The sequence below is a fragment of the Lolium perenne genome, chromosome 6 (genome assembly GCF_019359855.2).
Source record: "Lolium perenne isolate Kyuss_39 chromosome 6, Kyuss_2.0, whole genome shotgun sequence".
Classification (NCBI taxonomy): Eukaryota; Viridiplantae; Streptophyta; class Magnoliopsida; order Poales; family Poaceae; genus Lolium; species Lolium perenne.
The window spans coordinates 128,633,819-128,705,907 of NC_067249.2; the positions used below are offsets into that span (position 1 = coordinate 128,633,819).

Consider the following 72,089-nt stretch of genomic DNA (forward strand, 5'->3'; position numbering starts at 1 on the left):
CCTGCACTTGACATCATCGTGCCACCTGAAGTAGGTGGTGTATTGGGATTAGACTGATAAGCATAGCACCTTGCAAAGAACAAGATGCTGCTAGTGTTGGTTAACGTGATTTTACGCCAAAATTCATGTATGCTCAACAGGTGCCGTACCTAGTTTGGATATTGTGTTGTTACCCTTTTGTGGTTTGGTGTTTGTCCAACAGAGAAAGCTACTCTTTTCCCGTGTAAGTGTTATTATGTGAACAAAAGTTGTGTGTACATATATATCGGTCAGAGAACCAAGATTGCATATTCTTGCCTGGTTATAACACATAAGTCATAATAACAATTAAAGAGAAAAGGAACATTTGCCTTTGCAATGTGATTGTGCCAAGTAGATTAGACAACCAACCACAAACATTACAGGTCAACAGCCAAACGCATGCGAAAGTCCTAAGGTAAGCTCCATAATACATGTTGAAACCAAAAGCCTAGAAACCATAAGAAAGGTAGCTCCACATCACAGTTCCACGACAGCAAAGATACCGATCATAAAACATATATCAAGTCGGGACAGCTGCACCACCGGGTAAGCATCCATGGGGTGCAGCTCAAGAGCGAAGACTGTGTGAATGCTGCAAAATGTGGCTCTTGCCTCACCCCACCCATACATCTTATCATGGAACCTTACCAAATCAGCATGAATCATCTTGACATAAACATAGCTCCTCTCTCCATGCTGATGGGATTGAACAATGCGCCGATTGCGGTGCTTCAGCTTGTCAAACGATATGCAGGAGATGACGAAGCATGCTGGCTGGTCTTTGTAGTGACAATGGCTTGGAGTAGCTGGTCTGTGAACCACCCAAGCTGGATCTTTAGAGCTTGAAGGACAGTTCGTGCTATATAAGCTACCGTTGCTGACTTCAGCTCGAGTTCGAGGTGAATGACGGTGACATCTTGTCCTAGAGATGCAGATCCTTCTTGATCAGATTCAGCGGAATCATCACCACTACTTACAGGTGCGTCAGGTTCTACAGAAGGCACATCAGGTACATGCTCCAGTTCATAGGAGTCGGGTGGGACAGCACCGTTTGCTGAAATCTCTACAATACCAGCTCCAGGTAGACCACCAGTCTCTACAGAGGGTAAACCACCAATATCCACTTCAAAGGATTCTCGTGGCACGACACCTTTCGCTAGAGGCTCTACCCTACCAGCTCCAGGTCCACCACCAGTCAGTACTGTGGGCATAGTCATGACGGGTTCTACCAATACAAAACCTCCTTCAGGTGCAGGATCATCAGTAGCAACTCCAGCATCAGCACCAGTTATATCGGTCTTGACAATAGGTAAACCGTTTTGCTCCAGTTTAGAGAATTCCCGTGGCACGACACCGTTCACTAGAGGCTCTACACTAGCAGCTCCAGCTGCACCACCAGTTTCTACAGCAGGGGGTAAACCCAATCCACAACCTTCTTCATGTGGCACGATGATGCCAGGTATAGGCTCATCAGTACCAGGTCCAGCTGCATCAGTCTCCATAGACAGTAAACAAGGTGGCGTTGGAGGTTTAAAAGACTAGCATGCCATTTCACCTTTGTCATCAGACAATATAGAGTTTTCTTCAACTCTATGTTTCTGCAATAATAAGCACATGAACAGAAATTAGACCAGAGCATCTATCCATCTAACAGGGGCAGCGGCAAAACAAGCGTCGGTCCATATGTTTACCTTGTCATCTGGGATATCAGAACACACAGATTTAGAAGTCATTACACAGCATCCCCATATTCGTTCCTTCCCCTACGTCCATCTGGAATAAGTAATACTATTGATCACATAAAACTAATTAATCAAATATATGCATATGTTGAGAAGTTTGCACGGCAAATTGTGGATTCTGCTTTTATCACCCACGAATCTTCGTTCTATATATTTACCTTATCATCTGGGATATGAGAAGTCACAGAATGAGAAGTCATCTCACTAAGTATCGGTTTTTTCACTCTTTCCCCTCCATCCATCTGCAATAAGAAGTACTATTGATCACATAAAGCCAATTCATTGAATATATGCATATGTTGAGAAGTTTGCACAACAAATTGTGGATTCTACTTCCAATCACCAAGTAATCTCGTGAGAAATGCATGATCAAGATATGTTTCTCCCTCTTGATCGACATCTGCATCTCCATTAAGACTAATCATCGTGCGATGGTGCTCTTCAGAAGAGCGCATACACTTCCAATCACCAGACAAGCAAAAAATTGTTGATTCTAGTAATGCTTAATCAGCAGTGGCCATGGAACGACCACAGATCGACCAAGCAAAAAAAAATCATCAGCCTACTGACCACCAGGCAAAACAAACTAGGCCCATACATGGCCTCACAAATCATCATCAAACGTCGATCAAACTAGCAAGTTTGAACATGGATTAATAATTTATTTTCTGATAAAGTGAGTATATTAATATCGAAAGATATTGATTACACTGAGCCTCTGCAACAACGCAATACCTTACTGGTAGTACGAATGCACATGGATTCCTAATACTCCCTCTGTTCGGTTTTAATTAGTCAACGCGAGGGAGAAAAGAAAATGAATTGTCGATGCTTTCAACTAGAATCAATTAAATACGAACGGAAGAAGTACGTAGTAGTATTGACAAATATCCGGATCTAGTCTAAAAACAAATTGGCATGTAAATCCTAGTAGTCTACTAAACTAGGATCAGTACCCTAGATTAGGGTTGCAAGCGGCGTTCGCGAATCGTCCCGCAAAGCAAAAAATTAGAGCAAATAGTGGTTGAGATTAGAGCAGATTTAAAGCACTCGCACCGAAACTAGCTAGCCCGCTACCCACCGTGCTTGACACCCTGCCCTAGATGTGAATCTACACCAAATATTCAAACAAGGATGAGCAACCGCCAATAAAATTTTATCCGCACATCATCATCTCTACCATACACAAGGGTATGGTGATTTCACATACAGCCATTGTTGCCGCGGGACGAGGATGAGTGATGCGCCGCGGAGAAGGTGCCTCACGCCTCTGTCGCCGCCGCCGTCGAAGAGGAAGTCGAAGCCGCGCGATTGTGGTCCGTCGCCGATATGGAGGTGGAGCTACTAGGGAAGAGGTGGAGGTGGAGGTGGAGAGGGAGTGATGGTTTGTACTAGTGGCGGCCGGTGAGGTAGTTATAAATACAGCCTCTCTCTCTTTTTTGGCAAGGAATTCAGCTTCTCTTGGAAGGCAACGAGGCAACGCACTCCAGATTTCGTATATTACTATAATAATATGGGCGGAGAAATTTGGACGCATCTGTGTTGTCTGGTCAAATGAATCACCAGGATTTGCTTTTAGTACTCCAGATTTGGGCGACCCAAGGAAGTAGAGATAGTTATGTACGCCATCTAGCTGCACGCTATCAAATCAAATAAATGGTCATGCCATTTACTTTTAAGATGGTGCAACAGTTATTCTGACCAAAGAAACATGCACGTCTGCTGATTATTTTGATAGTACTACTAGTAGTACTAATATTTCTGATGGGTATACATTTACCGTCTGCTAGCAAAGATTGTTTGTCACATTGTTCTTATGGATTTCAACATCATACCCCTTAATAATATTATTAATCAATGTTTGGGCAATTAATTGAGTGTGTTAATAAAAAATTAAAACCCACAAATCCAACTGTACTATTTTTAGGGCCATATGAAAGACAAGGAATGATTTTAAATGCCATATGGAGTACCTCCAACCATGTGAAATATGGTTCTGTCATGCAGGTGATACCCATGGCTTCGCATTGGATCCGTATGTTGTCCTACATACAGTCAACTATGAAGTACCACGATTTGGTTTTTGGGTGCAACCGGCTAGAGAATGATGCACGGGTTTGTACAGCCAGTACAATTCACATTAAGATTTTCTGATAGGATGTTGATGTGTATATGTAAGAATCATACACTAGAATGTTTTCTATGTTTAGATGGCTGATCTACGTTTATACTTTCTGTGAACCATGAGGTTAAGAACTTTGTACTGTAATAAAGATTGCTAAATAACAGTATATATGTATGCCTCTAGGGACAGTGAAAAAGCCAAACAACCATGCATGTGTATAGACCGTATTTGATCAAATTACAAGAAGCACCTGGGTTCATGCAAATAGCATCAATTTATCACCTAAGTACATTAGCTATAAATAGTTAAATAGGAGTCAAGACCAGCTGAGCTAGCTAGTAGTATGATCCTACTATTACATAAATATCCCTAACTCTGATTGTCTTTGTTCCAGTCCAGCGCGTTGGTGTAGCTTGGGATGAACCAAAACCCGTCTGCCAGTTGGCCCCTGGACCGCTACTTGAGAAAGAGATGCTTTGGTGGTCTTCGCCATTTAGACTGAAGCGGAAAATTTCTTGATGTGATGTGTCAAACTGAGAGCCAATGGCCTGAGGCGTGGTGTAGATGCAGTTTCTTCTTGTCAAATATCTTGGGGGAAATGTTGCACCACCCACTGGCATGAAAATCGGATAGTTCAACCCAAGGAACATAGAATAGTCTCCAAGATTAGTAACCCTTTCCCACGGGTTGGCTGGAAGTAACCGACTAGTGTCATTCGAGAATACAATGCAGGTACACCTCGAATAGCTGTGAATAGCGCGACCGCAATGGACAGAAGGGGTACTATCATAATAAGTTGGAGCACCGTCAGCGTCAAAATCCATTACGCCACGTGCATAGACCAGGAGAAGTCTAGAACGATCTTGAGATCTTGCCAGCCACCACGTACGACTATTAGAGTCAAAATCATCATCGCCATCAAATCCAGCCGTCCACGGAATGAATGGAGCAGGGAGCACTATAGGACCTTGAAAAAGGAAAGAACACGTCACATGAAAATATATTTCATGATTTATCTACTAGTGATATTGATTTGATATTGTAGATGCCAATACTAGTACTTTATAAAATCATGGTCGAACATAAGATGGTTTGAAATATATTTCGAACATCTTGGTAAAACTTCATATGGATTTAAAACATGTTCCCCAAAATATTGGTCCAAATTTTAGATGGTTTGAATATAGTACTCCTTATTCTCTAGAACCGGGGGAATATAAACAAATGAAAGTCTTTATCAATATTGCGTGGCACCTTTATTGATTCTATTTCTATTCTACCTTAAATTTTCCAGGGAGTAATAATAAAGAAACTTAATTACTAGGGGGCCTTTTTCCTACGGAACAACATGCACATTAGACCATACTAAAATTCCTATAGATGTTAAATTCTATATATGTCCATACCACAAGAGGGTTATGGTGTGCGCCTATAGAATTCCTTTAAGCCAAAAGATGCCAAGACAATTCTACAAATAAGAGGTGAAATACTATATAAGTTACGTATATAAAAAAGATAGGGAGGAAATGTTACCAAATTGATTAGGATCCCATGCATAAACATTTCCAAGCTCAGTAACGGCGAACACAAGTCGGTTATGTATAATTGCATCGCAGTATATGGCGCCGTACTGAAACTGGTTTTCAAGAAATATCCATGTACGAGGATATTCGCCATGGAGGTAGGCAATTGCAAAGTCGAAGATTGCGACAAGGGAGAAATCTTTATACCCCCTAGCAGCTGTAGGAACTTGGAAAATAGCTATCTTCTGCAGTTGAATAGCAGAACCCTGATACTCGAATATAAGTGGATTGCGTGTGGTTTCAAACTTCTTCCTCAAAGATGGAAGCTTAATCTTGCGATGAGTGTAGACATTGAGGAGGTTCCACTTGCCATCGGGGCCAACCATGGCGATCCAATCTCCATTGGCGCCTGCCCGCTCCTCATCCTTACCGTGTGGCATTAGGCCATCATAGGAGAACCTGTCCAGCGGCACTAGTTTGCACTTGCTGTGCACCGGCAAATCCTCCTTGAACACCCATGGTTTATCCACCGGGTCACAACAGAGAACACACGGAAGGCCAAACGGCTGAGAAGCAAGCAGCGTGGCACTGTATTTGGCTGACTGAAGAATACTTTTGGAGGAACCGACTAGGGACGCGGCGGTGATGGCGTCGGACTGGCTGATGAGCACTTCAAGGGGGCGTTCCGTAAACACCTTGTGAAACAGCCCAGATCCACAGACCCTGCTCGATTTCGCCATCGCAATGAGGCAGGTGGTACAATGGGGTTGGTATTTTCTGGGGAGATTTACTGATTCGAACTTTGGGAGAGAGATGGTGATCAATGGCGGTAGGTGGGGGTTTGAGTTGGAGAACAGAGGCTCTCAAACTGGGCACTGCTGGATAGGATGCGAAAGCGCCATGGCGGAGACGCAGGCGCGTGCTATGGAAGCTGGGCGGAGTGGGGATAGACGACGGAGGTGAACCGAGACGCTCCTCCTCTTATGCATATACTGCCTACTGCAGTTTCGAGGAGAGTGTGAATGTGTTCAAAAAAGAGGAGAGTGTGAATATGTTCAAAAAAAGAGGAGAGTTTGACTGTGACCCGACACCCGAGTAGGAGCAGACGGACTATAGGAGTAGCCCCATCATTACAATCCATTAATCGTGCTTCCTACAATAAATAATTGAAACGTCCCAGGCTTGTGTTGTCTAATCAAATCGATGGCCATGTCAGTATTATGGTGAACAAATAAAACAAATACACACCAACCTTGTTCTTTTTGCAACGTACACCAACCTAGCAGGGCATCAACCTTCTCGCCATCAACTAGGACTCCGTGGCTCCGTCCCACCAAAGTTGTCTCAACTTTGTAAAAAAAAATACATCTATCCATCTAAATTTTAACAAAGGTGAGACACTTTTGGTGGGACCGAGGGAGTACAAAAAAACTTTACTACTCCATGCTAGTATCGGCCACTTTTCGAAAAGTAATTCAAATTTCAACTGAAGGCGTGCTATTTTATGGTCCTGAAAATTGCCAAAAAAAATACAACCAAAAAATGCAACAGATCCATGTTAAGGGGGTACACCCTACGCAATATACATTAAGAAACTTCGAAACTTCAGCGACCTTGTAAGAATGCCCATGACAGTGCAGTTTTGCCAAATTAGGAAGAGACGAAATATGAATTCAACCAAAGAAATCTAAACGAATCCTTAGACAATAGCATAGTTAACACGTTCAGAAAAAAATGATGACTCCAAGAGAACAACATTAGCAAGAAATACTCCATTTTAGTTTGAACTTGCAGTCACATATATATAGTACTACCAAAATACTAATACTCCGAGCTGCATTCTAGCACTCCAACTAGCTAGCTAATAGTTCTGGAGTAGTAGTACTACTATACAAGTCCAAAATACATCCGAACGAACCCTATTTCGAACTAAACTAGTCCCTCCGATCTTCGAGTAACTAAACGAAGATTATTGTATAACCTTCTTGTTGATGCAAACGCAGATAGGCAACACACGCTGCCCTCCAATCTGCTTCGCGTAACGGGGCAGCACCGCCAGGAAAGAAGTGAGCTGCTGCAACATGATCGAGCTAGGCGTCGGGGAGCTCGTTGGCTCGATTACCGCCATCAAGGTGTCCGTCGAGAGGTCACTGGTCCCAGCCGGCTCCGGCGCCGGCGGACCAATCACCAGCAGCTGCGCCTTGTACATCGGAAACAAGCACGCGGCCGACCTGATGCACACACAGGACACAATGGTGGTCGGGCCGAGCGCGCCAACGGTGATGGCGAACACGCTACCGTCTTCTTCCCCACTGCCGATGAACAGGTGTCCCTGCGGTTGTACCGGAACACGAACTATGCACCAGGCGGGTATGCCATACTGGAACGTAGACACTGGGATGGAGTGGGATGCTTGGAGATGTACCAGGAGCTCCCGCGGCGGGCCGATGAAGCTGCAGCTGGTATTGATGGCCTCTGTGCAGCCGCACGGACCATGCGGGCACGCGATATAGTGCTTGTAGGACTCCGTGGAGGCGACCAAGCTCTGGCAGCCGACGCACTTGACCATTGCCACAGATCGATTCGACGGTGGCAATCTTGCCCCAGATCGATTTGATGGTGGCAACCTTGCCGGCTGCTCGCACTTCTTGCACGGGTTCGGCGCAAGCTCGCCGACGCAGCGCCGATAGCCCATATGACCGCCCTTGCACTGCACGGAACAACGTACGTGGCATCAGTTGTCATTGACATTTTTCACAGGTGAACCTAAGAATGAAATCGGAAGGGAGCGACCTTGGATATGGGGGGTTTGAAGGGCAGCAGGCAGAGGGGGCACAAGAAGATGGCCTCCTCCATCTTCGGAGAAGAGTGATCTGGAACACGAGAAAAGGATGGGTTCTTTTTTTTATACATGCCTTGGAGTGGAGTATGGATACTACTACTTATAGGAAGAACTTCCTTGCTAAGAATCGGTGTCGGCCGTACGCAACCATAGATGCACCAGCGGCTCTGCAGTTTGTCAAAATAAAAGGACAGAGCTGCAGTGACTTGAAGCCTCCAAATCTCATTGTGACTTGGTGCCACCATCTACCATCCATTTGAGATCCAACGTTCCAAACTATCTCTTATTTCGAACCTAAAAACAAAAATTATTCAGAAAATTATGAAAAAAATCCAGTAAAATGTAGATGCATTGTTCTAAAATCTGTGAATATTTCATCCCACTCGGATGACTAGCTTGTGATTAAAGAACTTTTTACGTATAGGAGCACTAGTTTAAACTAAATACTCCATATATTTTCTCACAAACCTTTGATTCAAATCGAATGAAACTTCACCAAAATATAAATCGAAATATGCACGATTAACTGGAAGTTCTTGAAATATTTCTGAGCAATTATAATAATTATTTACTTTAAATTCTAAGTTGATCGCATACATTGGATCTGAGATGGATGCTGGATGGTGGCACCAAGTCACTGTGAGACTTGGAAGTATCAAGTCAGTGAAGCTCTATCCCAAAATAAAAGCTTCGTGAAGGGGGCAGTTTGGTTCAAAAAAGAAGACAGTGCCAAGCAGTTATCAAACAGTACCCATATAGTCAAATGTACTCCCTCTGATTCAAAAGAATTGACTCAACTTTGTCTAGATATATGGATGTATCAAGTCACTGAAGCTCTATCCCAAAATAAAACCTTCATGAAGGGGGAAGTTTTGGTTTGAAAAAAAATACAGTGCCAAGCAGCTGTCAAATAGTACCATAACGTCAAATGTACTCCCTCCGATTCAAACAAAATGACTCAACTTTGTATTTTGCATGTTAAAGGTTTTTCGTAAAACTTGGCCAATCTTAACATAGTTTGCCTTTCTAAAAATAAATATAAGCCCTAAGGCTCCTTTGATTCATAGGATGGGAAAACCATAGAAATATGAAAAACATAGGATTGAGATTTAATGGCTAGTTGAATCATATAGGAATATGAGTTGTGTTTGATTGTGCCAAAGGAAAATTTCCATGAGGTATGACCTAATGTTTTATTCTTATAGGATTTGCACTGCAAGATTCCTATAGGATATGTTCCTATGAATCAAACAACTAGTGTGGGGAAAATTCACATGTGATATAAATCCTACATAATTCCTATACAAATCATATATATGAATTTTAGTTGTTAGGTCACTTAAAATGACTTCACTTGAAGGGTTATATTTTTTATTTTTTCTGAATTATTAGTGATGCCTAACCATATATATACCTAAACCAAGAGAATCAGCATAAACTTATGTATATTAATAGTAAGCGGCATATAGGAATGTTTTTTATCTACAAACCCAGGGTCATATATATGTACATAGAAACATGCATATATGCTAGTTTTTGTACCTTGGTGTGTTCCTCTTTTGGGCTATCATTTTTGTTCACCGGTTCACAACCAACGCCCTAGATTAATTTGGCACTTAGAAAATAACATTTTGTTTTTGGCGCACTAACACAAATAGTAGTAGCACGGTCAACACTGTAGAAAAGTACAAAATAAATGTGTGTGGGAAAATTTGACTTAAAGTGACCATTACAATGAGAAAAAGGGTAGAACCAAGCATTGCACAGGGAAAAAGCAGTGTAGTGCCCAGAAGAAAAAAATCAAGTTGGGCTATACTCCCTCCATCCTGAAATAATGGGTGTTTAGAGTTAAAATTTGTCCATAAAACAATGTACTTCTCGTTTTGCAATGCACTTCAAAATTTGTCCACAAAAGAGTGGTAGTAAAAAATATTTCTTTCTCGTCACGAGGGATATAGTTTCTTCACTACTAGTACTACCTCCATCACAAAGCTTAAGTCTTTTTTTAAGAGTCAAACCAAGTAAAGGTTGACAAAAATTTAGAACAATCTATCAACTAATATAATATTTTGTAGATACCATACCAAAAAAATTCATTGTCTATGTATTGATATTAATTTTGTATTTTGCATGATAATGATTTTTGGTAAAATCTTAGTTTACCTTGACATAGTTTGAGTTTCTAAACATAATATAAGCCTTACGCTTTGGGATGGAGGTAGTAGTATTTAGCATAATATGGTTTTCTTATTTACTACATGCATTTAGCTCATTGGAGGTGGAAAAGTTGAAGAGGAAAGTGATGGTCGATGACAGTTTCCCAATGTAATAATAAAATCCTTAATATGCCTTGAAAACCCACACGTACGCTCTTTCTATGACAAAGGCAGTATGAGGTAATGCACCCACGCGTTGTCATCTGCCCGTTCGTGCTATGTCTCCCAAATCTTGAAATATCGTCAGTTATCCATTTCACGTCCACACTTCTCCCTCTCTCCACGGACTAGGAAAAAACCCTCTCTTCACTTCCCCTTCCCATTCCACCGATGGAGAGCCCAACCGACGCCGTCAACGCAGCGAAAGCGAAAGCCGCGCGGCTGGCCTTAGCCGAAGAGGAGGCGTCCAGAGCCGCGACCGCAGCACGCATGGCCGCAACGGCGGCGATCATCGCCGCAGCGGAGGCCATTGACGAAGGTCGGGCCATTGGTCGCTCATCGGCATCTGATGCTATTGGTAGATGGGTCCACTCTCTTGGGAAGCATCCCCTAGATGACGAGGACGAGGTTGAACTCATCTTTGAACCGCCGCTGCCGACCTTCGACGAGAATATCGTCGACGAGGGGGAGGAAGTATGTTCCGATTCACCTCTCTCCCTTATTCAACATAGCCATGTATTGATTTGCGCTACGGTCTCTCCCTCTTTTTTTTGCGCTATAGCATTTTGAATTAGTGGCAGAATATTTTTAGATTCATATTCAGTATTAGTTGCAACTGCTACATATTTGCTTCACATCTGATTCACCTCTCTCCCTTATTCAACATAGCCCTGTATCGATTTGCTCTATGGTCTCTCCCTCTTTTTTTGCGCTATAGGGTTTTGAATCAGCGTCAGAATCTTTTTAGATTCATATTCATTATTAGTTGCAACTGCTACATATTTGCTTCACCTGTTTATTTGGCATGTATCAGGTTGCTACTGATGAGGTTGACAGCGATGTCGAGTCGCGTCATAGGAAGGCCAGGGCCACTCTCAACAAGCTTAAGGCGGGGAAGTTCGACAAGTATTGGAGTGAATCCTGGACTGGTGCCAGGAACAGCTGCCCCTTCTGCACAAAGAGCATAAAGGTTGACTTTCAAAGCGTCCTACAGCATGCCGAAGCCGGTGGGTCCGGCTGTGTCAAAGTTGGGGAAATTGTTAACCGATCCGGCTTCATAGCCAACCACATGGCCTATGGGCTATTCCTAAGGAAGAAATTGAACCAAGCTATCGAGACCGGTCGTGTGCCTCCTCCCAAGCCCAAGCCACCAAAGATTAAAGGTATGGGCAGCAAGAAGCAGAAGAAGTGGGACCGGGAGGAGGCGACAGGAAGAAGATGGTAAATATACTCCGTAACTGTTGTGCATGTTTGTCTCTCCTACTGCTTCAAAAGCAGCATCTTTTGTTGAACTCTGTTTATGTTTGCTGCTCAGCAGCGTTTGTAGTGAACCTATTAGCTTAATTAGGGGTTGTTGAACTATGTATGTGTTGAACCTTTCTTAATTAGGTTGTGTTGAACTCTGTTTGTGTTGGCGTGGGAAGGGGGCATGATGCTACCCTGAATTTGCGGGACCCCCAAAAAACTTGCAAATACGAGTGATGCATCCAAAAGGAACAAACTTTTACATGGTAGACCCTAGTCTGAAAGCAAGAAATGCAATCGGGTCCTTATCAGCCACCGCCCGGATTGATCGGGGATTTTGCCTGCCTACCGCATGTGATTTGTGCTCACTGAAGTTTGGGACCTCACGCATGGGCACCACACGTAAGTGACAGACCTGTTGGTGTAAAAACTCGGGTGATTATTATACTGCATTAGTACAAAGTTTCCTATGGATTCAAGGGTTGGAAAGCCAAGTTAACTGATACGTCCATTTTGCATCACTATTTTATATCATAATTTACTGTTTTTCATTGATATATTTCATATTTAGAGGTGATACTTATGTTATTTCATCTATTTTGCATGTTTCATGATTATTGGAGGATCGCGCACCGGAGTCAGGATTCTGCTGGAAAAAGCGTCGTCAGAATGCAATATTTCGGAAGGTCAACAATTGACGGAAATTATATGAAAAATCCTATTTTTCCAGAAGACGACGAGAGCCAAAAGGAGGAGCCGAGGAGGGCCGCCATGGGCCCCCCTCATAGGCTAGCGCGGGCCCTGCCTTGGCCGCGCCGCCATGTGGGGAGGGGGCCCACAGCCCCCTCTGGCCTCCTCTCCTTCGCGTACTTCTTCGTCCCGAAAACCTAAGCTCCGGAGGATAGCCGCGAAGAGTCACAGCCGCCTCTGCGGGGCGGAAAACACTAGAGAGAAAAGAGCTCTCCGGCAGGCTGAAATATGCCGGGGAAATTCCCTCCCGGAGGGGGAAATCGACGCCATCGTCACCGTCATCGAGCTGGACATCATCTCCATCATCATCACCATCATCTCCATCATCATCACCGCCTTCTCCACCGCTGCACCTCGTCACCGCTGTAACAATTTGGGTTGGATCTTGATTGTTTGATAGGGGAAACTCTCCCGGTATTGATTTCTACTTGTTATTGATGCTATTGAGTGAAACCATTGAACCAAGGTTTATGTTCAGATTGTTATTCATCATCATATCACCTCTGATCATGTTCCATATGATGTCTCGTGAGTAGTTTGTTTAGTTCCTGAGGACATGGGTGAAGTCTAAATGTTAGTAGTGAATTATGGTTGAGTAATTCAATGTTATGATATTTAAGTTGTGGTGTTATTCTTCTAGTGGTGTCATGTGAACGTCGACTACATGATTCTTCACCTTTATGGGCCTAGGGGAATACATCTTGTACTCGTTTGCCAATTGCGGGGTTGCCGGAGTGACAGAAACCTGAACCCCCATTGGTATATCGATGCAGGAGGGATAGCAGGATCTCAGAGTTTAAGGCTGTGGTTAGATTTATCTTAATTACTTTCTTGTAGTTGCGGATGCTTGCAAGTGGTGTAATCACAAGTATGTATTAGTCCTAGGAAGGGCGGTGCATTAGCATAGGTTCACCCACACAACACTTATCAAAACAATGAAGATTAATCAACTATATGAAGCGAAAGCACTAGACTAAATTCCCGTGTGTCCTCAAGAACGTTTGGTCATTATAAGTAAACAAACCGGCTTGTCCTTTGTGCTAAAAAGGATTGGGCCACTCGCTGCAATTATTTCTCTCGCACTTTACTTACTCGTACTTTATTCATCTGCTACATCAAAACCCCCTGAATACTTGTCTGTGAGCATTTACAGTGAATCCTTCATCGAAACTGCTTGTCAACACCTTCTGCTCCTCGTTGGGATCGACATTCTTACTTATCGAAAATACTACGATACACCCCCTATACTTGTGGGTCATCAAGACTATTTTCTGGCGCCGTTGCCGGGGAGTGAAGCGCTATTGGTAAGTGGAATTGGTAAGGGAACTTTTATTGTTAGTGCTGATTTTATTCCTGCCTGCTGCTATAATTCATTATGGAGAGATCTTCTCCTAAATTTTTATTTGGAAAATCTACTACTACTGCAAAGGTAGTGGATGAGGCTCCAGGTGAGGAAGATGTTCCATACAAAATACCTATGAAAATTATTGAACGTGTTGTGGATAACCATTATGCAGGGGATGGAACTGTCCATCCTGGAGATCATTTACTGTTCTTACATGAATTATACGGTTTATTCAAGTGTGCAGGTATTGCTATGGATGAAGTGAGGAAGAAGCTATTCTCTATCGCTGTCTGGTAAAGCGGCGCATTGTTTCAAATTACTGAATAATGGGGATTCTCTTGAATGGAATGATATTGTGCCTCTATTTTATTCTAAATTCTATCCTCCAAGTGAGATTCACAAGGACCGGAACCGCATATACAACTTTTGGCCTCATGATGGAGAGAGTATTGCCCAAGCGTGGGGGAGATTGAAGTCTTTAATGCTCAAATGCCCCATTCATGAGCTTCCTGGTAATGTTATCATTGATAATTTCTATGCAAGACTTTCTTTTCAAGATAAGACCTTGCTGGATACTTCTTGTTCTGGATCATTTACACGCAACAAAGAAGAGTTTAAGAGGGACCTTCTTGATCGGATCCAGGAGAATACTGAAGGATGGGAGAACGACAAAGATAGAGAGTCACGTATAAACTATGATTATAAATGCATTGAAGCTTTTATGGATACTGATAAATTTCGTAATATGAGTGCTACTTATGGTCTTGATTCTCAAGTCGTTGCAAATCTTTATAAAGCTTTTGCCTCTCATTATGAATTTCCTAAGAAGAATTTTGATAAGTATCATGAACCGTATAAAGATAAAATTGATTCATCTATAAATAAATGTGTTGTAATTGAAACTGCTGATCATGTTATTCCTGAAGCTTATATTGAAAAAACTCCTTTCCCTGCTAAAATGAAGGAGTATTCTGTTATAAATAGTGCGGTTAATAAAAGTGAAAAGAAACCTATAGAACCTGAAGAGCAAATAAAAGTTGAACCTGCTATTGCAATAGTTAAAGATCTTGTGACTGAAAATGTGGAAGATGGTCATATTATTTTCTGTGAAGATGCTTCTAATATTGTTTCACATCCTAATAAGTCTAGGAAAACTAGTGTTCCTATGCTATCTGTTAGAATTGGTGATCATTGCTATTATGGTTTATGCGATATTGGTGCAAGTATTAGTGCTATTCCTTATGAGCTTTACACAGAGATTATGCATGAAATTGGTTCTTGTGAACTTGAAGATATTGATGTGGTTAGCTAATAGAGAAACTATCTCTCCAATTGGTATTGTTCGAGATGTGGAAGTTCTATGTGGTAAGATTAAATATCCTGCTGACTTTTTAGTACTTGGTTTTGCTGCTAGTAAACATTGTCCTATCATTTTTGGTAGACCTTTTCTAAATACTTGTGGAGCTGTTATAGATTGCAAGAAAGAGAAAATTTTGACTAAATTTGCTGGTGAATCTTATGAGTTTAATTTCTCTAAATTTGCCAAAACTCCTTATAAAGCTGATTTGCCTAATAATGATTTTAGAATTGAACAGTGTGCATCTATTGCTCTTGCTCCTAATAATCCTTTGCAACAACATTTGGAGAATAGTGAGAGTGAAGTCTTTAGGGAAGAAATAAATGAGCTTGATGAAATTTTCCTTCGTCAACCTATTCTTAAGCATGATTTACCGGTAGAGGATCTAGGTACAACACTGCCACCAAAAGAAGATCATGTTTTTGATTTAAAACCATTACCTGATAATCTTAAATATGCTCATATTGATGATAAGAAAATATATCCTGTTATTATTAGTTCTAAGCTTTCAGAGATTGAGGAAGAAAGGTTATTGGAAATATTGAAGAAACACCGAGGAGCTATTGGCTACACTCTTGATGACTTGAAGTGGATTTCTCCCTCTATTTGCCAACATGCCATTAATATGGTAGATGATGCAAAGCCTCACTACAAGAAAAACCTTCCATAGAGACATTTTACTAGAGGCATTTAGTACTTTGCCTCTTTAAAAATCACATTGAGACACTTTGCATGTTGTAGTGGCACCTTTTGAGACACTTCAGAAATAGTCTCATATGTAGGGACGTTAGTTGAGACATTTTTGTAAGGGTTGCAATTTTGATTCTATAGACAACTTATGAGACACTCCAAATTGTCACAAATAAGTTACCAAGAGGCAATCTGTGAGACACTTTGTTGTATGACTTTAATTTTCATCTAGAGGCAATGTTTGAGGCATTTTGCTTGTTCTCTAGAGACATTTGTTCTTTATTTGGGTCATGGTGGACAATACTAGTTAGAAATTTGTTCAAAGTATCAACATGTACTTGTGAAAGGGTGAGATGGTTAATGGAATAAGTCTTAATCGCTAAGGTCATGAGTTCGAGTATTGCTTTTCACATGGTTTCTTTACATTTATTTACTCCAGAGACACAATATAATGCCTCTTTTTTGTCTTCCAAAATGTAAAGACATCATTACTATTGTCTTTACCACATAGAGACACCGCCCATAGTGACAGTTTCGAGACAATATGGAAAGTGCCTCTATAACTACATAGGAGCAATTTAAGTGTCTCTACTGGACCAAAATAGTGTCTCCACATGCCAATTCTCTTGCAGTGCCTGTTGTTGAACATCAGCGTCGTCTAATTCCTAAGATGAAGGATGTGGTAAGGAATGAGGTATTAAAACTTCTTGAAGCTGGTATTATATATCCTATTGCTGATAGTAGATGGGTTAGTCCTGTGCATTGTGTTCCTAAGAAAGGAGGAATGACTGTTGTACCTAATGATAATGATGAGCTCATCCCTCAAAGAGTAGTTGTAGGGTATAGAATGTGCATTGATTATCGAAAAGTTAATAAAGTTACTAAGAAAGATCATTACCCTTTGCCTTTTATTGACCAAATGTTAGAAAGGTTGTCTAAAAATACTCATTTTTGCTTTCTTGATGGTTATTCTGGTTTTCACAAATTGTTGTTAAAACTAAGGATCAAGAGAAAACCACTTTCACTTGTCCCTATGGAACTTATGCTTATAGACGTATGCCTTTTGGTTTATGTAATGCTCCTGCTACTTTTCAAAGATGCATGTCTGCTATTTTCATGGCTTTTGTGAGAATATTGTAGAGGTATTCATGGATGATTTTTCTGTCTATGGGAATTCTTTTGATAATTGCTTGCGGAACCTTGATAAAGTTTTGCAGAGATGTGAAGAAACTAACCTTGTTCTTAATTGGGAGAAATGCCACTTTATGGTTAATGAAGGAATTGTATTGGGACATAAAATTTCTGAGAGAGGTATTGAAGTTGATCGAGCTAAAGTTGAAGCAATTGAGAAGATGCCCTATCCTAGGGATGTTAAAGGTATTCGTAGTGTTCTTGGTCATGCTGGGTTTTATAGGAGATTCATTAAAGATTTCTCCAAGATATCAAAACCTCTTACTAATCTTCTTCAAAAAGATGTACCTTTTGTTTTTGATGATGATTGTAAGGAAGCTTTCGAAACTCTAAAGAAACCCTTAACAACTGCTCCTATAGTTGAACCTCCTGATTGGAACTTGCCTTTTGAAATTATGTGTGATGCTAGTGATTTTGCTGTAGGCGCTGTTCTTGGACAGCGAGTAGATAAAAAATTGATGTTATTCATTATGCTAGTAAAACTCTTGATGCTACTCAAAGAAATTATGCTACTACTGAAAAAGAATTGTTAGCTGTAGTCTTTGCTTGTGACTAGTTTAGATCTTATATTGTTGATTCAAAAGTTACAATTCATACTGATCATGCTGCAATTAGATACCTAATGCAAAAGAAAGATGCTAAGCCAAGGCTTATTAGATGGGTGCTTCTGTTGCAAGAATTTGATTTGCATATTGTAGATAGGAAAGGTGCTGATAACCCTGTTGCTGATAATTTGTCTAGATTGGAAAATATTGCTTATGATCATGTTCCTGTTAATGATAGTTTTCCAAATGAACAATTGGCTGTAATAAAGGTGAGCTCGCGAGATAGCCCTTGGTATGCTGATTATGCTAACTTTATTGTTTCCAAGTACTTGCCTCCAACCTTTTCAGCTCAGCAAAGAAGGAAATTCTTTTATGATTTGAGGCATTATTTTTGGGATGACTGATACGTCTCCGACGTATCGAAAATTTCTTATGTTCCATGCCACATTATTGATGATATCTACATGTTTTATGCATACTTTATGTCATATTTCTGTGTTTTCCGGAACTAACCTATTGACGAGATGCCGAAGGGCCAGTTGCTGTTTTCTGCTGTTTTTGGTTTCAAAAATCCTAGTAAGGAAATATTCTCGGAATCGAACGAAATCAACGCCCAGCATCTTAGGATTGCACGAAGCTTCCAAAACACCCGAGAGAGGCCAGAGGGGGGCCACAGGCCCACCAGACACTACCCTGGCGCGGCCAAGGGGGGGTCGCGCCCCCCTGTTGTGTCGTCGCCTCGTTGACCTTCTGACGCCGCCTCTTCGCCTATATAAAGGTCCCTGACCTAAGTCTTCGATACGGAAAAGCCATGGTACGAGAAACCATCCAGAGCCGCCGCCATCGCGAAGCCAAGATCTGGGGGACAGGAGTCTCTGTTCCGGCACGCCGCCGGGACGGGGAAGTGCCCCCGGAAGGCTTCTCCATCGACACCACCGCCATCTTCATCACCGCTGCTATCTCCCATGAGGAGGGAGTAGTTCTCCATCGAGGCTCGGGGTTGTACCGGTAGCTATGTGGTTCATCTCTCTCCTATGTACTTCAATACAATAATCTCATGAGCTGCCTTACATGATTGAGATTCATATGATGATGCTTGTAATCTAGATGTCATTATGCTAGTCAACTAGGATTTGAATATGTACTTATGCATTTTATCTCTTATAAGTTGTTTGTTGTGCGATAACCATGTTCCTGGGGACGCCATCAACTACCCTTTGTTGAATATCATGTGAGTTGCTATGCATGTTCGTCTTGTCTGAAGTAAGGGCGATTTACCATGAGTTGAATGGTTTGAGCATGCATAATGTTAGAGAAGAACATTGGGCCGCTAACTAAAGCCATGATCCATGGTGGAAGTTTCAGTTTTGGACAAATATCCTCAATCTCATATGAGAAAATTAATAGTTGTTGAATGCTTATGCATAAAAGAGGAGTCCATTATCTGTTGTCTATGTTGTCCCGGTATGGATGTCTAAGTTGAAAATAATCAATAGCGAGAAATCCGATGCGAGCTTTTTCCTTAGACCTTTGTACAGGCGGCATAGAGGTACCCCTTTGTGACACTTGGTTAAAACATATGCATTGCGATGATAATCCAGGTAATCCGAACTAATTAGGACAAGGTGCGGGCACTATTAGTATACTATGCATGAGGCTTGCAACTTGTAGGATATAATTTACATGATGCATATGCTTTATTACTACCGTTGACAAAATTGTTTCTTGTTTTCAAAATCAAAGCTCTAGCACAAATATAGCAATCAATGCTTCCCTCTGCGAAGGGCCATTATTTTACTTTTATGTTGAGTCAGTTCACCTATTTCTCTCCATCTCAAAAAGCAAACACTTGTGTGAACTGTGCATTGATTCCTACATACTTGCATATTGCACTTGTTATATTACTTTACATTGACAACTATCCATGAGATATACATGTTATAAGTTGAAAGCAACCACTGAAACTTAATCTTCCTTTGTGTTGCTTCATTACCTTTACTTTGAATTATTGCTTTATGAGTTAACTTTTATGCAAGACTTATTGATGCTTGTCTTGAAGTACTATTCATGAAAAGTCTTTGCTTTATGATTCATTTGTTTACTCATGTCATTTACATTGTTTGGATCGCTGCATTCATTACATATGCTTACAATAGTATGATCAAGATTATGATGGCATGTCACTCCAGAAATTATCTTTGTTATCGTTTACCAGCTCGGGACGAGCAGAAACTAAGCTTGGGGATGCTGATACGTCTCCGACGTATCGATAATTTCTTATGTTCCATGCCACATTATTGATGATATCTACATGTTTTATGCATACTTTATGTCATATTTCTGCGTTTTCCGGAACTAACCTATTGACGAGATGCCGAAGGGCGAGTTGTTGTTTTCTGCTGTTTTTGGTTTCAGAAATCCTAGTAAGGAAATATTCTCGGAATCGGACGAAATCAACGCCCAGCATCTTAGGATTGCACGAAGCTTCCAGAACTCCCGAGAGAGGCCAGAGGGGGCCCACAGGCCCACCAGACACTACCCTGGCGCGGCCAAGGGGGGGCCCGTGCCCCCCTATTGTGTCGTCGCCTCGTTGACCTTCTGACGCCGCCTCTTCGCCTATATAAAGGTCCCTGACCTAAGTCTTCGATACGGAAAAGCCACGGTACGAGAAACCATCCAGAGCCGCCGCCATCGCGAAGCCAAGATCTGGGGGACATGAGTCTCTGTTCCGGCACGCCGCCAGGACGGGGAAGTGCCCCCGGAAGGCTTCTCCATCGACACCACCACCATCTTCATCACCGCTGCTGTCTCCCATGAGGAGGGAGTAGTTCTCCATCGAGGCTCGGGGCTGTACCGGTAGCTATGTGGTTCATCTCTCTCCTATGTACTTCAATACAGTAATCTCATGAGCTGCCTTACATGATTGAGATTCATATGATGATGCTTGTAATCTAGATGTCATTATGCTAGTCAAGTGGATTTTACTTATGTGATCTCCGGAGACTCCTTGTCCCACGTGTGTAAAGGTGACAGTGTGTGCACCGTGTGGGTCTCTTAGGCTATATTTCACAGAATACTTATTCACTGTTATGAATAGCATAGTGAAGTGCTTATTTATATCCCTTTATGATTGAAATGTGTTTTGTATCACAATTCATCTATGTGCTACTCTAGTGATGTTATTAAAGTAGTCTATTCCTCCTGCACGATGTAATGGTGACAGTGTGTGCATCGTGTAGTACTTGGCGTAGATTATGATTGTGATCTCTTGTAGATTATGAAGTTAACTATTGCTATGATAGTATTGATGTGATCTATTCCTCCTTTCGTAGCGTGAAGGTGACAGTGTGCATGCTATGTTAGTACTTGGTTTAGTTGTGTTGATCTATCATGCACTCAAAGGTTATTTAAACATGAATATCGAATATTGTGGAGCTTGTTAACTCCGGCATTGAGGGTTCGTGTAATCCTACGCAATTAGTGGTGTTCATCATCCAACAACAGAGTGTAGAGTCTAGCATCTATTTATTTATTCTGTTATGTGATCAATGTTGAGAGTGTCCACTAGTGAAAGTATGATCCCTAGGCCTTGTTCCTAAATACTGCAATCATCGCTGCTTGTTTACTGTTCTACTGCATCTGTACTGTCTGCAATATTACCACCATCAACCGCACGCCAGTCCTGGGCAGCAAAGCACTTTTCTGGCGCCGTTACTACTGCTCATACTTATTCATACCACCTGTATTTCACTATCTCTTCGCCGAACTAGTGCACCTATTAGGTGTGTTACTGGGACACAAGAGACTTCTTGCTTTGTGGTTGCAGGGTTGCATGAGAGGGATATCTTTGACCTCTTCCTCCCTGAGTTCGATAAACCTTGGGTGATCCACTTAAGGGAAACTTGCTGCTGTTCTACAAACCTCTGCTCTTGGAGGCCCAACACTGTCTACAAGAATAGAAGCTCCCGTAGACATCAATGACCCACACCTATATAAAGAAGGAGTGGATGGTATTCTGCGAAGATGTCTTCCCGAATATGAACAACAAGAGATATTGAGTAAATGTCATGGTAGTGCTTATGGAGGACATCACGCCGGAGATAGAACCGCGCAAAAGGTTCTGCAATCAGGTTTTTATTGGCCAACTCTCTTCAAAGATGCAAGGAAGTTTATTTTATCTTGTGATGAATGTCAAAGGGTTGGTAATATCTCCAGACGCAATGAAATGCCTATGAATTATACTCTTGTTATTGAACCGTTCGATTGTTGGGGATTTGACTTCATGGGACCTTTCCCTTCTTCAGAAGGTAACACTCATATACTTGTTGCTGTTGATTATGTTACTAAATGGGTGGAAGCCATACCCACAAAAAGTGATGATGGTGAGACCTCTTTAAGAATGCTTTTAGATATTATTTTTCCTAGATTTGGAGTTCCTAGATATATTATGACTGATGGAGGTTCTCATTTTATTCATGGTGGTTTTAGAAAAACTCTTGCTAAATATGGTATTAATCATAGAATTGCTTCTGCTTATCATCCTCAAACTAGTGGGCAAGTAGAACTATCAAATAGAGAGATTAAATCTATCTTGCAAAAGACTGTTAATAAATCTAGAAAGAATTGGGCTAGTAAATTGAAGGAAGCACTATGGGCTTATAGAACTTCTTATAAAAATCCCATGGGTATGTCACCGTATAAAATGATTTATGGAAAAGCTTGTCATTTACCTTTAGAACTAGAGCACAAAGCTTATTGGGCTGTAAGAGAACTAAATAAAGATCCTAAACTTACCGGTAAGAAGAGATTGCTACAATTGAGTTCTCTAGATGAATGGAGAAGTGAAGCTTATGAAAATGCTAAACTCTTTAAAGAGAAAGTTAAGAAATGGCATGATAGAAGAATAATCAAAAGAGAATTTAATGTTGGGGATAAAGTCCTATTGTATCGGTCTCGTCTCAGATTCTTTGCAGGGAAATTACTCTCAAATGGGAAGGACCATATGTCGTTGAGGAGGTGTATCGTTCAGGAGCAATTAAAATTAATTCTCTCCAAGGCGATGCCACACAAGTGGTGAATGGACAAAGACTCAAGCATTATATCTCAGGTGATTCTTATAATGAAGATGTTGATGTTATTCGAGTGGAAACTCCGGAAGCTTTCATCAAAGGCCAAATTGACAGTCCGGCAGAATTCGACTTTGAATAGGTAACAGTACTGGTAATAAAAATTTCGCGTTTTACTTTCCGAACAATGTTTTTGTTGTTTTTGGAAAATATGTAAAATTACGAGATCGAAACGGAGTGGAGGAGACGCACGAGGGCGTGCCCTCATAGGCCGGCGCGGGCCCCAGCCTGGCCGCGCCGCCCTATGAGGTGGCTCCCTCGTTGCCCCTCTCCGACTCTGGTTCGACCTGGTACTTTCCTTTTGTCACAAAAATTTATTCTATATAATCCCCCGGACCCCTGGAGGTTCGTATATCGTTTTCTCGATGTGTTTTGTTTCGAGCTATTTCTGCCAGGATCTGTCTTTGATCTAGAAGCACCATGGTCTCCAACAACAAGGGCAAGGGGCTTTCGGATGAAGATAGTCAAGATCCCGAGTGGAAAGAGGTGGACGAGAGCGTCAAGGAAGAAGATGGAGAAGAAGTGGAGGAAGACTCGCGTGCATACCCGCGTGCTGCCATCGCAAGCATCGAGGTGGTGGAAAACCCTTTCAATACCAAGAAGAACGCAAGAATTCGCACCGGAGGAAGGGTTCCACATCACTACCTAGCTCCAAAGACATCTTCTCCAGGCACTTATAACCCCTTCCGCAATCTAATTTACAATAGTCAAATGTATCTCTCTTTAGTTGGTAGTCTATGTATCCCTTGGTGTGAGTTATCGTTATGGAATATTAATGAGAAGTCTTATCATTTACATATTGCACATCTTATTTTAGTTTGCAATCTCTATTATATGATTGATCTTGTTATTAGTATTGGTGTCACTTTGGGAGCATTGAGTAAATCTATTTGGTTTTGGCAAACTTAGCATTGGTCAATAGCAACAACACTTTGAGGTTTAAGTAGAAAAGAGAAATACATGTAGTTGTTTCATTGTCTTTCTTTCTTGTTAGCTCTTAAGCTTATTATTCTGAAGTTAAAATTGTTTGTGCTTACAAGGAAGATGCATGATTGTTTCTATAACATGTATATTTGTTTGTTTCCCTCAACTCTTATGCTTGCTAATTAACCTTGCTAGCCAAAAACCTGTACTGAGAGGGAATGCTTCTCGTGCATCCAAACTTTAACCCAAACTTATGCCATTTGTGTCCACCATACCTACCTACTACATGGTATTTCCTGCCATTCCAAGTAAATACTTCGTGCGCTACCTTTAAACAATTCAAAATTTATCATCCCTTATTTGTGTCAATGTTTTATAGCTCATGAGGAAGTATGTGGTGTTTTATCTTTCAATCTTGTTGGGCAACTTTCACCAATGGACTAGTGGCTTCATCCACTTATCCAATAATTTTGCAAAAAGAGCTGGCAATGGGGTTCCCAGCCCCAAATTAATTAATTTTCATAATTTTACAAATAGACACTCCTCCATGGTATGTGATTGTTGGAAGGCACCCGAGGATTCGGTTAGCCATGGCTTGAGAAAGCAAAGGTGGGGAGGAGTGTCATCTAAATAAAACTAAAATAAAAAGACACTCCTTCATGGTATGAGAATGATTGGAAGGCACCCGAGGATTCGGTTAGCCATGGTTTGTGAAAGCAAAGGTTGGAAGGAGTGTCAACCAAAAATAAAACTTTATGGGAGCTGCTCTTCGAGAGTTTGTTTGGCAAGGGGGTTAGAGAACCCGCTACCATTCGTTGACAACAACAAACACCTCTCAAAATATTACTTTTATGCTCTTTATATGATTTCAAAACTGAAAAAGCTCTAGCACATGATTTAATCCCTGCTTCCCTCTGCGAAGGGCCTATCTTTTACTTTATGTTGAGTCAGTAAACCTATTTCCCTCCATCTTAAGCAAGTATTTGAGTTGTTGTGATCAAACCATTTATATTGTGATCTATTTCATCATGCCTTTTACTCTTCCTTGTTTAGTACAAGTTTTATCTGAATGAATATAGCTTTGAAAGTTATCAATGATTATGAGGAGACTATTATGATTGAGTATTCAAGTTGTGCCATATAAGCTTTAACATAATATGTTAATTTTTCTCTGACCAAGAACGAAGTTTGCCATCACCAATCATGATTTCTTATGCACCTTTATTTGTGATTACCTTCTACTTGTTTTAAGTTGAATTATATGAGGAAGTTGTTCACTAGAATGTCTTGTGTGAATTAATATGATGCTTCTTGTCCGTATTTTATTTATCGACTCTTCACTCCATAAACATGTGGTCCTGTTTACCGAGTTCAGTTTCGCTTGGGGACAAGCGAAGTCTAAGCTTGGGGGGAGTTGATACGTCCATTTTGCATCACTCTTTTGCCATGTGGGGAGGGGGCCCACAGCCCCCTCTGGCCTCCTCTCCTTCGCGTACTTCTTCGTCCCGAAAACCTAAGCTCCGGAGGATAGTCGCGAAGAGTCACAGCCGCCTCTACGGGGCGGAAAACACCAGAGAGAAAAGAGCTCTCTGGCAGGCTGAAATCTGCCGCGGAAATTCCCTCCCGGAGGGGGAAATCGACGCCATCGTCACCGTCATCGAGCTGGACATCATCTCCATCATCATCACCATCATCTCCATCATCATCACCGCCGTCTCCACCGCTGCACCTCGTCACCGCTGTAACAATTTGGGTTGGATCTTGATTGTTTGATTGGGGAAACTCTCCCGGTATTGATTTCTACTTGTTATTGATGCTATTGAGTGAAACCATTGAACCAAGGTTTATGTTCAGATTGTTATTCATCATCATATCACCTCTGATCATGTTCCATATGATATCTCGTGAGTAGTCAAGCATTAAGAGAAGTGGTTTTGGGTTTCAAACATGGAAATTTTAAAAACCTCCCAAAAGTTTCATTTTGGAGTGACTAAGAAGAATCCAGGCTTACTTTTCATTTTCATGTTTTAAACTGGTTTAAATCTTGGTCAAACCTAGGATTTGACCAAGATTCAAATGGGCATAACAAATTCAAAAAAAAAAACCAAACACATAGTGTCTTCTGATGTCATATAGTAAGCATTCAAGTTGATAAACAAGGTCTAGACATATTCAAACCAGAAAATTCATGTATCTACCCCTACCCCTAAACTTTGTCTTATGAAGTCAAGCACGAAGAGATGTCATTTTGGGTTTCGAACATGGAAATTTAAAAAACCCTCCCAAAAGCTTCATTTTGGAGTGAATAAGAAGGATCCATACTTACTTTTCATTTTCATGTTTTAAACTTGTTTAAATATTGGTCAAACCTGCTAGGATTTGACCAAGATTCAAATGGGCCTAAAAATTCAAAAAAAAGAAATAAAAAATTAAACCAAAAACCACTTCTCTTCGTGCTTGACTTCATTAGATAGAGTTTAGGGTTTGGGGTATATACATGATTTTTATTGTTTAAATATGTCTAGACTCCGTTGATCAACATGAATGCTTACTATAACTTAAGAAGCTTATGTGCTTTGGTTTTTCATTTTTTGAATTCTTTATTGAATTTTTATGCCCATTTGAATCTTGGTCAAATCCTAGGTTTGACCAATAATTAAACAAGTTAGTAACATGAAAATGAAAATGTAAGCCTGGATCCTTCTTATTCACTCCAAAAATGAAGCTTTTGGTAGGGTTTTTGAATTTTCCATGTTTGAAACCCAAAACCATTCCTCTTATATGCTTGACTTCATATGACAGAGTTTAGCGTTAGGGGGTAGATACATGATTTTTCTGGTTTGAATATGTCTAGACCTTGTTTATCAACTTGAATGCTTACTATAAACCAAAAATTCATGTATCAACCTCTAACCCTAAACTATGCACGAAGAGAAGTGGTTTTGGGTTTCAAACCTGGATATTTCAAAAACCCTCCCAAAATCTTCATTTTGGAGTGAATAAGAAGGATCAAGGCTTAATTTTTCATTTTCATGTTTTAATCTTGTTTAAATCTTGGTCAAGCCTAGGATTTGACCAAGATTCAAATGGGCATAAAAATTCAAAATAAATCAAAATAAATGAAAAACCAAGGCACATAGTCTTCTTATGTCATATAGTAAGCATTCAATTAAGTTGATAAACAAGGTGTAGACATATTCAAACCAGAAAAATCATGTATCTACCCCCTAACCCTAAACTCTATCTTATGAAGTCAAGCATGAAGAGAAGTGATTTTTGGTTTCAAACATGGAAATTTCAAAAACCCTCCCAAGAGCTTCATTTTGAAGTGACTAAGAAGCATACATGCTTACTTTTTCATATTCATGTTTTTATCTTTTTCAAATCTTGGTGGAACCAAGGATTTGACCAAGATTTAAATGGGTATAAAAATTCAAAAAAAAAACAAGGTCTTCTTATGTTATATAGTAAGCATTCAATTAAGTTGATAAACAAGGTCTAGACATATTCAAACCAGGAAAATCATGTATCTACCCCCTAACCCTAAACTCTGTCTTATGAAGTCAAGCATGCATGAAGAGAAGTGGTTTTTGGTTTCAAACATGGAAATTTCAAAAACCATACCAAGATCTTTCATATTCATGTTTTAAACTTGTTTAAATCATGGTCAAACCTAGGATTTGACCAAGATTCAAATGGGCATAAAAATTCAGAAAAAACAAAAAATCAAAAATCAAGGCACATAGTCTTCTTATGTCATGTAGTAAGCATTCAATTAAGTTGATAAATAAGGTCTAGACATATTCAAACCGGAAAAATCATGTATCTACCCCCTATATATCCCTAAACCCTGACTTAATTATGAAGTCAAGCATAAAGAGAAGTGGTTTTTAGTTTTAAACTTGTTCAAATCTTGGTCAACAAACCTAGGATTTGACGAAGATTCAAATGGGTATAAAAAATTAAAACCAAGGTCTGCTCATGTCATATAGTAAGTGTAACATCCTAATTTTTTTACGGACATGATTTTTTTCTTCTACAAAGGATGTTGCAACGCGGTCAAATAAAAATGAATTTTTCATTTGGAGTTGTTAAAATTAATTCTAAATATTTTAGAATTAATTTTACATGTAAAGAAGGAGAATAATTTCTCAGATTACTTCTTGTATTTTTATTTGAATCTATTTTCAAATTGCTGATCTCTTCTTTTGTTTTGGATGCACGTACATGCACATACACTGCCTTGTTTAGAACATTTTATTTGTCTATTCTCTACCTTTCCTTGCACGTCGCACTCGACTCTCTAATCTCATTCCTTTCTTTCTATTTTTGTGCTTGGACATTCATCGAGTAACTCTGCTGATAATTCTTTATTTCTTTTTACGAGGCTGCAACTGCACCAGCACGTTGTGTTTCTTTTGCTTCCCTTGACATGTACTATGTGGCCTGCACGTACCGATCCTTTTCTTTTCGTTCCAGCGAGAGATTGCAGAGTATGTATCTAGGTGTGATGTATGCCGAAGGGTCAAGGCTGAGCATCAGAAACCTGCTGGATTGCTTCAACCACTCAAGATCCCTGAGTGGAAATGGGAGGAAATTAGGATGGACTTCATTACAGGCCTTCCAAGGATATCTTCCGGATATGATTCTATTTGGGTCATCGTGGATAGATTGACCAAGTCGGCTCATTTTATTCCAGTGAAGACTACTTTTAAGGGTGAGAAATTGGCCGAATTATACATGGCTAGAATTGTTTGCCTACATGGAGTTCCTAAAAAGATTGTATCTGATCGAGGTACTCAGTTCACCTCGAGGTTTTGGAAGAAGATACATGAAGTTCTAGGCACACAGTTAAATTTTAGTACCGCTTACCATCCGCAGACTGATGGACAAACCGAGCGAGTGAACCAAATCTTTGAAGACATGCTTCGGGCATGTGCTTTAACTTGCCAGCGCACTTGGGACAAGAGTTTGCCATATGCAGAATTCTCTTACAACAATAGCTTTCAAGCAAGCTTGCAGATGTCTCCATTTGAAGCCTTATATGGACGGAAGTGTCGTACCCCACTCAATTGGCATGAAGTGGGGAGAGAACCAAGTGTTTGGACCCAATACTCTAGAGGAGGCGGACAAGCAAGTGAAGATGATCCAGGAAAGGCTACGGGCTGCCCAGTCTAGACAAAAGGTCTATGCTGATAGACGTCGACATGAGTTATCTTTTGAGAAAGGTGATGAGGTGTACTTGAAGGTATCCCCACTTCGCGGGATGCGACGTTTTGGACTCAAGGGAAAGTTGGCACCTCGATACATTGGACCGTTTACGATCACCGCCCGACGTGGCGAGGAAGCTTATGAGTTAGCACTACCCGAGAAGCTATCGAAAGTGCATAATGTGTTTCACATGTCTCAGCTGAAGAAATGTTTTAATAAGCCGGAGGAAGAGGCTCGGAAAACATCTTTGGATGACATAGAAGTACAAGAGGATTTGACTTACGAAGAGTACCCCGTTAAAATTCTCGATGAACAGTTGAGGACAACTAGAAGAAATGTGATCAAAGTCTGTAAAGTTCAATGGAGCAACCATAGTGAAGAAGAAGCGACATGGGAGCGGGAGGATGCCCTCCGGGAGGAGTTTCCAAATCTTTTCTCTTAGGCCGAATCTCGGGGTCGAGATTCCTTTTAAGGGGGTAGAATTGTAACATCCTAATTTTTTTAGGACATGATTTTTTTTCTTCTACAAAGGATGTTGCAACGCGGTCGAATAAAAATAAATTTTTCATTTGGAGTTGTTAAAATTAATTCTAAATATTTTAGAATTAATTTTACATGTAAAGAAGGAGAATAATTTCTCAGATTACTTCTTGTATTTTTATTTGAATCTATTTTCAAATTGCTGATCTCTTCTTTTGTTTTGGATGCACGTACATGCACATACACTGCCTTGTTTAGAACATTTTATTTGTCTATTCTCTACCTTTCCTTGCACGTCGCACTCGACTCTCTAATCTCATTCCTTTCTTTCTATTTTTGTGCTTGGACATTCATCGAGTAACTCTGCTGATAATTCTTTATTTCTTTTTACGAGGCTGCAACTGCACCAGCACGTTGTGTTTCTTTTGCTTCCCTTGACATGTACTATGTGGCCTGCACGTACCGATCCTTTTCTTTTCGTTCCAGCGAGACATCAGTTAGCAGCGCGTACCACGCACGCACAGGACACAGTCCCACGAGTTCCACCAAACGAGGCGCCCAGCAATTCAGCACACGAAGAGACGATGTCTCCTCATCTTCTCGCAGTCAAGCATGAAGGAAAACATCAGCGAAAACGCTTCCACCAGAAACTGCCGCATTTACCCCAGCCTTTAACCTCTCCTTTAATCGCATCCATTAGAGCGCCCTTTCTCCTCCTACAGAGCCTCAGACCGACGCCCCCACTCTCCTCTTTCATCCCACACAATCGCTGGAGCCATAGGCTCACATAGTAAGCCAAACTTGCGAGAACGCCGCCGAACGCCGCTGTCGTTCCCGACGACCCAGGCCGCGAGAGGGGGAGCTGCTGCGCCAGGGAGGTCACCAGGAGCAAGGAAGCCAACCCACGGAAGGAGAAGGGAAATCGTTGATCATCCACGACACCTCTGGCAACGGAATCGACTCCGGCCGCCGACGTCTACCTCAAACTGCGACGAACTCGGTGAGAACCAGTCGTTTCTTTTGCTCGGAACGCGATCCCCATCCATAGAGCTACCTCCTAGACATGATCCTCAGCCTTAGTTCGGTAGTTCGTCGCTCTACCGGTGAACCGAATGCCACCGATGGCATCAGCGAGATAGATGACCTTCCCCACCGCGGTTTCAGTTGAGCCCAACATACAAAACGGTTCAATTAACCATTGCAAGGTAGCAGTGATGTTAGTTTGTGAAATAGCTAGATGTTTATCAAACTATTTCTTTTATGTTTGTGTTGAACTCGTCGCGTCACTAGAAGCATATACCTTACTGCTAGCTCGCTGCTTTTACGTATCCATGATGTTCAGTTGGATTCAGAGCATCACCATGAACATGTAGTGTAATTGCTTGTGCCTAGTGTACTGCTTCTAGTTGTCTTTGTATGATTGCTGGCTAATTTAATCTTAGCGTTTCGACTGAGTACATGTGCTTACCGATAGATGCAATTACTGAACTTACTTAGTTTCCTACTTGTATTGGTTTCTACCGTGTTAATTGCTTTGATTGTCTGTAGAGCATGTCAGCCACGAGGCAAGCCTTAAGTAGTGTGTCACGACTTCACTCTCGTTTGATTCACTCAACAGAGATAGTTTGATACAGGAGTTTGTGGATCTAGATCAGCATGAAGGAGAGAGAGGAATCGGAGCCAGATGGGAAGAGACAGACAACAACTCAGGGAAGGAAGCCAACACACTTCTCTGTTCTTCGATACCATCCTCTCGTCCATCCGTTTTCTTTATCGTCAGCGGACCCAGTCGTCTGAGACGAACCGCGGGTTGGGCTTGGGTGCTCGGCGAGGACGATGGGTTGCCTCCTGTCTTGGTCCAGCTGGGCCTATCTTGGGCCCTGGTGTTGTCGAGGAAGATGGGCCCATGACATTTCCCCCTCCTTTGCCAGCGGCTTGCCCCCAAGCCGGTGCTCGAGGGAACCTCGTCTTCAGCTCCTCGACATTCTCCCAGGTCGCCAGCGATGCTGGCAGAGTAGTCCACTTGATCAAGACCTGCTCCAGAGTCTTGCGGCGACGCTGCACTTGGCGAGTCTGAAGAACTTGTTCCGGCACCTGGAGATGAGGCGAAGCGTCGTCGATCGCTGGTAGTTCTTGATGCACTGGCCCTGGTGGTGCCCCTTTTCGCAGCAGGGACACATGGAAGACGGGATGCAGCCTTGACTTCGGGGGCAGTTGAAGACGATAGGAACGATCCCCAATCTTCTGGTCCACTTGGAAAGGCCCGAAGTAGCGAAATGCCAGCTTGGAATTGGCTCGCATTGCCAATGAAGTTTGAATATAAGGCTGTAGGCGAAGATACACCCAATCTCCAACCTGAAAAGCACGGTCAGTACGCTTACCATCGGCGAAGTGCTTCATGCGATTATTTGCACGATGAAGATGCTGCTTCAGGACTGCTGTCATCAGTTGACGTTCTTGCAACCATTCTTGGAGATCGTGAACTGGAACAGAATCTGGTGTGATGCCTAGGTAACGAGGAGCATGCCCATACAGCGCCTGGAATGGAGAAGTGCGAATAGCTGAATGGTAAGCCGTGTTGTACCAGAATTCGGCTAAGGGCAGCCATTTGATCCATTTGGTTGGACTCGAGCTGATGAAGCATCGAAGATATGTCTCCATACACTGATTCACCCGTTCTGTTTGCCCATCTGTCTGTGGGTGATACGCAGTACTCATGCGCAATTCCGTCTTTGTCAAACGGAACAATTGTTGCCAAAACTTGCTGGTGAACACCTTGTCCCGATCTGACACCAAGGCAACAGGCATACTGTGCAGTTTGAAGATATTGTCAAAGTATGTCTGAGCCACTTGGGCTGCAGTATATGGGTGGGATAATGGCAAAAAGTGGGCATACTTAGTCAATTTATCTACCACTACTAGCACAGAATTGTAACCATCAGACTTGGGTAACCCTTCCACGAAATCTAGGGTCACCACTTGCCACGCAGCGTCTGGTACATCTAAGGGTTTCAACAAACCTGGATATTTGACATGCTCCGGCTTTGCTTGAGTACAGACAGCACACCCTTCAATGAATTGTTGTACAGTAAGCTTCATCCGAGGCCAGGCGAACAACTGTCGTACACGCTGCAAGGTAGCATGAATACCGGAGTGCCCTCCAATAGCACCAGAATGCAATGTTTGGAGAATTTTCTGTTGCATAATCTGATTACCACCTACCCAGATTTTCCGCTTGTATCGCAGCAAGCCATCATCCCACACCAAGTGTTTGATGTTGTGAGCAGGTTCTTTCATTTTGGAGATTAGCTGTTGAGTGAGTGGATCTACCAAGTACCCTTCAGTGATCTCTTGAAGCCAATCTGGTGTGCCAACTGTCACAGCTAACAACTCTCCCATTGAAAGAGAAGGATGGCGAGACAGAGCATCAGCCACTTGATTATTACACCCCTTCTTATACTCAATACTGTATTGCAGTCCAAGCAGTTTGGTGAGAGCCTTTTGTTGCCAAGGCGTTGTCAGCCGTTGCTCATCAAGATGGGACAAGGCTCGCTGGTCAGTGCGAATCACAAAAGGGGATTGTCGCAGATAGGGTCTCCAGCGATCCACTGCCAGTAAAATAGCTAGGCTTTCCTTCTCATAGGTGGACAGTCCTCGTAAACGGGGGCCTAAGGCACGACTCAAATATGCAATGGGGTGTTGTTCTTGCATAAGAACAGCTCCGAGACCTCTGTCACTAGCATCAGTCTCCACCACGAATGTCTTCTCGAAGTTAGGAAGCGCCAGGACAGGTGTTGTCAATAAGGCATGCTTCAAGGATTCAAACGCCATCTGATGCGCTTGAGTCCAAACAAAGATCTCATTCTTCTTCAACAGGTCATTGAGGACACGACTGATGAGCCCAAAATTCTGCACAAATTTTCGATAGTATCCGGCTAACCCCAGAAACTTGCGGACATCTTGGGCATTTGCTGGAGTTGGCCAGTTACGCACCGCTTCAATGCTCTTGGGATCTGTGGCAACTCCATCGACAGAGATGATGTGACCTAGATACTTGAGCTTCTGTTGGGCAAACGCACACTTCGATTGCTTCACCTTTAACTGATGCTTGGCCAACAACTGGAATACCTCCTCCAGGTGCTTCTGGTGCTCTTCCAGTGTGTTACTGTAGATCAAGATATCATCTATAAAGACCAGAACACAACGACGCAACAGATGCTGGAAAATAGTGTTCATGGCATTCTGAAATGTGGCTGGGGCTCCCGTCAGTCCATACGGCATCACGCGAAACTCATAGTGTCCCTGGTGAGTCTGGAAAGCTGTTTTAAACTCTTCACCCACAGCCATACGGATTTGATGGTATCCTGACCGTAAATCCAGACTTGTAAACCAAGCAGCACCGGACAGTTCATCAAGAAGCTCATCTATAATCGGAAGTGGGTAACGATTCTTCAAGGTCATGGCATTAAGATAGCGGTAGTCGATGCAGAATCGCCACGTACCATCCTTTTTCTGCACCAAGAGGACGGGAGAGGCAAACGGACTGGAACTGAATTGGATGAGTCATTGCTTTAACATCTCTGCAATCTGCTTCTCAATCTCATTCTTCTGCTCCGGATTGTATCGATAGGGTCGTAAATTCACCGGACGAGAGCCGGGCAGCAATGTGATTTTATGGTCAAAGTCTCGTTGAGGAGGTAAACCCTGAGGTTCTGCAAACAAGTCTTTGAATTCTGACAAGAGAGCCTGAATAGCAGGTGGGCACTGTTCTGGTTGGTCCACTTCTTTCACCTCCCTTAACTGAACTAGATGGCAAATGGCATGCTTATGATCCAGTACCTCTAACTGACTGATGGATATCTCCTGACATACACTGGTGTTGGCTGTAATGCCCTGTAACAGCACTTGTCGACCACGATGCTGGAACGACAACCGCTTCAATCCCCAATGTACATTCATCAACCCAATACCTTCCAGCCAGTCCATACCCAAGATAATGTCATAGCAGCCTAGTGGAAACAACCGGAGAGTGGTTGCAAACTCTGCTCCTTGAGCCTTCCATACACAGTCTGGTACCTCTAGGTCACATTGCAATATTCCTCCATCAGCCACCTTGACATGCATTGGTCGACAACGACGCACTGTTGCCCATTTTGCTGCCGTAGCTTCACTAATAAAGCTGTGGGAGCTACCCGAGTCTATCAGCATCAAGACCTCCTGAGAATTCACCACACCCTTAATTCTGATAGTGAGTGGTGGTTCCACACCTTGTTGTGCTGCCGCTGACACCACACAGAGGTCAGCTTGAATGCCCTTATCTTCATGCGAGGAATTCGAGTCCATCTCGCAACCAAACAGTCCCCAAAGCTCCTCCACCACGTGAAGCTGCACTGTCGGGGCACACACATGGCCACGAGAATACCGCTCGCCGCATGTGTAGCATTCGCCTCGTGCGCGCCGGTAGGCACGCAACGCCTGCACCTTGTCGTCAGTGGACGGTGCCTGCGCGCTCGCAGCACCTCGGCGATCTTCAGTGCGCGAGCCCGGTGTCATTCCCGGAGGGCGCCCAGTTGGGGGAGGTGGCAAGGGCAGCGCCGATCGCGGCGGCGTCCTGGAGAAGGAGTTGTGGCCACCATACGCCGAGCGCATAGGTTCCCGCGTCAGTTCCATCGCCTCTTCCTGCAAGGCAGCGAGAGCCACAGCAGAATCGAGATCTCTAGGTTGTTGAACCATGACTACAACTCGAATATCCGATCGTAAACCATCTACAAATTTAGTAACAAAATAGAGCGGATCCCACGACTGGTGATGAGCTAAAAGACCATTCATCGCCACTGTGAACTGGGCTGCATATTCAGCCACTGTTCCGGTCTGACGGAGGCGAGAGAACTGGCGAAGCAGTTGCTCGAACTCACGCCTCCCAAATTTCTCACAGACCTTAACAACAAACTTTTCCCATGAAGCAACAGTGAGGTGCGTATTAGTCCATTGGAGCCACAACGCGGCCTCACCTGTGAAGTAGACTACTGCAGTGTCCACCCAAATCTCCCTATCAACTCGACACACACGAAAGTATGACTCACACTTTAATTTCCACTCTAAAGGACCTTCACCATCGAAACCAGGACAATCCATCCGTGGAGTTTTGCTCCAATTTTCCCTAGGGAAAGGCTGTGATGACTCGGGATGGGGGAAACCGTACGTACCCTTGGCCGGGGTCGAGTGAGGGAGAGGCCCCATCACTGAGCCCCGGTTCGTGAATTCGACGCGGTGGCCAACTGGCCCGTGACGCCCGCCGTCACCAGATGGAGCACGTCCCACATCCCCCCGCAACTCCGGACGCCGCTCGGGGGCGGGCAGCAGAGGAGGCGCGCTTGGAGGGGCCGATGGTGTTGAGCTTGGGGCAGCCGACGTCGTCGTGGTGGCGAAGTGGTCGAAGGCGAGGCGCAGATCTCCGAGCTCAGCTTGCAGCGCACCCATGACCTGATCGATTTTGGGCTTCCACAACGCCAAATCGACCAGGGCCGGCTTGATCTCCTCCAAGGATGTCACTGTGGTCTTCACGGACGACATCTCGCCCGAGATCCCATCGAGCTTGGTGTTCTGCTCGCGCACCGAGGCGACCAGGGCAGCGATTTGGTCCTTGAGTTCCAATTCCGCCATGATTTGCTTAACGGAACGCGTACGAGGTGCCAGATCGAGCGCTCTGATACCAGAATGTCACGACTTCACTCTCGTTTGATTCACTCAACAGAGATAGTTTGATACAGGAGTTTGTGGATCTAGATCAGCATGAAGGAGAGAGAGGAATCGGAGCCAGATGGGAAGAGACAGACAACAACTCAGGGAAGGAAGCCAACACACTTCTCTGTTCTTCGATACCATCCTCTCGTCCATCCGTTTTCTTTATCGTCAGCGGACCCAGTCGTCTGAGACGAACCGCGGGTTGGGCTTGGGTGCTCGGCGAGGACGATGGGCTGCCTCCTGTCTTGGTCCAGCTGGGCCTATCTTGGGCCCTGGTGTTGTCGAGGAAGATGGGCCCATGACATAGTGCTGCTGCTCATCATCATGTTATAGAACTGAGTAGTTCATAGGATCTATTTTATTGCATGCTGGCCACCTTGCCAGAATTTAACGTGTATTCTCTTTGTTAGCATGATCTGATTGGATGTTGCATTATTGCCAGGCTAGTCTTAACTTACTATGTTACTTACCATTGCATGTGCATATTGCTATAATCCTGGATTATTTACCTATGCTTGTGTATGACTAGTAGCATGTATAGTCTGGTTGCATATTACATTTTAATTCTGTGCCATCTATACATGTCCTCTCAATATGTTTTCTAAATTATTTTGTTATCCGATATCGAACGGCCGCCATATCTTATGCCTTAGATAACCCAAATCCCATGCGTGCCATTCCAGTCTTTTTCGTATACTCTATGTAAGCCGAACGACCGGCGCATACCTCTTATTTGGATCTTTTCTTTTCGATCTTATTCACTTTTTATTCGCATCTTATTCGTTGTATTGCTTGTATTCATTTGTATTGATATTGCTTCGATACGACGATTAGGAGGGAACGGAGAGTGGTACAATCACAACCAAGGAAGTGGAGAGCAGGAGTTTGACAACGAAGGCATGCCCTCTCATCATATTTATCCCAGTTTTACAAATTGCATGATATTTTATATTTTACAAATATATATGCTATTTTATTCCAGTAGCTAGCGTGTCGATTGACACACCAACCTTGATCTGCTTGTCGCCTTTTACTTGATACCCTGAGTAGAGATTATATAATTATCCTGATAGAGTAGAGATGCTTAGCGTGCTAAATAATCATTAGGACTATTGCCTCTTTGGAGGAATTGATCGACCTTCGGGTCAAACATACCCTTTTGAAAGTTGTTGAGCTCATTGAGCTAGGCTGATTACCCGTTGTTGCTTCCTCTACTCTCTCTTCTACTCTGGGTGAAACTTACCATCTAAACATGGCGCGGGCGACAGCTGAATCAAATGTTGAAGGAGCGATTGGCTGCCCTTCACAAGTTGGAGGGAGCAATCCGTCGTTCGTGCCGCATAAGGGTCCTAATAAGTCTTGGATTTGAAGATTGTGACAACCGTACAACCACATGCTATATGGGCACTGGCCTGGTTAAGTAAGTTAGTCAGCCTTAGGTGTTGATGTCGCCGTACCGCAGATGAGGTGGCTGCCTACGGGAGAACCTTCGGCACAGATGGGGGGACCGGTTTGAGGACGTACTCTCAGTACCGTGCGCCAGACCCGGTGGGCATGTCACATCTTTGGGGGATCTAGCTAAAAGACCTTGTCACAATCCCTCTGCCGGTACACCAAATGGTGTGTACTAAACCAGAGGCCACTGGTGGCAACAAGACGGGGTTGTGTCGTGTGGGCAAAGTGTACAACCTCTGCAGAGTTAAAACTATTCGAATAGCCGTGTCCACGGTCATGGACGACACATGAATCCTTCTTGACATATAGGAACCTGTTTTGCTATTTCCCTCTTCCCCTCTCTTTCCTTTCCTTCTCCTTCCCTTAGAATCTGAATCCTATGAGATACGTGAGTTGTCGAGGACAACCACATTGATGAGAAATATTACACTCATTATAAAACATGTTTTCGTCTAAAACTACTTTTATCAAATATATTGCAAATAAAATTGGCTTTTATGCAAAAGAACCTACAGCCTTCCTTTGAAGCCTCATGTAGATATATTAGGTCTTGCATCGAGGGGGCATGTTGAGTACGAAATGTACTCATGGCAAAACTTTTGTTGATATTCAGAGTACTATGAAGATGGTGAAGACTATGGCGACTATGACGACGCTGAGGAGTGAGGCCTCGTGGACTACATCGACTGCCTGTGGCTGAGATGGAGTTACTTCGCATTTTTATTATCCGCTGTGCTTTCTGGTTGTAATAAATGTCACAAGACATTTCACTATGTGGCTCAAACTTTGTAATAATTATTACTCTTTGCACGTTCTGCAATGATATTCATTTCGCTGTGTCGTCAACTTGATCTTGGGATTGACGAGTAACACAGGGGGGTCGGAATGTTAAGTTCCGGTTCTCACAGTAAGCATTCATTTAAATTGATAAACAAGGTCTAGACATATTCAAACTAGCAGGAAAATCATGTATCTACCCCCTAACCCTAAATTCTGTCTTATGAAGTCAAGCATGCATGAAGAGAAGTGGTTTTTGGTTTCAAGCATGGAAATTTCAAAAACCCTCCCAAGAGCTACATATTGGAGTGACTAAGAAGGATAGATGCTTAATTTTTCATATTCATGTTTTCAACTTGATTAAATCATGGTCAAATTATCCTGGGATTTGACCAAGATTCAAATGGGCATAAAAATTCAAAAAAAATGAAAAACCAATGCACATAGTCATCTTATGTCATCTAGTAAGCATTCAATTAAGTTGATAAACAATGTCTAGAGATATTCAAACCAGAAAATTCATGTATCAAGCTACCCCTATCCCCAAACTCTGTCTTATGAAGTCAAGCATTAAGAGAAGTACACGGTTTTTTGGTTTCAAACATGGAAATTTCAAAAACCCTCTCAAGAGCTTCAATTTGGAGTGACTACGAAGGATACATGCTTAATATTTCATATTCATGTTTTAAACTTGTTTAAATCATGGTCAAACCTAGGATTTGACCAAGATTCAAATGGGCAAAATTTAAAAAAAATGAAAAATCAAGGCACATAGTCTTCTTATGTCATATAGTAAGCATTCAATTAAGTTGATAAACAAGGTCTAGACATATTCAAACCAGAGAAATCATGTATCTACCCCCTAACCCTAAACTCTGTCTCATGAAGTCAAGCGCATGAAGATATGTGGTTTTTGGTTTCAAACATGGAAATTTCAAAAACCCTCCCAAAGAGCTTCATTTTGGAGTGATTAAGAAGGATACATGCTTAATTTTCATATTCATGTTTTAAAATTGTTTAAATCATGGTCAAACCTAGGATTTGACCAAGATTCAAATGGGCATAATTTAAAAAAAATGAAAAATCAAGGCACATAGTCTTCTTATGTCATATAGTAAGCATTCAATTAAGTTGATAAACAAGGTCTAGACATATTCAAACCAGAAAAATCATGTATCTACCCCCTATATATATCCCTAAACCCTGACTTATGAAGTCAAGCATGAAGAGAAGTGGTTTTTAGTTTCAAACATGGAAATTTCAAAAACCCACCCAAGAGCTTCATTTTGGAGTGACTTAAGAAGCATACATGCTTGCTTTTTCATATTCATGTTTTAAACTTGTTCAAATCTTGGTCAAACATAGGATTTGACCAAGATTCAAATGGGCCTATAAATTTAAAAAAATGAAAAATTGAAAAACCAAGGTCTTCTTATGTCATATAGTAAGCATTCAATTAAGATGATAAACAAGGTCTAGACATATTCAAACAAGAAAATTCATGTATCTACCCCCTAACCCTAAACTCTGTTTCATGAAGTCAAGCATGAAGATATGTGGTTTTTGGTTTCGAACATGGAAATTCAAAAACCCTCCCAAGAGCTTCATTTTGAAGTGACTAAGAAGCATACATGCTTACTTTTTCATATTCATGTTTTTAACTTATTCAAATCTTGGTGGAACCAAGGATTTGACAAAGATTCAAATGGGTATATAAAAATTCAAAAAAAACAAGGTCTTCTTATGTTATATAGTAAGCATTCAATTAAGTTGATAAACAAGGTCTAGACATATTCAAACCAGGAAAATCATGTATCTACCCCCTAACCCTAAATTCTGTCTTATGAAGTCAAGCATGCATGAAGAGAAGTGGTTTTTGGTTTCAAGCATGGAAATTTCAAAAACCCTCCCAAGAGCTACATTTTGGAGTGACTAAGAAGGATAGATGCTTAATTTTTCATATTCATGTTTTAAACTTGTTTAAATCATGGTCAAACCTAGGATTTGACCAAGATTCAAATGGGCATAAAAATTCAAAAAAAAACAATAAAATGAAAAACCAATGCACATAGTCATCTTATGTCACATAGTAAGCATTCAATTAAGTTGATAAACAAGGTCTAGATATATTCAAACCAGAGAAATCATGTATCTACCCCCTAACCATAAACTCTGTCTCATGAAGTCAAGCATGAAGATATGTGGTTTTTGGTTTCGAACATGGAAATTCAAAGAGAAGGTGGTCATAAAAAATCAAAATTGGCAAAGCAATGCATTAAATCAAAAAATTGTGATGCACTCTAGCTATGAAAAGTATCAAACAATGCAAACCAAGACGATTTTTTAGAGGAATTCTAGTTCAACTTATTTAGTTTTTTATTTGTAGGCCAAAATCGAACCCGTAGTTGGATATTTTTTTTCAACTAGATCTGCAGTACTGGGCAAAACCCTAGTTTAACCTATTTAATAATAGATTTGTAGTCGATTCTTTTACTTTTTTATTATTACTATGCAGCACATGTGTGTTTGCCCGTCGAGTGAAACTCGGAGGAAGAGGAATCACACGGAAGGAGAAGAAGGGACAGCAGTCATGGGGCCCCTCTTATTTATGGTGTATATTCTTTTTCTGGTGATGTTGACAGTAGTGCAGGGTTTGTTAGTGCGCAGGAGGTGCGAGCGAGCGAGTCGAGCGAGGCCGAGAATGAGAGAGATTTTTTTTGTGTGAGAGGGACAACCGAAGGATCCTGAAGGACCGAGAGACTTTCCGATACGCATGCTGATGCGTCTTCTCTTGACAAAGAAGATGGCTGGGATTTTGCCTGCCTACCGCAGGTGACTTGTGCTCACTGAAGTGTGGGACCTCACGCATGGGCACCACACGTAAGTGACAGACCTGTTGGTGTAAAAACTCGGGTGATTATTATACTGCATTAGTACAAAGTTTCCTATGGATTCAAGGGTTGGAAAGCCAAGTTAACTCATTTTCATGACTAAGAAGGAGCCAGGCTTACTTTTTCATTTTCATGTTTTAAACTTGTTTAAATCTTGGTCAAACAAAAGAATTAACCAGGATTCAAATGGGCATAAAAATTCAAAAAAGAAATCAAAAAATCAAAAACCAAAGCACATAAGCTTCTTATGTCATATAGTAAGCATTAAAGTTGATCAACGAAGTATAGACATATTCAAACCAGAAAAATCATGTATATACCCCCTAACCCTAAACTCTGTCTTATGAAGTCAAGCATGAAGAAAAGTGGTTATGGGTTTCAAACATGGAAATTAAAAAAACTCCCAAAAGCTCATTTTGGAGTGACTAAGAAGAATCCGGGCTTACCTTTTCATTTTCATGTTTTAAACTGGTTTAAATCTTGGTCAAACCTAGGATTTGACCAAGATTCAAATGGACATAACAAATTTAAAAAAATCAAAACCAAACACATAGTCTTTTGATGTCATATAGTAAGCATTCAAGTTGATAAACAAAGTCTAGACATATTAAAACAAGAAAAATCATGTATATACTTGGCCCCTAACCCTAAACTCTGTCTTATGAAGTCAAGCATTAAGAGAAGTGATTTTGGGTTTCAAACATGGAAATTTAAAAAACCTCCCAAAAGCTTCATTTTGGAGTGACTAAGAAGAATCTAGGCTTACTTTTCATTTTCATGTTTTAAACTGGTTTAAATCTTGGTCAAACCTAGGATTTGACCAAGATTCAAATGGGCATAACAAATTCAAAAAAACAAACACATAGTGTCTTCTGATGTCATATAGTAAGCATTCAAGTTGATAAACAAGGTCTAGACATATTCAAACCAGAAAAATCATGTATCTACCCCTACCCCTAAACTTTGTCTTATGAAGTCAAGCACGAAGAGATGTCATTTTGGGTTTCGAACATGGAAATTTAAAAAACCCTCCCAAAAGCTTCATTTTGGAGTGAATAAGAAGGATCCATACTTACTTTTCATTTTCATGTTTTAAACTTGTTTAAATATTGGTCAAACCTGCTAGGATTTGACCAAGATTCAAATGGGCATAAAAATTCAAAAAAAAGAAATAAAAATTAAACCGAAAACCACTTCTCTTCGTGCTTGACTTTATTAGACAGAGTTTAGGGTTTGGGGTGTATACATGATTTTTATTGTTTAAATATGTCTAGACTCCGTTGATCAACATGAATGCTTACTATAACTTAAGAAGCTTATGTGCTTTGGTTTTTCATTTTTTGAATTCTTTATTGAATTTTTATGTCCATTTGAATCTTGGTCAAATCCTAGGTTTGACCAATAATTAAACAAGTTAGTAACATGAAAATGAAAAAGTAAGCCTGGATCCTTCCTATTCACTCCAAAAATGAAGCTTTTGGTAGGGTTTTTGAATTTTCCATGTTTGAAACCCAAAACCATTCCTCTTATATGCTTGACTTCATATGACAGAGTTTAGCGTTAGGGGGTAGATACATGATTTTTCTGGTTTGAATATGTCTAGACCTTGTTTATCAACTTGAATGCTTACTATAAACCAAAAATTCATGTATCTACCCCTAACCCTAAACTATGCACGAAGAGAAGTGGTTTTGGGTTTCAAACCTGGATATTTCAAAAACCCTCCCAAAATCTTCGTTTTGGAGTGAATAAGAAGGTTCAAGGCTTAATTTTTCATTTTCATGTTTTAATCTTGTTTAAATCTTGGTCAAGCCTAGGATTTGACCAAGATTCAAATGGGCATAAAAATTCAAAATAAATCAAAATAAATGAAAAACCAAGGCACATAGTCTTCTTATGTCATATAGTAAGCATTCAATTAAGTTGATAAACAAGGTCTAGACATATTCAAACCAGAAAAATCATGTATCTACCCCCTAACCCTAAACTCTGTCTTATAAATCAAGCATGAAGAGAAGTGATTTTTGGTTTCAAACATGGAAATTTCAAAAACCCTCCCAAGAGCTTCATTTTGAAGTGACTAAGAAGCATACATGCTTACTTTTTCATATTCATGTTTTTAACTTTTTCAAATCTTGGTGGAACCAAGGATTTGACTAAGATTCAAATGGGTATAAAAATACAAAAAAAACAAGGTCTTCTTATGTTATATAGTAAGTATTCAATTAAGTTGATAAACAAGGTCTAGACATATTCAAACCAGGAAAATCATGTATCTACCCCCTAACCCTAAACTCTGTCTTCTGAAGTCAAGCATGCATGAAGAGAAGTGGTTTTTGGTTTCAAACATGGAAATTTCAAAAACCCTACCAAGATTTACATTTTGGAGTGACTAAGAAGGATATATGCTTAATTTTTCATATTCATGTTTTAAACTTGTTTAAATCATGGTCAAACCTAGGATTTGATCCAGATTCAAATGGGCATAAAAATTTAGAAACAACAAAAAATGAAAAATCAAGGCACATATATAGTCTTCTTATGTCATATAGTAAGCATTCAATTAAGTTGATAAACAAGGTCTAGACATATTCAAACCGGAAAAATCATGTATCTACCCCCTATATATCCCTAAACCCTGACTTAATTATGAAGTCAAGCATGAAGAGAAGTGGTTTTTAGTTTTAAACATGGAAATTTCAAAAACCCTCCCAAGAGCTTCATTTTGGAGTGACTTAAGAAGCATACATGCTTACGTTTTCATATTCATGTTTTAAACTTGTTCAAATCTTGGTCAAACCTAGGATTCGACCAAGATTCAAATGGGCATAAAAATTCAAAAAAAAAACAATAAAATGAAAAACCAATGCACATAGTCATCTTATGTCACATAGTAAGCATTCAATTAAGTTGATAAACAAGGTCTAGATATATTCAAACCAGAGAAATCATGTATCTACCTCCTAACCATAAACTCTGTCTTATGAAGTCAAGCATGAAGATATGTGGTTCTTGGTTTCAAACATGGAAATTTCAAAAACCCTCCCAAGAGCTTCATTTTGGAGTGACTAAGAAGGATATATGCATAATTTTTCATATTCATGTTTTCAACTTGTTTAAATCATGGTCAAACCTAGGATTTGACCAAGATTCAAATGGGCATAAAATTAAAAAAACATAAAATGAAAAACCAATGCACATAGTCTTCTTATGTCATATATATAGTAAGCATTCAATTAAGTTGATTGATACATCTCCAACGTATCCATAATTTCTGATGTTCCATGCTTGTTTTATGACAATACTTACATGTTTTGCTTGCACTTTAAGATGATTTCATGCGTTTTCCGGAACTAACCTATTAACAAGATGCCACAGTGCCAGTTCCTGTTTTCTGCTGTTTTTGGTTCCAGAAAGGCTGTTCGGGCAATATTCTCGGAATTGGACGAAATCAACGCCAAACATCCTATTTTTCCCGGAAGCATCCAGAACACCGAAGAAGAGTCGGAGGAGAGCCAGGGGGCCACCAGGAGGGTGGGCCGCGCGGGCCAGACCCAGGCCGCGCCCCCCTATGGGGAGGCCACCCTGTCGACCCTCCTACGCCGCCTCTTCGCCTATATAACCCCTTTCGACCTAAAAACGCAGTACCAATTGACGAAACTCCAGAAAGACTCCAGGGGCGCCGCCGCCATCGCGAAACTCCAATTCGGGGGACAGAAGTCTCTGTTCCGGCACCCTGCCGGGACGGGGAAGTGCCCCCGGAAGCCATCTCCATCGACGCCACCGCCTCCATCATGCTCCGTGAGTAGTTCCCCCATGGACTACGGGTTCTAGCAGTAGCTAGTTGGTATACTCTCCTCCATGTACTTCAATACAATGATCTCATGAGCTGCCTTACATGATTGAGATTCATCTGATGTAATCGGTGTTGTGTTTGTTGGGATCCGATGGATGATACATTATGATTAGTCTATCTATAAAGTTTGTGAAGTTATTGTTGCTGCAATCTTGTTATGCTTAATGCTTGTCACTAGGGCCCGAGTGGCATGATCTTAGATTTGAGCTTTATAATTATTGCTTAGATTGTATCTACAAGTTGTATGCACATGTCACTGTCCGGAACCAAAGGCCCCGAAGTGACAAGAATCGGGACAACCGGAGGGGATGGCGGTGATGTGAGGATCACATGTTTTCACCAAGTGTTAATGCTTTGCTCCGGTGCTCTATTAAAAGGAGTACCTTAATATCCAGTAGATTCCCTTGAGGCCCGGCTGCCACCGGCTGGTAGGACAAAAGATGCTGTGCAAGTTTCTCATTGCGAGCACGTACGACTATATATGGAAAACATGCCTACATAATTAATAATCTGGATGTTCTGTCTTAATGCTTTGATTCCTATCAATTGCCCAACTGTAATTTGTTCACCCAACACTTGTTACTTGTTATTGGAGAGTTACCACTAGTGTAGATCGCTGGGAACCCCGGTCCATCTCTCATCATCATATACTTGTTCTACATGTCATTGGAAGTAGTATCAACTATTTTCCGGTGCCATTGCCTCTGTGTTACTTCTGCTGTGTTACTGTTACTATTGCTCTCATATTACTGCTACTTTCACATCACCCCTGTTACTAGTGCTTTTCCAGGTGCAGCTGAATTGACAACTCAGTTGTTAAGGCTTATAAGTATTCTTTACCTCCCCTTGTGACGAATCAATAAATTTGGGTTTTACTTCCCTCGAAGACTGCTGCGATCCCCTATACTTGTGGGTCATCAAGACTGTTTTCTGGCGCCGTTGCCGGGGAGGCATAGCTCTACTCATAAGTTCACCTGGGGAGTACACTCTACCTCTCTCTCTGTTTTTATTTTATTTTGTTTTGCTTTGTTTAGTTTACTTTTGTCTAGTTTATTTGTGCTTAGTTTATTTCTGTCTAGTATTATTTTGTCAAGTTTCTTTTTGTCTTGTTTTATTTTTCCCATATACCCAAAAATCCATAAAAATTTGAAAAACCTAAAAATTAAAAACTGCTGTTATGGGAGAACCTACAACCTACTTGGAGCTTATAGAATGTTATAATAACTATAGAGAATCAAGAACTGGTAAAGTAATGAGTGCTGTGATAGAAAAATTGAATACAATGGCTAAAATCTTGCTTAAACGCCATGATATAAACTGTTGCTCTCAACAGGACACTAAACATCTTAAATTTCAATGTGGCTTTAGTGAGGAATTTTTAATTAAGAACTATAATCGGAATTGCTATATTCATTATGGGTTCGAAGAGGTAGAACAATTTGTCGTATTTATGGGAGCTTCCGAGATAGAATCCTTCATGGCTAAAAATTATGAAACTTGTGTTGTTTGTAAGGACCTTAAAGATTATGTCTCTTCTATCCTTAATTTTTTCAATGAAAGTTACAGTGATAATCCTTATATCATTGATTATAAAGAGAGACTCATTAATGCACAAGAATGCACTCACAATTTGCAGGAACCTGTGGAAGAAGAAACTGATGAACCTGAAAGCTCATTGGATGAAAAAGAGGAGGAAATTGATGAACCTGAAGGCTCATTGGATGAAAAAGAAGAGGAGAGTAATGAACAAAAGGAGGAAGAATGGATTAGCTACCCATGCCAACCTTCTAATGAGAGTAACTCTTTATCTCTTGCACTATTTGATTGTCCTCCATGCTTACCGAAAGAGGTTGAATGTTATGTTCCTGTGGATTCTCTTGAAATATTACCTATAAGTAAAACTTGTGAGAATAATTATGCTACTGTTATCTATGATAATCCATGCTACTTTGATAAATCTTATGATAATGCTTTGTTTGTGCCTCATGTTGAAATGCATGGTACTAAAGAATTTTGCTTAGCAAATGTTTATGATAAATCTTTAGATGATGGTCCTATGTTACTTGATAATATTAATTGTACTACTAATGAAAATGGGATTGGAGAGAACTTGACTTTATCTATGAGTCCCATATCTCTTGAGATTGATCAACTACCTTGTTATATTATTAATAAAAGAAAGTTTGAAAGTTTTAATTCCACTATTCTTGAACTTGATAAAAATTATATGTTTGTGGATCATGAAAAGTATGCTGCATGTGATAGTTATATTGTTGAGTTTATTCATGAAGCTACTGAAAATTATTATGAGAGAGGAAAATATGGTTGTAAAAATTTGCATGGTACTAAAACACCTCTCTATATGCTTAAAATTTTGAAGTTACGCTTGTTCTATCTTCCTATGCTTGTTACTTTGCTTTTCATGAACTTGTTTATTTACAAGATTCCTTTGCATAGGAAGCATGTTAGGCTTAAATGTGTTTTTAATTTGCTTTTTGATGCTCTCTTTTGCTTCAAATACTATTTCTTGCGAGTGCATCATTAAAACTGCTGAGCCCATCTTAATGGCTATAAAGAAAGAACTTCTTGGGAGATAACCCATGTGTTTATTTTGCTACTGTTTTGTTGTGTTTTGGAAGTTGTTACTACTGTAGCAACCTCTCCTTATCTTAGTTTTATTGCAATGTTGTGCCAAGTGAAGCCTCTAATCGAAGGTTGATACTAGATTTGCATTTCTGCGCAGAAACAGATTTCTATCTGTCACGAATCTGGGCTGTTTTCTCTGTAGGTAACTCAGAAAAATATGCCAATTTACGTGCGTGTTCCTCAGATATGTACGCAACTTTCATTAGTTTTGAGTTTTCTGATTTGAGCAACGGAAATATTTCTTTAAATTTCGTCTTTACTAGCTGTTCTGTTTTGGCAGATTCTGTCTCTGTTTTTTGCATTGTCTCTTGTGGACTTTAAGTGAAGCTTTCTAGACGTGGAGAGCTGTAGCTAATGTTTTATTGAGTTCTTGCAATGTGTCACTACAGGACTAAAAGTGGATTCAAGTTTTTTGAGTACTAACCCCTCTAATGAAGTTTATGAGAAGTTTGGTGTGAAGGAAGTTTTCAAGGGTCAAGAGAGGAGGATGATATATGATCAAGAAGAGTGAAAAGTCTAAGCTTGGAGATGCCCCCGTGGTTCATCCCTGCATATTTCAAGAAGACTCAAGCGTCTAAGCTTGGGGATGCCTTGGGCATCCCCTTCTTCATCAGCTTATCAGGTTTCTTCTATTGAAACTATATTTTTATTCGGTCACATCATATGTGCTTTACTTGGAGCGTCTGTGTGTTTATTTTCATTTTGTTTGTATTTGAATAAATTCGGATCCTAGCAATCCTTGTTTGGGAGAGAGACACGCTCCGCTTTTTCATATGAACACTTGTTCTTCGTTTTACTTTTAATGTTCAATGATAAAAGTTGGAAGCTACAATACTTATGGTTATTTGGTTGGAAACAGAAAATGCCTCATAATGTCTTGGATAATTTGACACTTGGCAATTGTTTTGAGCTCTCAAGTAGATCATGATTAAGTTTTTTCATGTAGTTTAAACCTATTAGTGGAGAACTACTGTAAAGCTTGTTAAAATTGGTTTGCATGATTGATCTCTCTTAAGGTCTAGATATTTTCTGGTAAAAGTGTTTGAGCAACAAGGAAGACAGTGTAGAGTATTATAATGCTTGCAATATGTTCTTATGTAAGTTTTGCTGTACCGGTTCATACTTGTGTTTGCTTCAAACAACCTTGCTAGCCCAAAGCCTTGTACTGAGAGGGAATGCTTCTCTGCATCCAAATCCTTGAGCCAAAACCTATGCCATGTGTGTCCACCATATCTACCTACTATGTGGTATTTCCTGCCATTCCAAAGTAAATTGCTTGAGTGCTACCTTTAAACAATTCAAAATTTATCACCTCTGATTTGTGTCAATGTTTTATAGCTCATGAGGAAGTATGTGGTGTTTATCTTTCAATCTTGTTGGGAAACTTTCACCAATGGACTAGTGGCTTCACCCGCTTATCCAATAATTTTGCAAAAAGAGCTGGCAATGGGATTCCCAGTCCCAAATTAATTAACCTAAATAGACACTCCTCCTTGGTATGTGATTGTTGGACGGCACCTGAGGATTCGGTTAGCCATGGCTTGAGAAAGCAAAGGTGGGGAGGAGTGTCATCATAATAAAACTAAAATAAAAAGGCACTCCTTCATGGTATGAGATTGTTGGCAGGCACCCGAGGATTCGGTTAGCCGTGGTTTATGAAAGAAAGGTTGGAAGGAGTGCCACCCAAAAATAAAATAAAATGGGAGCCGCTCTTTGAAGGTTTGTCTGGCAAGGGGGTTAGAGTGCCCACTACCATTCGTTGACAACAACAAACACCTCTCAAAACTTTACTTTTATGCTCTCTTTTTGTTTTCAAAACCAAAGCTCTAGCACAAATATAGCAATCGATGCTTCCCTCGTAGAAGGGCTATTCTTCTACTTTTATGTTGAGTCAGTTTACCCATTTCCTCCCACCTTAGAAGCAAACACTTGTGTCAACTGTGCATTGATTCTTACATACTTGCTTATTTGCATTCATCATATTACTTTATGTTGAAAATTATCCATGAGATATGCATGTTGGAAGTTGAAAGCAACCGCTGAAACTTATATCTTCCTTTGTGTTGCTTCGATGCCTTTACTTTGAATCTATTGCTTTATGAGTTAACTCTTGTGCAAGACTTTTGATGCTTGTCTTGAAAGTACTCTTCATGAAAAGTTTTGCTATATGTTATCTATTTGTTAGCCACTATAGATTATTGCCTCGAGTCACTTCATTCATTTCATATGCTTTGTAATAGTATGATCAAGGTTATGTAAGTAGCATGTCACTACAGAAATTATTCTTTTTATCGTTTACCTGCTCGGGACGAGCAGTAACTAAGCTTGGGGATGCTAATACGTCTCCAACGTATCCATAATTTCTGATGTTCCATGCTTGTTTTATGACAATACTTACATGTTTTGCTTGCACTTTATGATGATTTCATGCATTTTCCGGAACTAACCTATTAACAAGATGCCACAGTGCCAGTTCCTGTTTTCTGCTGTTTTTGGTTCCAGAAAGGCTGTTCGGGCAATATTCTCGGAATTGGACGAAATCAACGCCAAACATCCTATTTTTCCCGGAAGCATCCAGAACACCGAAGAAGAGTCGGAGGAGAGCCAGGGGGCCACCAGGAGGGTGGGCCGCGCGGGCCAGACCCAGGCCACGCCCCCCTATGGGGAGGCCACCCAGTCGACCCTCCTACGCCGCCTCTTCGCCTATATAACCCCTTTCGACCTAAAAACGCAGTACCAATTGACGAAACTCCAGAAAGACTCCAGGGGCGCCGCCGCCATCGCGAAACTCCAATTCGGGGGACAGAAGTCTCTGTTCCGGCACCCTGCCGGGACGGGGAAGTGCCCCCGGAAGCCATCTCCATCGACGCCACCGCCTCCATCATGCTCCGTGAGTAGTTCCCCCATGGACTACGGGTTCTAGCAGTAGCTAGTTGGTATACTCTCCTCCATGTACTTCAATACAATGATCTCATGAGCTGCCTTACATGATTGAGATTCATCTGATGTAATCGGTGTTGTGTTTGTTGGGATCCGATGGATGATACATTATGATTAGTCTATCTATAAAGTTTGTGAAGTTATTGTTGCTGCAATCTTGTTATGCTTAATGCTTGTCACTAGGGCCCGAGTGGCATGATCTTAGATTTGAGCTTTATAATTATTGCTTAGATTGTATCTACAAGTTGTATGCACATGTCACTGTCCGGAACCAAAGGCCCCGAAGTGACAAGAATCGGGACAACCGGAGGGGATGGCGGTGATGTGAGGATCACATGTTTTCACCAAGTGTTAATGCTTTGCTCCGGTGCTCTATTAAAAGGAGTACCTTAATATCCAGTAGATTCCCTTGAGGCCCGGCTGCCACCGGCTGGTAGGACAAAAGATGTTGTGCAAGTTTCTCATTGCGAGCACGTACGACTATATATGGAAAACATGCCTACATAATTAATAATCTGGATGTTCTATCTTAATGCTTTGATTCCTATCAATTGCCCAACTGTAATTTGTTCACCCAACACTTGTTACTTGTTATTGGAGAGTTACCACTAGTGTAGATCGCTGGGAACCCCGGTCCATCTCTCATCATCATATACTTGTTCTACATGTCATTGGAAGTAGTATCAACTATTTTCCGGTGCCATTGCCTCTGTGTTACTTCTGCTGTGTTACTGTTACTATTGCTCTCATATTACTGCTACTTTCACATCACCCCTGTTACTAGTGCTTTTCCAGGTGCAGCTGAATTGACAACTCAGTTGTTAAGGCTTATAAGTATTCTTTACCTCCCCTTGTGTCGAATCAATAAATTTGGGTTTTACTTCCCTCGAAGACTGCTGCGATCCCCTATACTTGTGGGTCATCATTGATAAACAAGGTCTAGACATATTCAAACGAGAAAAAACATGTATCAAGCTACCCCTAACCCCAAACTCTGTCTTCTGAAGCCAAGCATGAAGAGAAGTACGTGGTTTTTTTGGTTTCAAACATGGAAATTTCAAAAACCCTCTCAAGAGCTTCATTTTGGAGTGACTATGAAGGATACATGCTTAATTTTCATATTCATGTTTTAAACTTGTTTAAATCATGGTCAAACCTAGGATTTGACCAAGATTCAAATGGGCATAATTTAAAAAAAAATGAAAAATCAAGGCACATAGTCTTCTTATGTCATATAGTAAGCATTCAATTAATTTGATAAACAAGGTCTAGACATATTCAAACCAGAAAAATCATGTATCTACCCCCTATATATCCCTAAACCCTGACTTATGAAGTAAAGCATGAAGAGAAGTGGTTTTTAGTTTCAAACATGGAAATTTCAAAAACCCTCCCAAGAGCTTCATTTTGGAGTGACTTAAGAAGCATACATGCTTACTTTTTCATATTCATGTTTTAAACTTGTTCAAATCTTGGTCAACAAACCTAGGATTTGACGAAGATTCAAATGGGTATAAAAAATTAAAACCAAGGTCTGCTCATGTCATATAGTAAGCATTCATTTAAATTGATAAACAAGGTCTAGACATATTCAAACTAGCAGGAAAATCATGTATCTACCCCCTAACCCTAAACTCTGTCTTATGAAGTCAAGCATGCATGAAGAGAAGTGGTTTTTGGTTTCAAGCATGGAAATTTCAAAAACCCTCCCAAGAGCTACATATTGGAGTGACTAAGAAGGATAGATGCTTAATTTTTCATATTCATGTTTTAAACTTGATTAAATCATGGTCAAACCTAGGATTTGACCAAGATTCAAATGGGCATAAAAATTCAAAAAATAAATGAAAAACCAATGCACATAGTCATCTTATGTCATCTAGTAAGCATTCAATTAAGTTGATAAACAATGTCTAGACATATTCAAACCAGAAAATTTATGTATCAAGCTACCCCTAACCCCAAACTCTGTCTTATGAAGTCAAGCATGAAGAGAAGTGCGTGGTTTTTTGGTTTCAAACATGGAAATTTCAAAAACCCTCTCAAGATCGAGCTTCATTTTGGAGTGACTACGAAGGATACATCCTTAATTTTTCATATTCATGTTTTAAACTTGTTTAAATCATGGTCAAACCTAGGATTTGACAAGATTCAAATGGGAAAACATATGATAAGTGATGCAAATATCATTTCTAAGTGCGGGCAAACCAGCCTTTAGCTTAACATATTACAAGGTTTCAGAAAATTGAGTGGTCGTGGCTGCCCCCCTTGGCTATAGTCTGGATCCGCCCATGCTATAGTTTGAGGCCATTTGGATGACGTCGAAAAAATTCTTTGATTAGAAATGGGGTTGTTCGAACCCCGTAGTTGGATTTTTTTGAACCTTGATCTGTAGTACTGGGCAAAACCCTAGTTTAACCTATTTAATTATAGATTCGTAGGTCGATTTTTCTACGTACCTTTTTATTATTACTCTACTATGCAGCACATATGTGTTTGCCCGTCGAGTGAAACTCGGAGGAAGAGGGATCACTCGGAAGGAGAGAAGAAGGAGGGAGAGCATTGATACATCTCCAACGTATCTATAATTTCTGATGTTCCATGCTTGTTTTATGACAATACCTACATGTTTTGTTCACACTTTATGATGATTTTATGCATTTTCCGGAACTAACCTATTGATGAGATGCCGAAGTGCCAGTTCCTGTTTTCTGCTGTTTTTGGTTTCAGAAATCCTAGTAAGGAAATATTCTCGGAATTGGAAGAAATCAACGCCCAACATCTTATAATTCCACGAAGCTTCCAGAACACCCGAGAGGGACCAGAGGAGGGCCACAGGGGGCCCACACGTGTGGGCGGCGCGGCCAAGGAGCCAGGCGCGCCGCCCTACTGTGTGGTGGCCCCGTCAGCCTTCCGACTCCGCCTCTTCGCCTATAAGAAGCCCCCTGACCTAAATCTTCGATACGGAAAAGCCACGGTACGAGAAACCTTCCAGAGCCGCCACCATCGCGAAGCCAAGATCTGGGGGATAGAAGTCTCTGTTCCGGCACGCCGCCGGGACGGGGAAGTGCCCCCGGAAGGCATCTCCATCGACATCACCGCCATCTTTATCAACGCTGCTGTCTCCCATGAGGAGGGAGTAGTTCTCCCTCGAGGCTAAGGGCTGTACCGGTAGCTATGTGGTTAATTTCTCTCCTATGTACTTCAATACAATGATCTCATGAGCTGCCTTACATGATTGAGATTCATATGAGTTTTGTATCACTATTCATCTATGTGCTACTCTAGTGATGTTATTAAAGTACTCTATTCCTCCTCCATGATGTAATGGTGATAGTGTGTGCATCATGTAGTACTTGGCGTAGTTTATGATTGTAATCTCTTGTAGATTATGGAGTTAACTATTACTATGATAGTATTGATGTGATCTATTCCTCCTTTCATAGTATGATGGTGACAGTGTGCATGCTATGTTAGTACCTTGTATAATTGCGTTGGTCTATCATGCACTCTAAGGTTACTTAAATATGAACATTGAATGTTGTGGAGCTTGTTAACTCCGGCATTGAGGTGCTCTTGTAGCCCTACACAATTAGTGGTGTTCATCATCCAACAAGAGAGTGTAGAGTGGTTTTATTATGTGATCAATGTTGAGAGTGTCCACTAGTGAAAGTATAATCCCTAGGCCTTGTTCCCAAATACTGCAATCATCTCTTGTTTACTGTTCTACTGCATCTGTACTGCCTGCAATATTCCCACCATCAACCACACGCCAGTTGTAGCAGCAAGCTATTTTTTGGTGCCGTTACTACTGCTCATATTCATTCATACCACTTGTATTTCACTATCTCTTCGCCGAACTAGTGCACCTATACATCTGACAAGTGTATTAGGTGTGTTGGGGACACAAGAGACTTCTTGCATTGTGATCGCAGGGTTGCTCGAGAGGGATATCTTTGACCTCTTCCTCCCTGAGTTCGATAAACCTTGGGTGATCCACTTAAGGGAAAACTTGCTGCTGTTCTACAAACCTCTGCTCTTGGAGGCCCAACACTGTCTACAGGAAAAGAAGCGTGAGTTGACGTCAAGCATTATGGTGTCTCCCCTTTTTCGGGTGATGATGTTGACTATTGTGCAGGGTTTGTCAGTGAGCAGGAGGTGCGAGCGAGCGAGCGAGTCGAGCGAGGCCGAGAATGAGAGAGATTTGTTTTTTTTGTGAGAGGGACAAACGAAGGATCCTGAAGGACCCAGAGACTTCCAATACGCATCCTGATGCGTCTTCTCTTGACAAAGAAAATGGTTGGGAGTTTGCGTACCTATTGCACGTGACTTGTGCTCACTGAAGTGTGGGACCTCACGCATGGGCACCGCACGTAGACCTGTTGGTGTAAAAACTCGGTTGATTATTATAGTGCATTAGAACAAAGTTTCCTATGGATTCAAGGGTAGGAAATCCAAGTTAACTCATTTGCATGACATTATTTTTTCCATGAAGCAAAGTTAACACATCTATCAATTGGTACATTTTGGAGTGACTAAGAAGGATCCATGCTTACCTTTTCGTTTTCACGTGTTAAACTTGTTTAAATCTTGGTCAAACCTAGGATTTGACAGAGATTCAAATGGGCGGAAAATTAAACAAAAAAATAGAAAAATGAAAAACCAAAGCACATATGTAGTTTTCTTACGTCATATAGTAAGCATTCAAGTTGATAAACAAGGTCTAGATATATTCAAACCATACAAATCATGTATCTACCCCTAACCCTAAACTATGTCTTATGAAGTCAAGCATGAAGAGAAGTGGTTTTGGGTTTCAAACATGGAAATTTCAAAAAACCTCCCAAAAACTTCATTTAGAGTGACTAAGAAGGATAAATGCTTCCCTTTTCATTTTCATGTTTTAAACTTGTTTAACTCTTGGTCAAACCTAGGATTTGACCAAGATTCAAATGGGCATCAAAAATAAATAAAATCAAAAAAATGAAAAACCAAAGCACATAGTCTTCTTATGTCATATAGTAAGCGTTAAAGTTGATAAACAAGGTCTAGACGTATTCAAACCAGACAAATCATGTATCTACCCCTAACCCTAAACTCTGTCTTATGAAGTCAAGCATGAAGAGAAGTTGTTTTGGGTTTCAAACATGGAAATTTCAAAAACCCTCCCAACAGCTACATTTTGGAGTGACTAAGAAGGATAGATACTTAATTTTTCATATTCGTGATTTAAACTTGTTCAAATCTTGGTCAAACATAGGATTTGACCAAGATTCAAATGGGCATACAAATTTAAAAAAAATGAAAAATTGAAAAACCAAGGTCTTCTTATGTCATATAGTAAGCATTCAATTAAGTTGATAAACAAGGTCTAGACATATTTAAACCAGGAAAATCATGTATCTACCCCCTAACCCTAAACTCTGTCTTATGAAGTCAAGCATGCATGAAGAGTAGTGGTTTTTGGTTTAAAGCATGGAAATTTCAAAAACCCTCCCAAGAGCTACATTTTGGAGTGGCTAAGAAGGATAGATGCTTAATTTTTCATATTCATGTTTTAAACTTGTTTAAATCATGGGCATAAAAATTTGACCAAGATTCAAATGGGCATAAAAATTAAAAAAACAATAAAATGAAAAACCAATGCACATAGTCATCTTATGTCATCTAGTAAGCATTCAATTAAGTTGATAAACAAGGTCTAGACATATTCAAACCAGAAAAATCATGTATCAACAAGCTACCCCTAACCCCAAACTCTGTCTTATGAAGACAAGCATGAAGTGAAGTACGTGGTTTTTCGGTTTCAAACATGGTAATTTCAAAAAACCTCTCAAGAGCTTCATTTTGGAGTGACTACGAAGGATACATGCTTAATTTTTTATATTCATGTTTTAAACTTGTTTAAATCATGGTCAAACCTTGGAATTGACCAAGATTCAAATGGGCATAATTTAGAAAATGTAAAATCAAGGCACATAGTATTCTTATGTCATATAGTAAGCATTCAATTAAGTTGATAAACAAGGTCTAGACATATTCAAACCAGAGAAATCATGTATCTACCCCGTAACCCTAAACTCTGTCTCATGAAGTCAAGTGCATGAAGATATGTGGTTTTTTGTTTCAAACATGGAAATTTCAAAAACCCTCCCAAAGAGCTTCATTTTGGAGTGACTAAGAAGGATCCATAGGAAACTATCTACTAATAGAGTACAATAATCACCCGAGTTATTAGAGCAACAAGTCTGTCACTTACGTGTGGTTCCCATGCGTGAGGTCCCACACTTCAGTGAGCACAAGTCACGTACGCTAGGTAGGCAAACTCCCAGCCATCTTCTTTGTCAAGAGAGAGGCATCAACACACACTCTCTCTCCATCTCTCCAATTATCCACCTCCGTTGGCTGCCGGTTTTGGCAGGTCGTTTCTAGCTCAGCTCGTAGGACATGGTGTGCAGGCTCTGTAGCCATGGCGATTTGGTCGCGCCAAGTGGTTTGATGTCTACGCACGCTTCTATTCCTGTAGACAGTGTTGGGCCTCCAAGAGCAGAGGTTTGTAGAACAGCAGCAAGTTTCCCTTAAGTGAATCACCCAAGGTTTATCGAACTCAGGGAGGAAGAGGTCAAAGATATCCCTCTCAAGCAACCCTGCAATCACGATACAAGAAGTCTGTCTCTTGTGTCCCCAACACACCCAATACACTTGTCAGATGTATAGGTGCACTAGTTCAGCGAAGAGATAGTGAAATACAAGTGGTATGAATGAATATGAGCAGTAGTAACGGCGCCAGAAAATAGCTTGCTGGCGTGCAGTTGATGGTAGTAATATTGCAGGAAGTAAAGATGCAGTAGAACAGTAAATAAGCGATGATTGCAGTATTTGGAAACAAAGCCTAGGGATCATACTTTCACTAGTGGACACTCTCAACATTGATCACATAATAAAACCACTCTACACTCTCTTGTTGGATGATGAACACCATTAATTGTGTAGGGCTACAAGAGCACCTCAATGCCGGAGTTAACAAGCTCCACAACATTCGATGTTCATATTTAAATAACCTTAGAGTGCATGATAGACCAACGCAATTATACCAAGTACTAACATAGCATGCACACCGTCACCGACAGACTATGAAAGGAGGAATAGATCACATCAATACTATCATAGTAATAGTTAACTCCATAATCTACAAGAGATTACAATCATAAACTACGCCAAGTACTACATGATGCACACACTGTCACCATTACATCATGGAGGAGGAATATAGTACTTTAATAACATCACTAGAGTAGCACATAGATTAATAGTGATACAAAACTCATATGAATCTCAATCATGTAAGGCAGCTCATGAGATCATTGTATTGAAGTACATGGGAGAGAGATTAACCACATAGCTACCGGTACATCCCTTAGCCTCGATGGAGAACTACTCCCTCCTCATGGGAGACAGCAGCGATGATGAAGATGGCGGTGATGTCAATGGAGATGCCTTCCGGGGGCACTTCCCCATCCCGGCAGGGTGCCGGAACAGAGACTCCTGTCCCCCGGATCTTGGCTTCACGATGGCGGCGGCTCTGGAAGGTTTCTCGTACCGTGGCTTATTCGTATCGAAGATTTAGGTCAGGGAGGCTTTTATAGGCGAAGAGTCAGAGTCGGAAGGGCTACGGGGGAGCCACACACCAGGGGGGCACGGCCCCCCTCTTGGCTGTGCCGCCACCACGTGTGGTGGCCCTGGGCCTCTCCTCTGGCCCCTCTTCGGTGCTCTGGAAGCTTCCTTGAAATATAAGATACTGGGCGTTGATTTCGTCCAATTCCGAGAATATTTCCTTACTAGGATTTCCGAAACCAAAAACAGCAGAAAACAGGAACTGGCACTTCGACATCTTGTCAATAGGTTAGTTCCGGAAAACGCATAAAATCATCATAAAGTGTGAACAAAACATGTAGGTATTGTCATAAAACAAGCATGGAACATCAGAAATTATAGATACGTTGGAGACGTATCAGCATCCCCAAGCTTAGTTCCTACTCGTCCTCGAGTAGGTAAACGATAAAAGAATAATTTCTGAAGTGACATGCTACCAACATAATCTCGATCCAATAATAATGTAAAGCATATGAACTGAGATCAAATCACTCAAAGCAAATGTCTATATTGATATAAGAGATGATAATGCAAGAGTTAAACAAGCTAGAAGTTTTCATGAACTATTGCTTCAAAGACATGAAACCGTACAAAGTTCATTAAAGATGTGTTAAGTATCCAGCATAGAAGTTCTATCCTATATTCCAAGCATCAAGTAAATTTTCACAACATAAGAAGGATTCAGTCAAGTAAACATAAACATGAACATCATGAATCAACTGTTTCGAAGTCTACTCAACCGGTGAGCGCAAGCATTTGGTATTAGCACCAGGATGTTATGGCATAAAGAACGTTAATGGGGGTTTGGAAGGCCAAATGGAAGAAAGTCTTACAAAGCTATAAGTGATCATTAGACAAGAGGAAGCCTTATGATCGAAGCTATGCAAGGAGTAGTGATTTCCATGCAACGGATGCACATAGAGCTATATGTGTATGAAAGCTCTCCAATGGAACTAGTGGGGGTGCATCCAACTTGGTTGCTCATGAAGACCTAGAGCACTTTTGAGGAAGCTCGTCATTGGAATATACAACCCAAGTTCTATAGTGTAAATTTCCCACATAGTTATAGTAGTAAAACATGAAAACTCTCTCATATGGAGTGTAGGTGCTAAACATGAGCACAAATGATGACTATGAATAATGCAGGTGCTAAAACATGAGCACAAGTGTGGATAAAAGATAGTAATGATGCCCCCTTTTTCTTTCTCTTTTTTTTCTTTTTCTTTTTTTTTCTATTTTTTCTTTCTTTTCTTTTTCTCTTTTTGGTGTCCTCCATGGCTCTTTTCACTTTTAGGGGCAACATCCTAATATGACAACACACTTTTTGGTACAAATAACTCATAATGAATAAAACATGATGTATAAAACTGTATGCCTCTGCCAGTGTAGCAGGATGTGCAATGATCTAGCGTAACATGGGTAAACCTCACATCAGCTGTATAGAATCATGCAAAGCAATGTATAAATAATAAATGACAACATGTAATGTAAAATGGAAGTTGCATGGCAATATATCTCGGAACAGCTATGGAAATGCTGTGGTAGGTAGGTATGGTGGCTGTTTTGAGGAGATGTATGGGCTTATGTGTAGGAGAACAAGAGAAAGTCCTCCCACGGGTTTGGATGTACCGGCGAAGTATGCACAATTCTCAATGTGAGCAAAAGGCAATGCACAGTACTGAAGAGGCTAGCAAATTTGGATGGTGGAAGTGCCAAAAACCGTAGCTTAACATTAGTCAAAAAGAACTCACAAGCTTATTGCAAACAACTAGCAGGTTCAACATTAAGAGCATGATTAAAATTTACTCCAAGGAGGGCCATTCACGGTGGCACAAGTACCCCGCTAGCTCCCTCGACCTTCAGCATAACTTAGTTATTACGATGAACTCTCAGACATGGAACGCTATCAAGTCCGACTACACCTTCAACTATTTAAATAGAGTTTGTAGTACGGCACAAGCTTAAAGACAACAATCCACTACTAATTTAACTTATTTATCCAGCAAGCCTTACCATCTAAATACCTCAAAACGTTTGCAAAGAATCAAGTTATCAAAGCTCAATGATCTACAAGATTATGCAAGTATTTCATTATATCACTACCACATGCAACATTTTCTGTTTCCAACCTTCGCCATGAACATTAAAAGTAAAGCTAAGAACACTAGTGTTCATATGAACAAGCGGAGCGTGTCTCTCTCCCACACAAGAATGAATTTATTCAAACAAAAAAAAACAAACAGACGCTCCAAGTAAAGTACATAAGATGTGATGGAATAAAAATATAGTTTCAATAGAAGAAACCTGATAAATTGTTGATGAAGAAGGGGATGCCTTGGGCATCCCCAAGCTTAGACGCTTGAGTCTTCTTGAAATATGCAGGGATGAACCACGGGGGCATCCCCAAGCTTAGAGCTTTCACTCTTCTTAATCATATATCATCCGCTTCTCTTGACCCTTGAAAACTTCCTCCACACCAAACTCAAAACAAACTCATTAGAGGGTTAGTGCATAAACAAAAATTCACATGTTCAGATGTGACACAATCATTCTTAACACTTCTGGACATTGCACAAAGCTACTGAAAGTTAATGGAATAAAGAAATCCATCCAACACGGCAAAAGAGGCAATGCGAAATAAAAGGCAGAATCTGTCAAAACAGAACAGTCCGTAAAGACGAATTTTTTAGAGGCACTGAACTTCTCAGATGAAAATGCTCAAATTGAATGAAAGTTGCGTACATATCTGAGGATCACTCACGTAAATTGGCAGATTTTTATGAGTTAGCTACAGAGAACCCTGCCCAAATTCGTGACAGACAGAAATCTATTTCTGCGCAGTAATCCAAATCTAGTATCAACCCTACTATCAAAGACTTTACTTGGCACAAAAATGCAATAAAATAAAGATAAGGAAAGGTTGATACAGTATTAACAACTTCCAAGACTCAAATATAAAACAAAAGTTGCTGTAGTAAAATAAACACATGGGTTATCTCCCAAGAAGTGCTTTCTTTATAGCCATTAAGATGGGCTCAACAATTTTAATGATGCACTCGCAAGAAATAAGAGTTGAAGCAAAAGAGAGCATCAAAAAGCAAATTAAAAACAAATTTAAGCCTAACCCACTTCCTATGAAAAGGAATCTTGTAAATAAACAAATTCATGAAGCATAATGCAACAAGCATAGAAAGATAAAACAAGTGCAGCTTCAAGATTTTCAGCAAAAAGAGAGGTGTTTTAGCAACATGAAAATTTCTACAACCATATTTTCCTCTCTCATAAAGATTTTCAGTAGCATCATGAACAAACTCAACAATATAACTATCAAATGAAACATTCTTATCATGAGCTTCATGCATAAAATTATTACTACTCCCAACATAAGCATAATCAATTTTATTAATTGTAGTGGGAGCAAATTCAACAAAGTATCTATCATTACTATTCTCATCAAGTGTAGGAGGCATAGTATAATCATAATAAAATTTACTCTCCATAGTAGGTGGCACCAAAAGACTACTATCATTATAATCATCATAAATGGGAGGCAAAGTATCATCAAAGAAAATTTTCTCCTCCATGCTTGGGGGACTAAAAATATCATGCTCATCAAAACTAGCTTCCCCAAGCTTAGAATTTTCCATAGCATTAGAAATAATAGTGTTCATACTAATAACATTGCCGCTAGCATGCAAATAAGGTTCAATAGGTTTTTTAATTTTCGCATCAAACAATCCATGTCTTAACTCAGGAAATAGCTTCAAAAGCTCACTGTTACTTTCCATTATGCCTAACTAGTGTAAAACAAGAAATAAAAAGATGCAATTGCAGGATCTAAAGGAAATAGCTTCGAGCACTTACAACGGCGCCAGAAAATAACTTAGTTGCCTGGGACCGGAGCGTGAGTGCCTTTTACCTTTCCTCCCCGGCAACAGCGCCAGAAAATAGCTTGATGTCTACGCACGCTTCTATTTCTGTAGACAGTGTTGGGCCTCCAAGAGCAGAGGTTTGTAGAACAGCAGCAAGTTTCCCTTAAGTGAATCACCCAAGGTTTATCGAACTCAGGGAGGAAGAGGTCAAAGATATCCCTCTCAAGCAACCCTGCAATCACGATACAAGAAGTCTCTTGTGTCCCCAACACACCCAATACACTTGTCAGATGTATAGGTGCACTAGTTCGGCGAAGAGATAGTGAAATACAAGTGGTATGAATGAACATGAGCAGTAGTAACGGCGCCAGAAAATAGCTTGCTGGCGTGCAGTTGATGGTAGTAATATTGCAGGAAGTAAAGATGCAGTAGAATAGTAAATAAGCGATGATTGCAGTATTTGGAAACAAGGCCTAGGGATCATACTTTCACTAGTGGACACTCTCAACATTGATCACATAATAAAACCACTCTACACTCTCTTGTTGGATGATGAACACCATTAATTGTGTAGGGCTACAAGAGCACCTCAATGCCGGAGTTAACAAGCTCCGCTACATTCGATGTTCATATTTAAATAACCTTAGAGTGCATGATAGACCAACGCAATTATACGAAGTACTAACATAGCATGCACACCGTCACCGACAGACTATGAAAGGAGGAATAGATCACATCAATACTATCATAGTAATAGTTAACTCCATAATCTACAAGAGATTACAATCATAAACTACGCCAAGTACTACATGATGCACACACTGTCACCATTACATCATGGAGGAGGAATAGAGTACTTTAATAACATCACTAGAGTAGCACATAGATTAATAGTGATACAAAACTCATATGAATCTCAATCATGTAAGGCAGCTCATGAGATCATTGTATTGAAGTACATGGGAGAGAGATTAACCACATAGCTACCGGTACAGCCCTTAGCCTCGATGGAGAACTACTCCCTCCTCATGGGAGACAGCAGCGGTGATGAAGATGGCGGTGATGTCGATGGAGATGCCTTCCGGGGGCACTTCCCCGTCCCGGCAGGGTGCCGGAACAGAGACTCCTGTCCCCCAGATCTTGGCTTCGCGATGGCGGCGGCTCTGGAAGGTTTCTCGTACCGTGGCTTATTCGTATCAAAGATTTAGGTCAGGGAGGCTTTTATAGGCGAAGAGTCGGAGTCGGAAGGGCTACGGGGGAGCCACACACCAGGGGGGGCGCGGCCCCCCTCTTGGCCGCGTCGCCACCACGTGTGGTGGCCCTGGGCCTCTCCTCTGGCCCCTCTTCGGTGCTCTGGAAGCTTCCTTGAAATATAAGATACTGGGCGTTGATTTCGTCCAATTCCGAGAATATTTCCTTACTAGTATTTCTGAAACCAAAAACAGCAGAAAACAGGAACTGGCACTTCGGCATCTTGTCAATAGGTTAGTTCTGGAAAACGCATAAAATCATCATTAAGTGTGAACAAAACATGTAGGTATTGTCATAAAACAAGCATGGAACACAGAAATTATAGATACGTTGGAGACGTATCATGGTTCGTCCCCGGCTGCGACGAGGATCAATCCGGACGGTGGCTGTTAAGGACCCGATCGCATTTCTTGCTTTCAGCCTAGGGTCTACCATGTAAATCTTAGGGATTTAGACGTAATTTCCTGTTTATTTTGTATCCTGCTGTAAACTGCGCTCTGATGCGTATTGGAAATCTGGGTCCTTCAGGATCGTTCGGTTGTCCCTCTAAAAAAAACATCTCTCTCATTTGGGCCTTTCTCGCTCGCTCGCACCCCCTGCGCACTGACAACCCTGCACAACAGTCAACATCACCAGAAAAAGGATAGACACCATAAATAAGTGGGGCCCCATGACTGCTCTCCCTTCGTCTCCTAGTAATAATAATAATAACGTAAAAAAATTGACCTACGAATCTATTATTAAATAAGCTAAACTAGGGTTTTGCCCAGTACTACGGATCAATTTCTGAAAATCCAACTATGGGGTTCGATTTTGGCCTGCTAATATAAAATTATATAATCCGAACTAGTATTCCTCTAAAAAATCATTTTGGTATGCATCGTTTGGTACTTTTCATAGCTAGAGTGCTTACTCCCTCCGTTAGCAAATAGTATTTGTATGTCATATAGTATGCATTCAAGTTGATAAACAAGGTTTAGACATATTCAACCAGAAAAATCATGTATCTACCCCCTATCCCTAAACTCTGACTTATGAAGTCAAGCATGAAGAGATGTGGTTTTTGGTTTCAAACATGGAAATTTCAAAAACCCTCCCAAGAGCTACATTTTGGAGTGACTAAGAAGGATATAAGCTTAATTTTTCATATTTATGTTTTAAACTTGTTTAAATCATGGTCAAACCTAGGACTTGACCAAGATTCAAATGGGCATAAAAATCAAAATAAATCAAAATAAATGAAAAACCAAGGCACATAGTCTTCTTATGTCATATAGTAAGCATTCAATTAAGTTGATAAACAAGGTCTAGACATATTCAAACCAGAAAAATCATGTATCTAGCTACCCCTAACCCTAAACTCTGTCTTATGAAGTCAAGCATGCATGAAGAGAAGTGGTTTTTGGTTTCAAACATGGAAATTTCAAAAACCCTACCAAGATCTACATTTTGGAGTGACTAAGAAGGATATATGCTTAATTTTTCATATTCATGTTTTAAACTTGTTTAAATCATGGTCAAACCTAGGATTTGACCAAGATTCAAATGGGCATAAAAATTCAGAAAAAACAAACAATGGAAAATCAAGGCACATAGTCTTCTTATCTCACATAGTAAGCATTCAATTAAGTTAATAAACAAGGTCTAGATATATTCAAACCAGAGAAATCATGTATCTGCCCCCTAACCCTAAACTCTGTCTCATGAAGTCAAGCATGAAGATATGTGGTTTTTTGTTTCAAACATGGAAATTTCAAAAACCCTCCCAAGAGCTTCATTTTGGAGTGACTAAGAAGGATATATGCTTAATTTTTCATATTCATGTTTTCAACTTGATTAAATCATGGTCAAACCTAGGATTTGACCAAGATTCAAATGGGCATAAAATTAAAAAAAAAACAATAAAATGAAAAACCAATGCACATAGTCTTCTTATGTCATATATATAGTAAGCATTCAATTAAGTTGATAAACAAGGTCTAGACATATTCAAACGAGAAAAATCATGTATCAAGCTACCCCTAACCCCAAACTCTGTCTTATGAAATCAAGCATGAAGAGAAGTACGTGGTTTTTTGGTTTCAAACATGGAAATTTCAAAAACCCTCTCAAGAGCTTCATTTTGGAGTGACTATGAAGGATACATGCTTAATTTTCATATTCATGTTTTAAACTTGTTTAAATCATGGTCAAACCTAGGATTTGACCAAGATTCAAATGGGCATAATTTTTTAAAAAATGAAAAATCAAGGCACATAGTCTTCTTATGTCATATAGTAAGCATTCAATTAAGTTGATAAACAAGGTCTAGACATATTCAAACCAGAAAAAACATGTATCTACCCCCTATATATCCCTAAACCCTGACTTAATTATGAAGTCAAGCATGAAGAGAAGTGGTTTTTTAGTTTCAAACATGGAATTTTCAAAAACCCTCCCAAGAGCTTCATTTTGGAGTGACTTAAGAAGCATACATGCTTAATTTTTCATATTCATGTTTTAAACTTGTTCAAATCTTGGTCAACAAACCTAGGATTTGAGGAAGATTCAAATGGGTATAAAAAAATTAAAACCAAGGTCTGCTCATGTCATATAGTAAGCATTCATTTAAATTGATAAACAAGGTCTAGACATATTCAAACTAGCAGGAAAATCATGTATCTACCCCCTAACCCTAAACTCTGTCTTATGAAGTCAAGCATGCATGAAGAGAAGTGGTTTTTGGTTTCAAGCATGGAAATTTCAAAAACCCTCCCAAGAGCTACATATTGGAGTGACTAAGAAGGATAGATGCTAAATTTTTCATATTCATGTTTTAAACTTGATTAAATCATAGTCAAATTAACCTAGGATTTGACCAAGATTCAAATGGGCATAAAAATGAAAAAAAAATGAAAAACCAATGCACATAGTCATCTTATGTCATCTAGTAAGCATTCAATTAAGTTGATAAACAATGTCTAGACATATTCAAACCAGAAAATTTATGTATCAAGCTACTCCTAACCCCAAACTCTGTCTTATGAAGTCAAGCATGAAGAAAAGTACGTGGTTTTTTGGTTTAAAACATTGAAATTACAAAAACCCTCTCAAGATCGAGCTTCATTTTGGAGTGACTACGAAGGTTACATCCTTAATTTTTCATATTCATGTTTTAAACTTGTTTAAATCATGGTCAAACCTAGGATTCGACCAAGATTCAAATGGGCATAAAAATTCAAAAAAAACAATAAAATGAAAAACCAATGCACATAGTCATCTTATGTCACATAGTAAGCATTCAATTAAGTTGATAAACAAGGTCTAGATATATTCAAACCAGAGAAATCATGTATCTACCCCCTAACCATAAACGTTGTCTCATGAAGTCAAGCATGAAGATATGTGGTTTTTGGTTTCAAACAAGGAAATTTCAAAAACCCTCCCAAGAGCTTCATTTTGGAGTGACTAAGAAGGATATATGCATAATTTTTCATATTCATATTTTCAACTTGTTTAAATCATGGTCAAACCTAGGATTTGACCAAGATTCAAATGGGCATAAAATAAAATAAAACAACAAAATGAAAAACCAATGCACATAGTCTTCTTATGTCATATATATAGTAAGCATTCAATTAAGTTGATAAACAAGGTCTAGACATATTCAAACGAGAAAAATCATGTATCAAGCTACCCCTAACCCCAAACTCTGTCTTATGAAGTCAAGCATGAAGAGAAGTACGTGGTTTTTTGGTTTCAAACATGGAAATTTCAAAAACCCTCTCAAGAGCTTCATTTTGGAGTGACTATGAAGGATACATGCTTAATTTTCATATTCATGTTTTAAACTTGTTTAAATCATGGTCAAACCTAGGATTTGACCAAGATTCAAATGGGCATAATTTAAAAAAAATGAAAAATCAAGGCACATAGTCTTCTTATGTTATATAGTAAACATTCAATTAAGTTGATAAACAAGATCTAGAAAAATTCAAACCAGAAAAATCATGTATCTACCCCCTATATATCCCTAAACCCTGACTTATGAAGTCAAGCATGAAGAGAAGTGGTTTTTAGTTTCAAACATGGAAATTTCAAAAACCCTCCCAAGAGCTTCATTTTGGAGTGACTTAAGAAGCATACATGCTTACTTTTTCATATTCATGTTTTAAACTTGTTCAAATCTTGGTCAACAAACCTAGGATTTGACGAAGATTCAAATGGGTATAATAAATTAAAACCAAGGTCTGCTCATGTCATATAGTAAGCATTCATTTAAATTCATAAACAAGGTCTAGACATATTCAAACTAGCAGGAAAATCATGTATCTACCCCCTAACCCTAAACTCTGTCTTATGAAGTCAAGCATGCATGAAGAGAAGTGGTTTTTGGTTTCAAGCATGGAAATTTCAAAAACCCTCCCAAGAGCTACATATTGGAGTGACTAAGAAGGATAGATGCTAAATTTTTCATATTCATGTTTTAAACTTGATTAAATCATGGTCAAACCTAGGATTTGACCAAGATTCAAATGGGCATAAAAATTCAAAAAATAAATGAAAAACCAATGCACATAGTCATCTTATGTCATCTAGTAAGCATTCAATTAAGTTGATAAACAATGTCTAGACATATTCAAACAAGAAAATTTATGTATCAAGCTACCCCTAACCCCAAACTCTGTCTTATGAAGTCAAGCATGAAGAGAAGTACGTGGTTTTTTGGTTTCAAACATGGAAATTTCAAAAACCCTCTCAAGATCGAGCTTCATTTTGGAGTGACTACAAAGGATACATCCTTAATTTTTCATATTCATGTTTTAAACTTGTTTAAATCATGGTCAAACCTAGGATTTGACAAGATTCAAATGGGCAAACATATGATAAGTGATGCAAATATCATTTCTAAGTGCGGGCAAACCAGCCTTTAGCTTAACATACTACAAGGTTTCAGAAAATTGAGTGGGGGCGGCTGCCCCCCTTGGCTATAGTCTGGATCCGCCCATGCTATAGTTTGAGGCCATTTGGATGACGTCGAAAAAATTCTTTGATTAGAAATGGGGTTGTTCGAACCCCGTAGTTGGATTTTTTTGAACCTTGATCTGTAGTACTGGGCAAAACCCTAGTTTAACCTATTTAATTATAGATTCGTAGGTCGATTTTTCTACGTACCTTTTTATTATTACTCTACTATGCAGCACATATGTGTTTGCCCGTCGAGTGAAACTCGGAGGAAGAGGGATCACTCGGAAGGAGAGAAGAAGGAGGGAGAGCATTATGGTGCCTCCCCTTTTTCGGGTGATGATGTTGACTATTGTGCAGGGTTTGTCAGTGAGCAGGAGGTGCGAGCGAGCGAGCGAGTTGAGCGAGGCCGAGAATGAGAGAGATTTGTTTTTTTTTTGTGAGAGGGACAAACGAAGGATCCTGAAGTACCCAGAGACTTCCAATACGCATCCTGATGCGTCTTATCTTGACAAAGAAAATGGCTGGGAGTTTGCGTACCTATTGCACGTGACTTGTGCTCACTGAAGTGTGGGACCTCACGCATGGGCACCACACGTAGACCTGTTGGTGTAAAAACTCGGTTGATTATTATAGTGCATTAGAACAAAGTTTCCTATGGATTCAAGGGTAGGAAATCCAAGTTAACTCATTTGGATAACATTATTTTTTCCATGAAGCAAAGTTAACACATCTATCAATTGGTACATTTTGGAGTGACTAAGAAGGATCCATGCTTACCTTTTCGTTTTCACGTGTTAAACTTGTTTAAATCTTGGTCAAACCTAGGATTTGACAGAGATTCAAATGGGCGGAAAATTAAACAAAAAAACAGAAAAATGAAAAACCAAAGCACATACGTAGTTTTCTTACGTCATATAGTAAGCATTCAAGTTGATAAACAAGGTCTAGACATATTCAAACCATACAAATCATGTATCTACCCCTAACCCTAAACTATGTCTTATGAAGTCAAGCATGAAGAGAAGTGGTTTTGGGTTTCAAACATGGAAATTTCAAAAAAACCTCCCAAAAACTTCATTTAGAGTGACTAAGAAGGATAAATGCTTCCCATTTCATTTTCATGTTTTAAACTTGTTTAAATCTTGGTCAAACCTAGGATTTGACCAAGATTCAAATGGGCATCAAAAATAAAAAAATCAGAAAAATGAAAAACCAAAGCACATAGTCTTCTTATGTCATATAGTAAGCATTAAAGTTGATAAACAAGGTCTAGACGTATTCAAACCAGACAAATCATGTATCTACCCCTAACCCTAAACTCTGTCTTATGAAGTCAAGCATGAAGAGAAGTTGTTTTGGGTTTCAAACATGGAAATTTCAAAAACCCTCCCAAGAGCTACATTTTGGAGTGACTAAGAAGGATAGATGCTTAATTTTTCATATTCATGATTTAAACTTGTTCAAATCTTGGTCAAACATAGGATTTGGCCAAGATTCAAATGGGCATACAAATTAAAAAAAATGAAAAATTGAAAAACCAAGGTCTTCTTATGTCATATAGTAAGCATTCAATTAAGTTGATAAACAAGGTCTAGACATATTCAAACCAGGAAAATCATGTATCTACCCCCTAACCCTAATCAAGCGAAGGATCCTGAAGGACCCAGAGACTTTCCGATACGCATGCTGATGCGTCTTCTCTTGACAAAGAAGATGGCTGGGAGTTTGCGTACCTGCCGCAGGTGACTTATGCTCACTGAAGTGTGGGACCTCACGCATGGGCACCACACGTAAGTGACAGACCTGTTGGTGTAAAAACTCGGGTGATTATTATACTGCATTAGTACAAAGTTTCCTATGGATTCAAGGGTAGAAAAGCCAAGTTAACTCATTTTAATGACTAAGAAGGATCCAGGCTTACTTTTTCATTTTCATGTTTTAAACTTGTTTAAATCTTGGTCAAACAAAGGATTTGACCAGGATTCAAATGGGCATAAAAATTCAAAAAAGAAATCAAAAAATCAAAAACCAAAGCACATAAGCTTCTTATGTCTTATAGTAAGCATTCAAGTTGATCAACGAAGTCTAGACATATTCAAACCAGAAAAATCATGTATATACCCCATAACCCTAAACTCTGTCTTATGAAGTCAAGCATCAAGGGTTTTGGGTTTCAAACATGGAAATTTCAAAAACCTCCCAAAAGCTTCATTTTGGAGTGACTAAGAAGGATCCAGGCTTACCTTTTCATTTTCATGTTTTAAATTGGTTTAAATCTTGGTCAAACCTAGGATTTTACCAAGATTCAAATGGGCATAACAAATTCAAAAAAAATAAAAACCAAACACATAGTCTTCTGATGTCATGTAGCAAGCATTCAAGTTGATAAACAAGGTCTAGACATATTCAAACCAGAAAAATCTTGTATCTACCCCCTAACCTTAAACTCTGTCTTATGACGTCAAGCACGAAGAGAAGTAATGAAGCATCCTTAGGTCAAACAATGGTCTTTTAAGTAGTATCAGTTTAATGATGGTTGACCTATTTTTAACTTCATTTGTGCACTAGTAGATATGATTTGGCCCATTTTTATCCATAGGCTCATCTGATGTGATGTCTGCTATATATATTGTCTTCGATGAGTAGCACACTCATTACATACTCATACCATAGAACGAAGATGAAATCCCTTACCCTCAGCGACGTACGCAACATGGTCTTTGGGTTGGATGACCCACCCTATTTAAAAATGTTTTAGTTAGTTATTTATGTAAAAAATCATCACATATAAAAGTGCAAAAAAATAGTAAGGTGTGCCCACCCGGCCTACGGTTGTTTTGTGCATCCTCCACCGCGTACTCATCTTGATCTCTGACGATGAACATAGTTCTTTAGAACACATGCAACACTTACAGTTGATAGGCCGTTGAAAAGCTAATCAATGATAAAACCTTCTTTTATACATCCATTGTACTTTGATTTAATTAGTCCCTCTAATGGACCCCAACTATGTGTGCTTGAGATTTGGCAAAATGCTTTGCCGTCGTGCCACAGAACAAGTAATAAACAGACCAATCAAGTTTTAATCATTGCTAGACCTAACTAAGTGTTCAAGTGTTCGATTTTGACCACATTAGAGTTGAGGGGCCAAACATAATTCTTAAATACTTGAGGGACCGAACATAGACTTCTAAACACCTGAGGAACAAGACAAAGTTGAGTACTATTTTTATTATTAGACTAGTCACAATGGGGAGTATCATATAATAGTATCATGCATATGATACTAGTGTACGTTATTATTTTCACAATCCATAGTATCATCATGTAGTAGTATAATATGTTACATGTATTTAGTGATTTGTAGAATCTCAATACAAAAGTGTGTACAAGATTTGTTTGGCAGTAATTTTTCTAGTTCTACATGATATGATACGATATCTACCTATGATACCACTATCGTCTCTTTCATCATTAATTGATATGACACATCAACATTTTGCATGCATGTAGTTAATGATACTACTTATGATATTGCCATTGTGAGTAGTCTCCCTTTGTCCTA

At 40.2% G+C, this 72,089-nt stretch overlaps 1 long non-coding RNA gene across 1 annotated transcript; it reads left to right on the top strand.

The window, feature by feature from the left end:
• The first annotated feature begins 30,059 nt into the window (after positions 1–30,059).
• On the top strand, positions 30,060–38,506 carry LOC139832792 (uncharacterized). The gene is made up of 3 exons (XR_011747247.1): positions 30,060–30,492; positions 37,071–37,133; positions 38,305–38,506. It is a non-coding gene; the product is annotated as an uncharacterized lncRNA (long non-coding RNA).
• Positions 38,507–72,089: the final 33,583 nt, after the last annotated feature.